The sequence below is a fragment of the Rana temporaria genome, chromosome 1, assembly GCF_905171775.1.
Source record: "Rana temporaria chromosome 1, aRanTem1.1, whole genome shotgun sequence".
NCBI lineage: Eukaryota > Metazoa > Chordata > Amphibia > Anura > Ranidae > Rana > Rana temporaria.
Genome location: NC_053489.1, coordinates 498349660 through 498421748, shown reverse-complemented (window position 1 = coordinate 498421748; position 72089 = coordinate 498349660).

Genomic DNA, 72089 nt, shown 5'->3' with positions numbered 1-72089 from the left:
ACTCCCGTCGAGGAAAAAGAGAACTTGTTCTCTTTTTTCCTCGTCTAGTTCCTCGACAGTTTCCTCGATGAAAAACGTACACACGACCGTTTTCCTCTGCAAAAAAGCTCTCCCACCAAGTTGATGGATTCTATCGAGGAAAACGGTTGTGTGTACGAGGCCTAATAGGCACCATACCCCTGACCTTCATGTTTGTTGTGTCCCAGTTACTTATTAATGAGTAAGGGAAGAAAAGAACAGTTTTAAGATTATGCTTACAGTAACAGCTTATTGTTGTATACAATAAATATATAGTCAATTCATAATTAATTAACCCTCTATTTATTTAGCCTTGACATTTCAAACAAGTTAAAATTCAGGGTTATAGATACATTTTTTTTTAGGTTTTGCTTAATAAATAAGGCCCTAAAAGATTTTCATTTATTTTTAATTTGGTATTTCCTTTTGTTCATACCATATTTTCCGGTATGTTACTTATTCTTGTTTCATAGCAATATCTTTTTTTTTTCACCACAGTTCTTTCTTTTCCTAGCAAAATGTTGAGTTGTATATATTTTGTAATGCTATTGGATTTAGTACTGATCATCATTCTGTCAGCTATGTTCAAGAACTGGCTTACATAGCTGTATGTGCAATCATTTCATTTCACCTTGGGCTTTCATTGAAGTGACGGATTGTCAATACAGTACATATAGCTTTAGTCTACTGGAAATGAAATATTTGCTTTGGAACTGGTAAACGGACACAAGTTTTTAGCTTGTAATATATTTTTGGACACATCAAATAGAATGAAGGCATCAACTAACTAGTGATAACACTTGTCACAGAGGATACAATATTATTTTTTAGTAGGTTCATTTTAACAAAGAGAGACAGAATAACAACAAAAATATCCAGAAAAACGCATTGATTTGCAATTTAATGAGTGAAATTAAAATTTGATCCCTTCGCAAAACATGACTTAGTACTTGGTGACAAAACCCTTGTTGGCAATCACAGAGGTCAGACGATTCTTGTAGTTGGCCACCAGGTTTGCACACATCACAGGAAAGATTTTGTCCTTCTCTTCTTTGCAGATTCTTTCCAAGTCATTAAGGTTTCAAGTCTGATGCCTGATGATGTTCTATGGGATTAAGGTCTGGAGACTGGCGAGGCCACTCCAGGACCTTATTGTGCTTCTTGAGCCACTCCTTTGTTGCTTTGGCCTTGTGCTTTGGGTGATTTTCATGCTGGAATACCCATCCACGGCCCATTTTCAATGCCCTGGCTGAGGGAAGGAGGTTCTCACCCAAGATTTGAGGGTACATGGCCCAATCCATCGTCCCTTTTGATGCAGTGAAGTTGTCCTCTCCCCTTAGTAGAAAAACCTGCAAAGCATAATGTTTCCACCTCCATGTTTGACGGTGCGGATGGTGTTCTTGAAATCATAAGTAGCATTCCTCCTCCTCCAAACATGGCAAGTTGAGATGCCAAAGAGCTTGATATTGGTCTCATCTGACCACAACACTTTCACCCAGTTCACCTGCGAATCATTCAGATGTTCATTAGCAGACTTCAGGTGGGCCTGTACATGTGCTTTCTTGAGCAGGGGGACCTTGTGGGTGTTGCTTTTCTTGTTTTCTTGGTGGCTATGATCCCAGCTGCCTTGATATCATTTACAAGATTCTTCCATGTAGTTCTGGGCTGATTCCTCACTGTTCTCATGATCATTGAAACTCTATAAAGTGAGATCTTGCATGGAGGCCCAGACTAAGGGAGAGTGACAGTTGTTTTGTGTTTCTTCCATTTGGGAATAATCGCACCAACTGTTGTCACCCTCTCACCAAGCTGCTTGGCGATGGTCTTGTAGCCCATTCCAGCCTTGTGTAGGTCTACAATCTTGTCCCTGACATGCTTGGACAGCTCTTTTGTCTTGGCCATTGTGGAGAGATTGGAATCCGATTGATTGATCCTATGGACAGGTTCCTTTTATACGGGTAACAAGCTGAGATTAGGAGCTCCTAATTTCAGCACGTTACCCATATAGAAAACACTTGGGAGACAGAAATCTTGCTGATTGATAAGGGAGCAAATACTTATTTCACTCATTAAAATGCAAATCAATTTTTTAACTTTTTTTAAAAGCCTTTTTCTGGATATCTTTGTTGTCCATTAAAATAATAGATTGATCAATTCTTTGTCAGTGGGCAAACATATAAAATCAGCAGGGAAGCAAACACTTTGTTTCCTCACTGTACATGAGAAAATCTATCTTTCGTATGACTGCAGTCTTCACCTGGCGCCCCTGCTTTATTCTCTTTCTATAGCAGAGTTTTGTAAGTATAATGGATGTTTGGCCCACCTTATTGAATATTAGGTCTTTGCCCAATAATAGATGTTGCATATTATTTGCCTTTTCTTTCATAGCCTGGTCCCCGTATACCCCCTGTGGTCACACAGAACCTCCCCCTCCGTTCATTGTGGATTGGTTTGTTGGCATTCCTTGGTGCTCCCTTGGTGAGTGTGGTGGGCAGGGAGGGCATGTTTGAACCATGATATTTGACGTTGTATTATTCTATGTTATTTATTTTCTACTTTTCTACTACTACTTGTTATTTGTACAATAATGTAAATTTATAAGTGACTGATTATCTTTATTGTTACTAGAGTTACCAGGAAATTGGTGGTCCATAAAAGTCCACCAAGGAAGCCAAAATTGACAAAACATAATGGAATATAACATCTAATATTGACCACATTATGTATATGGAGACTGATGACCAGTAAACAATATTTTGTACAAAACTCTGCTCACATATTTTATTGAACCATCTATGTGTTTTTCTGGTGTTTCTATGTAATAAAATGTAATACTTTAAAAAAAATATCTTTGTAAATTTTGTCCTTGGCACCGCTATAATCCCATTCACCCTATTGCTACTATTTTCAATTAATAGGGGTGAGGTGCTGGATATACTATGGTCACCCAATCTATTTTCCAAGCTTTCTAGCCAAAACATTATTCATTTATTATATCTTTGATATAATGGGTTAAAGTGAGAACCTCTGAGAACCTTACCCCACTGGAAATATTTCCTGCACATCCTGTCTTTGTGATACATATAATGAGGGGTGTGGGAATCATGTGGACAGCAAATCTATGCAAAGAAATTATCAGAAGTTCTAACGCTTCCCCAGGCTACTATTCATTTTTTTTGTCTGGGTTCTAGTTGAAGAGATTTGCTATTACTTCCTGCTGAGACAGGACAAGAGATGTCTAAGGTACTTGACAACTCACCCCTTGATATCATTGTTGGGGAGTCAATTGAAACAGCCTAAGTGGCAGACTTAAAGGGTCACTAAAGGATTTTTTTTTAGCTAAATAGCTTCCTTTACCTTACTGCAGTCCTGGTTTCATGTCCCCATTGTTCGTTTTTGCTTTGATGTTGCTGTAAATCCTCTCTGTTCTGGACACTTCCTGGTTGTCTGTTTCCTGATCACCACAGTACTGGGAGATTTCTCTCTGTGGTGACTAATCAAGGAGGTGTGATTACTGTGTGTAAAACTAAACTGGATTGGTGCTGAGGAGTTTTAGACAAAGTATCACTGCCCTCTATTGGCTCACTGCCCTCTATTGGCTCTCTGTACATCAGAGAACCAGGAAACAACAGCAAAAACGAAACTAAACTGCAGGCACATTATATGATTGTTTTTTTAATCTATTTTTAATCATTTTTAAAAGGAATCAGTTAACTAGTATGTCTCTATACCCTGTAAACAGTCATTTCAGCTAAAATAAATGTTTCCTTTAGTGACCCTTTAATGAACATATTGTTGGGCAGGGAAGATTTTGGGACTACATAGTTGTGGGATTTCAGATAGGGAAATGCATGAAAAAATATAAAGTTGATAAACTGAGCACCCCAAGAACCAGAATTAAGCCTGGTATACCCCCATTTTACAGTATCCCATGACTTACTGTATTATGTAAATACAAAATGGGAGCAAGTTGTGGACCAGTGGGTAGTATCCCAGTATCACATGAGAATGGTATTGGATGTTGCACATTCTCATGTTACAGGTGGTCAATTAAGGATAGAAAAACGATTGGATTGAGCAGCAGTTTTAAGTATTAACAAAACCATGATAAATATTGCACTGAGTGTCAAAAAATGCACCCCATACACAGTTTGAAAGTACACTAGTGCCCTTGGGTAAAACTGAGATTGCTATGGATCTGCTTGCATCACTGCCAAAGGTCTGCCATGGGGCACCATTACAAATTTGTAGTCCTTGACAATGCCACTAAATATCCAGAATCCCTTTTGAAGCCAAGTCCCTTATGCCGCGTACACACGATCTGGCTTTTGCCCGGCCAAATCCCATCGGAATTCCGAAGGAATTCCATAGGCGAAAAATAGAACATGTTCTATATCTAAATATCGGCCAGGGGATATAAAGGCAGACATTCTTTTGCCTGCCGGTCAATGGATGATGGATCCCGGGTCTCCTGTGGCCTTACCCGGCACACAGTGCCATTGGATGGCGTCACCACCCTGACGCCACTATGGGACCCTTTGTGGTCCCCCCCACCCCTCTGGGGTCCACTACCCTGGTCCCCTCTGCGGAGGTCATATATGGCCCGAGATCTCAATCTGGGCTCTCGTTCCCGGGGCCCCCTACTCACACAACACTTCCTTGCAATCAAGAAGGTCCATTCGCCCACACACGTACCCCCTGTCCGCCACTCGGGACCCTATGTGGTGGTTACTGTCCTCCCCGCTGGTCCGGCGAGGGAGGCTTTTAGATGCTCTTCTGATGAAACGGCTGTAGCCGCGAAACTAGTCAAGAGGCTCGATATGACTTTCAAACCCATTATGTTTTTCCCCCCTGTGGGGACTACTATACTGGTGCTATGTCGGTCGTAGATTGTTTGTATTTTTTAACCCTGTACCCCCCTATGTCTTTATTGATACTGTACCCAATAAAAATGTTTTTTTTATTATCTACTTGTTTCCTTGTACACTGTATACCTATGCTACTAGTACCGCGATAGTCCAACAATGGCCCACAACTCCCCCCTAATTGGCTCTTTGGTTTGGGGACCTCGGAGCCAATACCCTATTTATCTAGATTCTGGATGATGGTACGCCCCCTTTAAATGTTTATTTATTTATTTTATACACTCAGAGGTTACATATATCTAAACTCTGATGGAATTCATCGTAATTTCTGATGAAAAAACTCAGACGGGGCTACACACGATCGGAATATGCAATAGAAAAAGTCCATCTGACTTTTTCCATCGGAAATTCCAAACATGTGTACAAGGCATTCGGGTTATATAGGGAACTTTTTTTTTTGCCATACTATTATTCCTGGGGAAATATTTACATATCAATTAATTCCATTCATGTCAAAGGTAACCAAACAGCTGTATGGATGGTTGAAAATGATTTACCTACGCACCTCAGTGTGCCATCCCAAAACTGATGGATTAGTAAAACTATTATATAGAATCCTGCAAGTTATGGTAAAAATAAAGGGGGTTGATAAGGATGTAAACGACTGGGGCTTCCTGCAACCATACTTAATATTTTCAGCAAGGAAAATGCCTCATTCTTCTACAGGGTTTTCCTTGTTTGAACTTTTGTACACCAGATGTCCCTGGGGACTCCAAGTATAACCTGTAAAACATGGGAGTAAGTAGCCACGCTTCAGAATAGTGTAACTGAACACTTTTCTCCAACACAGGTTAGAATAAAGGCAGTCATGACTATAATTTGGGAACATACAGTATATACAGCAAGCCCAAGAACCACCAAGAATATCACCAACAAAAGTTACAGGATCTCAGAAAGGTTTGGTATTCAGATTCAGGAGGTGAGCGATCTCTTGTATAACAGCTGTAAGACACTTTCAGAATGACCTGACTGAACTAAGGTAATTTACCATGATAATGTGACAGAACTTCACACCATAGCGAGGTTAAAACCTTATCCAGTACCTGAGAGAGATACAAAAATGTTTAGCCATTAGGGTTATAGAGGAATCTATAACCCTTGCAGCCTGAGGTTCAACAATGACTTAGGAAAACAAAATGAAATATCCAAATGTGATGCTTATCTGATGTCCCAGGTAAATAAGTTAAAGATTGAGTTCCACTAGGTACATTACCACCCTCAATCATAGTAAGAGTTGCAATGTCTGTCAGGGAAAAGTAAAAGACAGTTTTTTGGGCACCAGATGAACTGTACCAATATGTGGTCCTCCTTTTGACTTATATTAGGCCTGGCCTAATTCCAAAGGGTAGACGCCGGTATGTGAGGCAATGGATGGCAGGATTGGGGATAGTGAATATGTGACACCTAGGTCTGGATCTTGGAGTCTTGAGGCCTTGTAGAGTATCCATCCCTAGGTCCATGTCCCAGTAGCCAGACCTTTATATATACTGTATAGTCTCAGCTGTTCAAAAACCTTTTTTATGGGTGAAATAACTGATGCTGAGAGCTTTATTTCTCTCTCTCCCTTTCTCTCTTTCTCTCTCACTGTTTCTCTGTGATGTGAGAACCTGTTTCTGGGTGAAAAAACTGACCTTTGACAGAACACGAAAAAGGTACAAGTGCTGCCTAATTGTTTTGGATAACTCATTAGGGGGCACTTTGTCAAGAACTGACATGTTTAGTTAAAAGCAAATGTTTTGTGTAATATATTTTGAACCTGCTGTCTAAATCCCACCTGCATTGAACTGTGTTTGTTTACTACCTTGCTGGAAGAAAATGCAGGACTAACCTGCTTGGACTGTTTCTGGGTGTTCCTGTCTCAAGCGTATGTATACATTGTTGTAATATAATATAATACTGACATGCTGCACTACTGCAGAGAAAAACCATGTGTAGATGCATGCCAGTGGGTGAGACAATGCTGCATTTGATCTGTCATTTCAGTTTTGCGTTTGGACAGAAGCCAAGTAGCAGCTGAAAAGGGAAAGTACTAGGAGAAGACAGATGCCTGTTGTCATCCTGTCGTAATTTCAGCAAAGATTTATGCTGATATACATTTAGCAGGTGTTAGAATCCTTGTTAACGTATGTAACACCAAAAAAATATATGTTAAATGGAGCATGGTTTACGGAAAGAAAACACACATTACATTTTTAAGGGTGCCCTGTTAAATCTCATGTTAATGTACCAGGATTAAATCAATATATTTTACTAATGACCTGTAACATATCCTACGTCTGGGTTCCTGATCAGACGCACCAGGACCTGGGTATTAATGGCAATGCAACAAACCTGGCCAGTCATAATACAGCTTGTGTTTTACTAAGAAACACATATTTTAGAGCCTATTAGCTGTTTGACTAAATAACAGAAAGAAAAATCAGAAAAAAATAGCTCACTATGATGCTGTAACTAAAACAATATAACAACATATGACAGCATCTCAGAGAATGCATATTAGTTATTTTATTAAAATAAAAGAAAATAAATCTCTGTACCAGCATACAGAATTACTTTTTAAAAACCTTTATGCTATAAATATAATCAAATAAGACTGGATTAAAATATATTAGCCAAAATAATCATGTTTTCAAGCTGAACTTAAGGAAATTAGCTAAATTAACAGTTATAATATGTAGATAATGTAAAAGGAGGACACTAATTGGGACCCACCTGCGTGAGAATGTGGCCAGCACACACCTGTAGATATTAGGTTTAGCTAGGTCTGTTTAATGGTATATATGTCCAGATTTATGTTTCAGGTGTGCACGGTCCAATGGGATCACAAGGAAGGTGCTGGAAGCCCCAGGTCGGCCTATAAAGAGTCAGCTGCGGTGGGGCTCATTCTCTTCTGCCCCTGGAACAGATCAACAGGCGAAGTGCTGCCGGAATTTTCTACACCCTTCTTACCTGACGAGATGGAATCCTTGATGAAGCAGTTCCTGGACAGAGCCAGTGAAGAGGGAGGTGAAGCCTGGTTATGATGCTGTTTGGAACCTGCCACCGGGAGTGAGGAAGATGGAGAAGCAGAGGGTGTCGCCTCACGGAGGAGAAGTGCGGGACAGTGGGTGGACGAGCCGCCTGTCATGAGTCATCCATGCCGAAGCATGTCTACCAGGTGGACCAGCCCAGCTGCAGTGTGGGTGGAAGACACGGCCGCGGAGGACAACATGGCGGCGGAAGATGGTGGCGGCCAGTCGAGCCTCGGCAGCCGTTCGGGCATGAAGAGGGGGACCGGGTCACAGTCACCAGCGTGTGCGGCGGATGGTGGGGCAGTCCGAAGAAGCCTGCGACACAGATGGGAAAAGGGGGTCCATTTTATTCCAAGACTTCCAGGCTTCCCAATGCTGCCAAGGATCAGGCGCAGCCAGCAGACGGCCGGGCGGAGAAGGAATGGATTCCTGAGGACACCGTTCACAGTATGTTGCTGGATGGAGTGACTCAACAGGGAACAACACAACCCCTGGTGGCTGGTGTGTGTAATGAAACTCACGCTTTAAAAGTTATTATGGATTCCCTGTCCTCCCTGGTAAAAACTCTCTCTCTTCCTGTTAACCCTGTCCTTGCTGCTCCTGCTCCTGCTATAGTATCTGCATCCCCTGCTGTTATTACTGGTTTTTCTATGTCACCTATGTCACAACCTGTTTCTATACAATCTGGGTTGCCTAGTACTAGTGCTGGGATGGCAATGTTGGTTCAGAGGTTACCTGAAACTTATATGAAAGATGTTATGCCTTGTGAAGTATCTCCCATAGGTTATCATTTAAGTATGCAAGTAAAAGAGAAAATCTGGAAAGGTAATTTCATAGATATCTTGTCCCTTCTTCCCATGCACAAGGAGCCCGGTTTTAAAACGGACAGACGGGGGAGGAGAAACAAGAGGATGATAGACACAGGCAGGCGCCTAGATCATTTCATAATTGGTTGCAGGCATTTTTTATTTATTCCGGTGTGATGGCTGAGAAGAACCCAAATTTATGTGGTGGGTTATTCCAACATCTGGACCACATACTGGAAGCCTATAACAATTTTGGAGGGTTGGGGTGGTTCTTTTATTCCGTCAGAAATTGGCCATTCACCCCTCACTCAGGTGGGGCATGAAAGATGTGGGCTTATGGCTCAATCTAATGGTGTCCCAGAAACAGCCTGCTCCTAGACAGGGCGCTGCTGTTCCGCATATGACAGCCATGTATAGGAAGGGCTGCTGTTTTGCATTTAATGAGCAGCAATGCCGTTGGAACGCTTCCTGTAAATATAGGCATGAGTGTTCATTCTGTGCTGGTGTGCATCCGGTGGCAAAATGTTTTAAAAAAAATGCTACCGTGTCTACACCTGGGCAGAGGGATATTTTTCCCAAAGGACTGCACTCCAGTGAGACTGGAAAAAATGCGCCCATGGTTGGACCTGTACCCAAACATCATGCCCTCATTATTTATTTATTTATTTATTTATTTATTAAAATTCTTAAAAGTACAAAATGGTACAAAACGCAGTTAGTTACCCGTAGGCCTCGATGCGCTGAGAACAACAATACAGCAACAACCAAAAAAACACACAGGCAGCGGAACAGATCAAAATTTAAAATGGTTGAGGGTATTTTGCAAGGTTTTCAGTTGCCTACCTTCACGGGGGTAGGGTGCATGATGGTGAACAACCTTAAATCAGTTTCTGAATATCCCCAGGTGGTGAGAGAAAAGGTTTGGAAGGATATTAGTGAGGGGCGGGTAGAAGGACCTTTTAGGGTACCCCCTTTTAAAAACTTCCGTTTGTCACCACTAGGGGTGGTTCCTAAAAAAGAACTTACTGTATTTATCGGCGTATACCGCGCACTTTTTTGCCCTGAAAATCAGGGCAAAATCGTGGGTGCGCGGTATACGCCGATACCCGCTTTCCCGCGCCTAGTTTTGAATACTGCGCCGACATATACCGAGCGCAGTACACTCGGGTATAGTCGGGCAGTCTCGGCTCCTTCCGCGCTCACGTCCTGGACGTACAGGACGTCAGCGCGGGTAGCCGAGCAGTGCCGAAAATACACAAGTGTACTGCGCTCTGTATATGTCGGCGCAGTATTCAAACTCGGCGCGGGAAACGAGCGGGGAGGACGCCGCGAGGACGCCGCAGAAGGACACCGGACCCGCCGCAGAAGGACACCCGAAGCAGCAGAAGGACACCCGAAGCCGCAGAAGGACGCCGGACCCGCCGAAGAGGACACCCGAAGCCGCAGACGAACGGCGGACCCGACGAGGCCGCCAATGGACACCGCGCAAGACACCAAAACTGTAAGTACAAAAAACTTTTTTTCCACAGAATTCGGGTCAACTTTGGGGGTGCGCGGTATACGCGGGAGCGCGTTATACCGCGATAAATACGGTAATTATTTTCGTTTGATTCATCACTTATCATTTCCGAAAGGACAATCTTTGAATGATGACATAAACATGTCTTTATGTTCAGTTTCATATGCCACGTTTGAAGATGCGATTGAGAAAATTAGGTTGTGTGGTCCAGGGGCTCTGCAAGCCAAGGCAGATATAAAGTCAGCGTTCCATCTTTTGCCCATTTTTGGGGTTTCAATTTGACGACTGTTTCTTTTTTGACAAATGTCTTTCTTTATCATGTGCTTATTTTGAAGATTTTTCTACATTTTTGCAGTGGGTAGTTTGTTTGCAGTCAGGGGTGCAGAGTGTGGTGCACTACCTGGATGATTTTTTATTTGTTGGTCCAGCTGATAATGCGCATTGTGCGGATTTATTGAACACCTTTCGGTCTTTATCGCAGTCTTTTGGCGTACCATTAGCAGAAGAAAAGACGTGCGCACTGGTTTCTTCCTTGGAATTCTTGGGGATACATATTGACATGGTAAAAATGGAGTTCAGCCTGCCTGAGTCAAAAATGAAGAAACTAAGATTCTTGTTGGCACGTTTCATGCAGAAAAAGAAGGTGTTTTTAAAAGAACTACAGTCCTTATTAGGTATTTTGGCTTTTGCATGTAGAATCATGCCTGTGGGTCGCATCTTTTCTCGAAGGCTTTCATTGGCTATTTCAGGTATGAAATCCCCATTTTGGCACGTTCGGTTGATATGTTGCTTGAAAGAGGATTTGCGGGTATGGTCTCGGTTTCTGGAGTCATACAATGGGAGATCTGTATTTCAAAAAGATTTTGTTTTCAGCCCAGATTTTAAATTGTTTACTGACGCAGCAGGTTCCAAGGAATTTGGAGTCATTTGGAGATTTCATTGGTGTTGTGCAGCTTGGCCAGATTCCTGGATACAACTGGGTGCTACTAAGAATATAGTACTGCTAGAGATTTTCCCTCTTTTAGTCATTTGCAAATCAGCGTATTTTGGTTGAGACTGACAACAAGGGTGTGTTATTTGCTGTGAACTGTGATCCAGCTCGTTATGGGTTGTAAAAGCATTATGTCAGATTGTATTTCTCTGTCTCAAACACAATATTTGGCTAAAGGCTAAGTACACCCCTGGTATATTGAACACACTCACTGACTTTTTATCACGTTTTCAGATGGACCGCTTTCAGAGATTGCTGCCAGAGGCAGACGAGGTGGGCGCCAGGTGCCCGAATCACTTATGGTTACTGGTGTAAATTTGGCCGCTAATAAATGGGAAAGAGATCTGGGGAGGAATTTTTCACTAACTCAGCGTAAACACATTATCTATCTAGCACTAAACTCATCAGTATCTACGCGAATACAGGAATCCAACTACAAACTATTGACCCAATGGTACTACACTCCAGTAAAGATGCATACATTTTCTATAGAAAACTCAGAGTATTGCTGGAGATGTGGACTGGAGCAGGGAACTTTGTTGCACATATTTTGGTCCTGTGTAAAAGTAAGAAAATATTGGTTGGAAGTCCAGAGAATATCTCAAAAATTCACGGAAATCCAGATACCGGATGATCAGGCTTTTTTCTTGCTCCACAGTTCACAGATCCCGGTGCGAGCGTATAAAAAATCGGTGCTATGTCATTTGATAAATGCTGCTAAAAGTGGAATAACTTTACAGTGGAGAGACACTAGGCCACCCTCCATTACGAGATGGCTTAATAGAGTCCGAGATATAGGAGCCATAGAAGATCTAGTTCTTTCCGCCCGAAATAAAAGAGAACAGTATGTTGAAACATGGACAGGATGGAATCTGTTTATGTATTCTGAAGAGGGGATGAGATTGATGGAGGAGTAGAATAAGGAGTGAAGAGTCATCCCCGGGAGGAGTGTGTATAGGATTCCGATGAATAGAAATAAGAGATAGTCCCTCCATTTCTTGTGCAGGGGATAGGGGGGGGGGGTTGGAAGGGCCTTTTTTTTTTTCTCTTTTTTTTTTTCTTTTTTCTTTGTTAGAGGGAGGGATAGGTAGGGTATATAGGGACAAGGGAACAGAGAGGTCTAAGGTGTATGAGAATAATACAGTTTCTCTAGAGATTCCAATTAAAAGGTTTAAGATGTGTTGTTAATTATACAACAATAGGGTAAGGGAGAGGATTGGATAAGCCTGGTTGGTTGCTACTTTTTTTGTGTTTTTCGCTGTCTGGAACGATAATATGTATATGATTATGAATTCCTTGCTTTTGTTATGTTAACATCTCTCTGTGACCTTGAATATAAAAATAAAAAAACAAATAAATATGAAAAAAAAAAAGTTTGGCCGCTGAGGCAATCAAGGGTTCGGTGGCGCCCAAGACATGGGCAGGCTATTCGGCTTCCTGGAGGAATTGGCTGACTTTTGCCAGTAGTTCAGGTTTCAGTGGCAATACGCCGTCGGAAGGCGGGCTGCTAGGTTTTGTAGCGTCTCTCATGGGGGATGGTTTTTCCTGCAGCCATATAGTGAGATCACTGGCAGCTAAAAGGTTTGCCATCCTGTATGTCATACTTCTCAGTAAAACAGGCAATTAAAGGCTACAGAAGGAGAACCTTTGTAGCAAATGACAGAAGGCCAATTTCTCTTGACATACTGTCCGGTTTGTGTGCCGGGACTGCCATGGTGTGTTACTCAGAATATGAAGCACTGCTTTTTAAGACGGCTTTTGTGATAGGAATTTTTTGGATATTCCGGATTTCGGAGCTGGTACCGGATTCTAAGTATGGTTGCTCGGGTATCCGCTCGGAGCATGTGGTGGTGGAGAATTCTGTGGTACACATTTGGCTGCAGCGCTCTAAGACGGATCAGTGTGGTAAAGGATCTTGGATTACTTTGCGGGCTCAGATCAATGGAGTGTTATGTCCAGTGTCCGTGGTTCGTCAATTTTTGGAGGTAAGACCGCAAGGTAATGGCCAATTTTTCATACACAATAACTTAGTACCTCTATCCAGATACCAATTTAATTTTATCTTCAATAAATGCCTGGGGTTGCTGGGTTTACAAGGTTTAAAGTTCTCTTCCCATTCCATTCAGATATGTGCAGCTTCAGAAGCAGCTAGATGGGGAATGGAGGATTCTGCCATTAAAGAAATGGGGAGGTGGAGGTCGGATTGTTTTAAATTGTATATAAGACCTAAATTGTTTGTTTGATTTCCAGATTTGCATCGCACTGTTTGGATTCTGGGACATTCGTTTATACACTGGGCGCATAAGAGAGCAGCTCAACGTTCCTATACAGTGAACTTATCATTACAGCCAGAATCCTTCAGGTTGCTTTGGAAAGGAGTGTGTGGCCTCCAGTGGTATCAATTATATTTTCATTTATCTTGTTAATTTCAGGTTTGGCCACCTCCCTCAATTTTGGTGCTCCATTTAGGAGGAAATGATTTGGGGAACCTCAGGACTTTAGACCTTTTATTTTTGATTAAACAGGATCTGCACAGATTTCATGTTACTTCCCCAAATACGGTCATAGTATTTTCGGAGATAGTTCCACGCCTTTCATGGCTCTCCTAAAATATGAGGAGAGTGATGGAACGGATGAGGAAACGGGTGAATAGGGCCATGGAGAGATACATGCCCACCATTGGTGGTTTATCATATCGGCATGTCGATTTGGAGGGTGGTGTTCCCGGGTTCTATAGGTCTGATGGGGTTCACCTTTCAATAGGCCTGGATTTGTTTAATTTAGGCTTACAGTCCGGTATTGAAATGGCCGCGGTGGTGGGGGTGGGCCGGGCTTGAGGCAAGCCGGCTGTTGGGTACTGTTTGGTTTCAAATAAAGATGGTGTGTACTGACTGCCCAAGTTCTAATAACTGGGCAGTAATCTTGGTGATTATTGATAAGTGTTAATTGGTAAGTTTACTAAATAAAGTTGTTTATGATGGTTCTAAACCAATAAAGGTATCGCGGCCAATATATTTGCCAACAAAAAAAATATTAAATGGTGTTTGTGTTTATTTATTAGTTAAAGGGTTTATTTAAGATGAGTGTGTGTGTGTGTGTGTGGCCTACAGTCTCATAAATATTATTAGTCAAAGAATTTATATTTGTGTCAATGTAGTCCTGCCAGGCACCACAGCCAGATTCTGACCCAAAATTTCACTACCTCAAATTAAGCTTTATCGCTTGGTCGTCTTCTTACCCCAGGCTGCTGATTGAAGAAAGAAGGAGCAGCAACGCACAAGCTTTTCCCTCTGATCTATTCACTCTTCACTTAACATGTTCCCTGTCAACATATGTGCATGAAACACACCTTATTAGTTGCTAGTTTTGTCTTTCCCTCTTTCTACTCTGCAATAAAATTACAAGAGGGTCATGCCAAATCCAACTCCGGTATTTATACTAGTTTTGCTTAAAGCCTAAGTTTAGGCTTTAAGCAAATCGGCATAGGGAACAGTACTTAAAGTTAATGCAAAGTATCCCTTATGCTCCTGGCTGCTCTTTTAGTTAAAAATTTGCACTGCTCCGCTTCCCTCATTTCACCTTAGCCACAATCTTCTGTTGCTCCTGACAAAGAAGCCCATTAAAGAAAAAGTATAACCAAAGCTATTTTGGCTATACTTTTTGTTAGGGATCACAGGAGTGCAGTTGATTCTTCACTGCTGTGACCCGTTTTATGCTGACAGCAGACTAAAACCCACTGTTTACTGACATCACAGAGCCAATCCTGGCTCTGAAAAGATCCCGACCTTATGGTCGGGATCTGCCCAGATGCATGGACCAACACCTAGCTCAGCCACTCAGTGAGCTGCCGCCCCTCCACAGCTCAGAACTCCAGTGAGCACTGGAGGGACAGAGTAGACTGGCGATCTTCTCACTGAAGGCTGAGAATCAACTGATCAGTGGTCTTTGAACCGCTCAGCAGTCTTTGATCAGTCTCAGAGCTGGTGTGGGACAGGTGCAGCATTAGATTGAAGCAACCATCTAGGTGAGTATAAATGTTTTTCTTTTATGAATGAATGAATGAATTATATAGCGCTACACATGCGAACTGAATCGCCTCTAGGCACTTTTTGCAGCCAGTGTCTTTCTGGCTGGTAAGGTCATTTACACCGTAGGATCTCGACACACTTGGGACATACAGTTGTACACACATATATACTGGTCTGATTTGGACAGGATCCAATTAACCTACCAGCATGTTTTTGGAGCGTGGGAGGAAACTGGAGTACCCAGAGGAAACCCATGCAGACACAGGGAGAACATGCAAACTCCAGGCAGATGGTGTCGTGGTCGGGATTCGAAGCAACGACCCTTTTGCTGCTAGGTGAAAGTGCTAACCACTACAACACGGTGCTGCCCTTTTAGAAGCCCATACTTCTCTTTTAAGAGAGCTGACCATGCCCTCCCTTTCCACCCACCTCCTCCATTCATAGAAGCAATACTATAGCTTCCATTAAGGAAAATCTATACATGCATGGAGGAGGCAAATCTTTCTGCCATATATCCATCCTGCGTGCATAGTGTGCTTTTCACCGACTAAACCTAGACTTTAAAAATACATTTAGTGAGCCAAAAATTTTGCTTAAAGGTAATAAATAAAGCAAAACTGTACCTCTGCAGGTCCCAAGGGACCATGCCATAGTATGCAATTATACATAGCAAACTTGTACTCTATGGCAGACTTTCCTCCTAAAGTGCCCACCTCCAGAGATCCATTGCCTTCACTGCCATTTTTCTAGGCCTGATGTCTTCGGACAGATTTCTCTATTGTTTGGCACATGTGTTTAGAAGTTATATCATATTAATACACAGTTTTTACCCCCAGCATTAGTTTGATACCATTAATTGAGATTGTACACTGAACTATGCTGTGCATAGCAGGAGGGGGAGATGTTTTGTGGTAAAATAGATAAAGGGGTTGCTTTACATAAGACAAATAGACTGCGCAGTTGCACTCTGCAAGGGCATTTCCTCCAGAGCTTAGTAAATGAGATACAGCTTCACTTTGCAAAGTATACCCAATTACATCCAAGGGGAAAAGAAAACAATTGTTTTTTTTCTTGCGTGTGTTTGGATGATGGAAGTCAGAAGAGCTTCCCCGCATTTACTAAGTTCTGGAGCAAATGTCCTTGCGAAGTGCACAACGTCTATTTGCCTTTAGTAAATCAATCCCACAGACAATCTGTACTCCTATGAAATTATTCCTGCTAGCATTTTTAATAATTTGACTTTAGTTATGCTTTAATTTGAACGTGGCCATGAATATTTATAATATATTTCTATTCTAAATAACAATACTACTGTGCTTAATTCAGACTTTTATTTTTACAAGTTTCCCTGCATCTCAAGTGTGTTTGTTTGGCATCAGTGCCATGTAGATTCACAGTCTAATGAAATATCGTAATTCGTTTTAGATCAGTTTGTTCTTTCAACATACATTTTCAGTTATTTATGAAAGGAGCCATCTCAGAAGCTAGGAATTCACTGGGAATTAATTCTACGGCAACATGCAAAAACATGAATAATGTGAAGAACTACAGTGGCCTATTCACACAAAACTAAATTTGATATAACTGCCTGGCAGAGGGGAAATGAGCCATGCATGTGTTTATATTCCTTGTCATATATGCTGTGAAGTGGAATAATTCACCAAAGGCTATACCCATAATTACATTGCACCATTAATACGAACGGCTGCTGTGTCTAACGTAATAGACCATCCTCTAATCAATAATAAAAATAAGCCTGCACAATTAAGGGCATTTTTATTTAAACAGATATGTAAATAGAGGATTTGTTGAGCAGACCACAGCAGTAAACATTATAATACACATTTTGTCCTACATTTCTATATATACAGGCATACCCCACTTTTAAGTACACAATGGGACCAGAGCTTGTATGTAAAATGAAAATGTACTTAAAGTAAAACAATACCTTTTTTCACTTCTAGGGTGTAGTAGGGGGTCAGGGGCTGTAGTGAGGGTGTCAGGAGCTGTAGTTGAGGTCTCAGGAGCTGTAGTGGGGGTGTCAGGGGCACACTAGAACATGGGGGGATATGCTCTTGAAGCTTCAACTCCTTCTTCTGCGGCTGCAAAATGTCTGTACAGTACTTGTAAGGCACTTTACATACACTCGGGGGTATGTCCTTACTCGCAAGTGTATGTAAAGTAAGTGTACTTAAAGCGGGGTATGCCTGTATATAATATTAGTTTTGGATAGGCACCCTAGATGCTCATTTTAAAAATATTCTATTATAACGGCTACATCTGGATACTAGTAAAGTTAAAGGATAAGTATGACAGTTGAACAGCTAGCATTTTAGGGCAGGGGTGCCCAACCTTTTGAAGGCCGAGGGCCACTTAAGCGACTTAAGGATCACTAAAGGATTTTTTTTTTTTTAGCTAAATAGCTTCATTTACCTTACAGCAGTCCTGGTTTCATGTCCTCATTGTTCGTTTTTGCTTTGAAGTTGCTGTAATTCTGCTGTGATCTCCACACTTCCTGCTTGTCTGGCAGCTTTTCACTGTGGTCCAAGCTGTGTGTCTAAAACTCCTCAGAACCAATCAGATTCATTTTAAAAACAAAACACTGCCCTGGATTTGTTTGTTTTTGTTCTGTGGGTCTCTTTACTTCACAGAAACATGAAACCAGTTTAAAAACGAAAGTGAAACTGCAGGTACATTATATGATTGAATTTAATCAATTTTTAATCATTTTTAAAGGGAATCAGTTAACTTTTATGTCTCTATAGCCTGTAAACAGTTATTTCAGCAAAACATTTTTTTTCCTTTAGTAACTAGTCGTGGGCCACAGAGAGCGGAGTGGGCAGATGACAGGTCTGTGTCCAGTCTGCATATGCAAAGAAGACACAGCCCAATCTACTCTATGGGCCCTCCGGTCCAATCAGATAGAAGGCGTCAGATCCACTTTTTTTTTTTTTTTTAGCAGATCGGATTGGAGGTAGGCAGGTGTAGATGGACAAAAGTTTACATCTGCTGCTCCATAGAGGTGAATGGAGGGTCCGATTGGGTCGAACCGATCATGTGAAAAGGGGCCTAAGGCTGCTTTCACACTGATGGTCTGCGGTGTATTGCGGCACAGTGTACCTGTGGTTTTCCTGCCGATTAGCTGCACTTTGCCATTGATGTCTATTATATCCAGCAGGTGTGGTGCACTTTCTGAAAAGCCGCTTGCTTTATGGCAGGAGTCTCCAAACTGTGGCCCTTTGCTAGCCTTTATCCAGGCCTTGGGGTACAATTCCTTCCACTCATATGAAGCACTATTCAACCCACTGCCACCAACAATGGGGCACTATATCTTCCACCGATACCAATGATCGGATACTTTTCCTCCTACTAATAGGGGGAATACTCCTCCTCCTATTGACCACCAACCCTGAGGCCATATTTATGCCCACTGATGCTGGGCCCATGACATTTTCTGTAGCTGCTGGCCACAACCTGGCCCTCATAAAGTCTGAAGTACAATTAAAGTGGCCCTTTGTTTAAAAAGTTTGGAGATTCCTGCTCTATGGCTTCATTTATAACACTGATGCTCTCAGATGGCAGGTCGCCAACCTGCAATCTGGGCTTGCCAGCCAGCCATCCCTGAGCAGGAGGTCGTGGGCCACATCAGAGGGCTCTGCGGGCCACATGTGGCCCCCGGGCCACTGGTTGGGCACCCCTGTTTTAGGGGGCGTTGGAAATTACAGCAATTATCGTTCACTGAAAACACGTTCCCTTTAGCACGAGGAAGTGGTCAGGCATGTCTTCTGAAAATATAGTATGCATTCTAGTTGGACAAAAAATAACACATTAAAAACATATAACCTGTTAAAAGATATCACAAAACCCATTTTTGCTTCAATATTCACATTCAATCCAGAGATTTCTACTAGTGCTTTTTTATGCCACTAGGTCTCTTCAGTCTGATGGACAGCTTTATACAACCACTTTCTCAGAGTTCTGTGATTGGGTAGTAATAGTAGAAACAGCTAAATAATGAGCTTGTCTCTTCGTCACTTTTCACTACCTACTGTATCTAAGCTGACAGGCTATAACCTGTATAGTATTTTAATACAGAATTATCTATCTCTGTGAGGGGTAATAAATACTGGTAAGTGTACATTTCTTCTAAGAAGGGAGTTGATTAAGCATAGAGTGTGCACAAGAAGTATTGCAATAAATAGCCGTCCCTCAAGATAAAGGTATATATATTATCCCGAAGTGGGATGGAGCATGGGACTATACGAATACTATTGGATAGTTCTAGGACCACAGAGACCTTACACCGGAAACAGTTAGCAGATAAAAAATATTTTAATTTAACACATTATATACATACAAAAAATGAATAGAATAAAATCTTATATTGAGTTTCACCAATAGTTGATTGTTGAATTATATACAGTGGGGTGTCCAACATGTTTCGCCCGAATGGCGAAATCAACTATTGGTGAAACTCAATATAAGATTTTATTCTATTCATTTTTTGTATGTATATAATGTGTTAAATTAAAATATTTTTTATCTGCTAACTGTTTCCGGTGTACGGTCTCTGTGGTCCTAGAACTATCCAATAGTATTCGTATAGTCCCATGCTCCATCCCACTTCGGGATAATATATATACCTGTACATTTCTTCTGTGATGTCAGAAACTGGAAACAACAAGAATTTTGTCACTGCTGGCTTTGGTTTGTTTATTAACAAGCCGTTACTGGCTTGTACAGCTTTGGAGGCCATAGAAGAGATCTGGCATCTAAAAGAACTCAGACCTCTCCATAAATAGGACCTGTCAAGGCTCATGCTATCACAAGGGATGTTGTTCATTCCTTATAATAGCAATAAAACTGATTTAAAAAAAAAAATCAAGGTACGGTGTTAAAGAAATACACAGCAGTTTTTAGAGCGGTATCATCTCTCACTATATTATGTTTGTGTTCAATAAAAGTTATGAAAGTGTATTTTTACAAAAAATGGCTGCACAAATACTGTGTGACATAAAAATTGCAACACCGTTTTATTCTTTAGGGCCTCTGCTTAAATCATATAATGTTTGGGGGTAATTTTCTCAAGGTTTGATCTAGGTCAGCCCTAGGGTTAGTGTTTGGGTCAAAGGTCAGGGTCAGTTTTTTTTGGGGACAGGATTTTTGTTTTCTTAAATTAGTATCAGTGTCAGTGTCAGTTATGCCGTGTACACACAATCTGATTTCTGCTGGAATAAAATCCGATGGATTTTTTCGTCGGAATTCTGATGAAGCTAACTTTCATCAGTCTTGCATACACTCTATCAGACTAAATTCCGACCATGCCAAAACGCGGTGACGTAAAACACTACGAGGAGCCGAAAAAAAATGCTTCAATGCTTCCGAGCATGCGTCGACTTGATTCTGAGCATGCGTGGATTTTTCTCCGATGGAGTTCCACACAGACGATCGGAATTTACTATAGTTTTTTTTGTCATCGGAAAAATTTAAAACATGTTCTATTTTTTTACACCGATGGAAAAAAGTCCGATGGGGCCCACACACAATCAGACTTTTTTCATCAGAAAAAACGATCGTGTGTATATGGCATTAGTGTCAGCGTGTTTTAGGTAGGATAAAAAAAATGCAAAATGCACACTATTGTTTCTGGGCTGTACTACAGGGTACAAACAGCAACTAACATACACATGTTTGGCATCACTGAGTCAGGAGAAGGAGAATTTATTTGGGGTTTTTATTTGGTGGTGGGTTATGGCAGTAGCAATAAATATACAGTTAATTTTTATAATTTTTTTTTACAATTTTGGCCCAGTTTTCCTTAGATAATAAAAAAAAATCAGGGGATATCCATTACCATTTACTATCAAATGAAAGCCCAATTTGTCCTGGAAAAAAAACAAGATATAATTCACCAGGATGCAAAATGTAGTTGTGATGATACAGTATGTACCGTTTTACTAACACATGTCATAGTTGCAAACTTGGGCTTAGGAATTAAGATTTGTTTTACCCTTAGGCACAGGGGGGTTAAATAAATAATGTATCCACCTCTTCCCAGAAGCCATACTAGCTTGCTGCAGATTCCTATTTTTTTTGTTAAAAAGAAGAAAGAGATGGGGGTGTTGGCGCTGCCTGGCCCTGAAGGACCAATAAGGGTAGGAACTGTAGTCCTACATATATGGGAAAGACTAATAAATGCAATTAAACAATAATAATGTAGTGCTATCAATAAGTGAACCTTAAATCGCTTTAGGGTATAACAGTGTAGGTAACAATCCTTTACCTGCGACTACTATAAGAAGGCTATAGGTATAAGTAATAAAGTGAAGTAGTGATCTGCAAATCCGCAAAATGCTAATAAACATTGGGCCATGAGTGACAAAAACCTTATGTCAGGAGGACATTCCACATTGCATGAAAAAATGTCCCTCAAAAATAAAACAACTCCAAATAAGTCCAATAAAGTGATATTGAATGTCCAATGATTAATCAGTGTTAAAGTTCCATTCATCTGTATTCAAGTCGGTGCGTGATCTCACAGTGAAAAGTGTTTTATAACACAACAGGTTATCTTGAGGAGACTACAGGTGCTCCCCCACAAGGGTCCCCACTCACCAGCTCCAATCACCCCTCCGGGGGTATACAGCATATGAATCAGATCTCCTGGGCTTCCACTGTTCTATTCCTCCACTCACCAGATTAGTTGTGTGCAGGCTGTAAGCTCAGAAAGTTGGCAGCAGCAAGTCTCCAATTACCTCAGAAAGAAAAAATTTGGGCTCCCATGGTGTAGTATCAAAAAATTATAGTTTTATTAACTGCCACCATTAAAAATATATACATAAAAATAGATAAAAAGTAGCTGCTCCCTGTATATGCAGGTGTTGCAGAGTAAAAAGCGTGAACGGTATGTAAGCCTTGCTGGAGATCGCAGCGTGCGGTCCAACTGCGTTCCAGCTGACGGTACCCGGAAATGATTACGCACATTACGCCATTTCCGGGTACCCCCTTTGGGGATTCTATTAGGGGGAACAGCAGCCTTTTCTATTTATCATCCTAAGCACAGGATTATTTCTATTATTATTTGTTGTTGTTGTTGTTGTATCACATCCATGCTAGTTATTGCTGTTGATGATCGTGACGTTCTGGTTAACCACTTGAGATCCGCGCTATAGATGAAAGACGTCCACAGCGCGGCTCTCAAGTGCCGGGTGGACGTCCCTGGATGTCCTGTTGTTTACATTCCCAGCGCATCGCTGGGAAGCCGATGCGTGTGCCTGGTGGCCGCGATGTCCGCCAAGTACCCGCGATCGGCGGTGACAGCAGGGACGTGGAACTCTGTGTGTCAGCACAGAGCTCCACGTCCTGTCAGGGAGAGAGGAGACCGATCTGTTTGACTTGTACATAGGGACACAGCATCGGTCACTGTCAGGGAAGGTTCCCCCTGCTGGTGTTACTGCCTGGTATTTGGCGTGCAGTACTGTGGCCCACCACCAGGTGTCTCCCGACAGTCTTGGACTGTCGGGGGAGTTCTTCCCTGGTGGTGCTATGTTATCCTTGGGCTGCAGTACTGGCGTCCACCAGCGGGGGATTCTTAGCAGTGTGGAGCACACAGCCCTTCCTGCGTTCAGGTGTAACCTGAACGTAATTAACAGGCTTATATATACCCGGCGTGTGCAATCAGTCCCCGCCCTGGTATCGGTCTACTTACCCTGATCTTGAGCTTGTATTTGACCCTGATTTCTGGACTTGATCCCTGGACCTGATCCTGATCCCGATCCTTGATCCCTGCCTGGACTTGTCCTCCCTGTGTCCTGATTCCTGTCCCCATCCTTACCCATCTACTGACCTCCCATGTGTATGACCTCGGCTTGGCTCGTTTATGAATACGGTATTCCCCTTTATTTGTACATACTGTTTGTCGTTTTATTGTGCACTGGTGGTTCACACATTTGTAAATAAACACCTTTTATTTCACTACTCACCTTGTTTTGTTCCTCTGTGCGGTCACACAGTCTGATCTACCAGCATTCCTGACAGTCACCTCCCCCAGTCAGTCCCCTCCCCCTACACAGTTAGAACACACCCAGGATACACATTTAACCCCTTCCTCACCCCCTAGTGTTAACCCCTTCACTGCCAGTCACATTTATACAGTAATTAGTGCATTTTTATAGCACTGATCGCTGTATAAATGTGAATGGTCCCAAAATTGTGTCAAAAGTGTCCGATACGTCCGCCGCAATATCGCAGGCCTGACAACAAAATCGCAGATCGCTGCCATTACTAGTAAAAAAAAAAAAAAAACGGAAATCTATCCCCTATTTGTAGGCGCTATAACTTTTGCGCAAACCAATCAATATACGCTTATTGCGATTTTTTAAACAAAAATATGTAGAAGAATATGTATCGGCGTAAACCGATGGAATTTTTTTTTTTTTTTAAATGGGATATTATTATAACAAAAAGTAAAAAATATTGTGTTTTTTTTCTTCAAAATTTTCTGTCTTTTTTTGTTCATAGCGCAAAAAATAAAAATCGCAGAGATGATCAAATACCACCAAAAGAAAGCGCTATTTGTGGGAAAAAAATTTAAAATATAATTTGAGTACAGTGTTGTATGACCGCGCAATTGTCATTCAAAATGCGTCAGCGCTGAAAGCTGAAAATTGGTCTGGGCATGTTGGGCCAAATTCTCAAAAGAGATACGCAGACTTAACTCCATTTTTCTAATTTTACACGGCGCGTATATTTGCGCGCGATCGTCAAAATGACTTAAGCAAAGATTTCCGTATTTTCAGCCGTACTTAAAGTAGTTACACCTGCGCATTCCCGGGCGCAAATTACGCTAGGCTCGCCGCTGTTTTTGATAGGCAAAGATGCAAATGAGGGAGTTAGGGCGATTCTCAGAATTAAGTGTGTGTGCCGTATTTTCCGCCCTGTGCGCACCTGTTAGTTTTTCTGACTAAATTTCCACATTATAAAACCAGCCCTAATTTTACACATGCTGTGGAAGGGTTTGCAGAAGGGAGTTACAGCTCTAGTTGTGAAGTTTGTTGCAGAAAAATGCCAGGACCAGCAATGATTTTGACGGCACTTGCTGCCTTACAGGCACAAAGGAGGAGGAGGGCACAGAGGAGGAGGATGAGGGCACAGGCGCGTGTTTATCGGCCACGCCGTGATATTTGGCAAATGCCAGTTTATGAGGTCATTGGCAACTACCGATTTGATCGGGAGGCCATCCTGGAGATTACCCAACTCCTTCATGAGGATCTAATCGCCCCAACCCTACGTTCCCATGCCCTGACACCTCTGGAAAAAGTTATGGCAACACTGCATTTTCTAGCGAGTGGCTCCTTCCAGCGAGCATCTGGAGGTGTGGCTGGGATGGTGCAGTCCACCATGAGTAAATGCCTACATCAGGTGGTCCCTGCCATACTGCGGCGCATGAGCCATCAGTTTGTCATGCCCACCCAGGAGGACCAGCGTGTGCAAGCCATGACAGACTTCTACAATATTGCTGGCTTTCCTAAGATCATCGGTGCGATTGACTGCACCCATGTGGCACTCCAGCCCCCCCATGAAACTGAACACCTGTTCAGAAACAGAAAAGGGTGGCATTCCATCAACGTCCAGATGATTGTAGATGCCCATGGCCTCATCTGGCACGTTTGTGCCAAGTTTCCAGGGTCGTGCCACGACAGTTTTATTCTACGGCAGACCAAGATCTACCAAGACTTGGAGATGAACGTTTATGGAGACAGCTGGCTGATTGGTGAGTGACATTGGTGTCAGGTATGCCCCCCCCATGATGGAGACATCACAAGGGGCACATGCATGACTAATATCCTCCTGTCTTTTCCCTTCCCTTACAGGTGACTCACCCACCTGATGACCCCCTTTAGAAACCCCCAAACACCAGGAGAACGAAAATACAATGAGGTGCACGTCCAGACCCGGGCTATAGTTGAGCGGACTTTTGGCATGCTAAAGTCACGATTCCGATGCCTGGACAAGACTGGGGGTACACTATTGTATTCCCCAGACTTTGTCTGCAAAATTATTGGTGCATGTTGCATACTGCACAATTTTGCATTAAGAAAGGGCATGCATGTGGACATATCTCCTGACCTGACCCCCCACCCAGGCAACCCCCCCCCCCCAAACCCCTCTACCCGGTCTGCTGAGGGCCAGGCAATCAGGAGACAACTGTCTGAAGGCATCTTTGCCCAGTAAATGCATCCTAATACAATTTTTGTTTTTGATTTGCCAAGACCAAATCACAGAGATTATGTGACCTTTAAATCTTTATTTTGTTAAATAAATGCACATTACTTATATGCCAAACAGAATGTTTATTTTGATTTACAAAACGCACATTAATTATCTCACAATGAGAATGCATGAATGCACGTCACTGTGGTCCCTAGCACAGACACATCACATGCACATAGAATTGGATTAGATCCAAGTACCCCCCCCCCTTTGGTACTTGGGAGCAGTAACGCCCCGCCACGGCTCCAATTATGTCACTGTGCATTCATACACCATTCAGGAACCTAGGATGACTTCTCCCTGGTCCTGGGGATCCCTACTCCACCAAAACTGAGGGTGACACCCTTATGTTTTCAGGAATGCCATCCCCCCACATTCACACATCATTCACACACATATACCAAATCATAAGTACAGTGTAAAACAAAAAATAAAAAAGTACCCCTGCAAATTAGGGATGTTGCCGAGTGCTCCTTCTGGGCTGCCCACGGGCACGGGCACGGTCACGGGGACGGGCACGGGGACGGCCACGGGGACGGGCACGGCCAACTGGGGGATCTTCACGGGGGGGTCTGTGCAGGGGAGGGAGTATTTTCAGGGGGGGGGGAATGTGCAGGGGAGGGAGTATTCTCAGGGGGGGGGGACTGTGCAGGGGAGGGAGTATTTTGAGGGAGGGGGGACTGTACAGGGGAGGAAGCAGCCTCCCCTGGTGTCTGTCCTCCTGCTGGCCTTCCCTCCAAGGCAACGGCTATCCTTGTCAGACAGGAAGTTATGGCAGCCGTATTGGCCTGCACAGCCCGGGTATTGGCCTGCACAGCCTGGGTGAGGGCAGTCACCTCCTGGGCCACACCTGTTGTGGCGTTCCTCATGTCCCACAAACAGGTGATGACCCCCACGGAGTTGGTGGCCACGTCACCCAGTGACTCCCTCATTGCACCCAGGCTGCGCTCCACCTTGCTGATAGTTTTTTGTATTGCAGACAGACTGCGGGTCTGCCGGACATTGTCCCTCAACAGACTGACCGGCAGACGCACCAACCCCCCCCTGTTTTCAGGGGTCGGCATCCTACTTGCCCCTGAGGCTTGTGGCCTTGGAGGAGGAGTTGGAGTGAGCCATGGGTGCTGCTGCATGTTGGAGGAGGGTTGGAAGGGGCGACCCATGATGGTGGCCTGACTTCTGGGCGCCTGTGGGGTTCCCTCAGGGGATGATTCAAAGGTCATATCTTGGCCCATCATTATTTCCTGCCCAATCAGAATATTGTCATCTTCCTCCCCCTCATCCTCCTCCCACTCAACATCCAAATTATCCTCCCATGGCGAATCCTGCCCTTCTTGGGACTCTGCATGAGCCTGTCTTGGGGGTGGTGCAGCAGCCTGCCCTGATGGGCCAGCAACCTCCTGACCTGATGGGCCAGCAAACTCCTGACCTGATGGGCCAGCAAACTCCTGACCTGATGGGCCAGCAACCTCGTGACCTGATGGGGCTGCCACCTCCTGGGCTGATGGGGCTGCCACCTCCTGGGCTGATGGGGCTGCCACCTCCTGGGCTGATGGGGCTGCCACCTCCTGGGCTGATGGGGCTGCCACCTCCTGGGCTGATGGGGCTGCCACCTCCTGGGCTGATGGGGCTGCCACCTCCTGGCCATCTGGGGAGGACACAAAACAATCACAGGTTGTTGTATCCACAAACTTGGCACATCTTCCCTTCCCCCACCCACACATGCTAATCACCAGATAGAAATTCCAAAAAATTACCTGTCCTCATAAGAGGATCATTGTCAAAGCCAGGCAGGCCCACCACCTGCTGTGGGTGGAAACACTGGGCCACTGCCCATTCCTCCTCACTCATCCTGACTGGGCAGGGTCCCCCTCCTCCAGTGCCCCTGGTATGGGCATGCAGCGTTGCCAGCTTGTTCCGGGACACGCTCCTCAAGTCATTTATTTTTTTTTGAACTCCAGCGATGGTCCTGGTCTCCCCCCCCCCCGCCGCATTGATCCGATCGGTGATCTTTTGAAGGATCTCCTTCCTCCTGGCCGGGGTGGTGGTGTGGCTCTCAGGGCCATGGAGAAATCGCCCAAATTTAAGGACGCCCTGAGCAAGTATATGCTTCTCTGCCGGTGAAAAATTTAGCTTCCTGCGCTTGGGAGCCATGACAGACAACACCCAGCAACAGGGAACTCAGCCAACAAACAAACAACAATACACACACACACCAAAGAAAATACAAACAAGCCAAAATAAAAAATAGACAGACAGCTACTATTAATTCGAAAACAAACAGGCAAAAAAGAAAAACAAAAAATAGAAACAAAACCCAAAAAAAACTATTAGTAAAAACAAACAGGCAAACAATCAAAACATAAAACAAATTAGCAAAAACAAACACCAACTATACCCTCCAACTCCACAAACACTTTTCTCACAAAACAATCTTACCAACAAACACTGACAAACGTTCAAAGCAGAAGCAACTTGCTTTAGGAAGGGAACACAGGGAAATACTTTTGCAATTGAAGTGTGTTTGACTGGGGCTATTTAGCCACAGGGCGATCTTCAAACTAAGTACGCTTGGCCTTTTACCTATCTCACTGATTGCGCTGACCAAAGTTCTGCACATGCGCATTGAGGTCCAGATTCGTGCGCGCATGCGCAGTACGGCCGGCACTTCATTTGCATGGGGTCACGGCTCATTACAATGAAGCACGCCCACTTCAATCCCACTTGCCATAACCACGCCTTAGGCATTGAAACTTAAGTTAAGGATGGCGCAGTTTTGAGCGCAAATGCACTGAGAATACGGTAGTTACGACACCAACTTAGGGCGCCCTAACTTAAATGACATAAGTTAGATAATCCTAAATTTACACATGGTTTTGAGAATTTGGCCCGAAGTGCCCAGTAATGAAGTGGTTAAATAAATAACTTTTCATCTGTTGTGAGTCAACTTACATGAAAAAAAAGAAGAAAAAAACCCCCATAGAAATGCCAATGTTGCTATGACCATAACAGAGAGAGTTAGCATAAATAAGCATTAACGTCCTTCATACTGGAGGAACGTATCTCTTCCTGATTGTAATAAATATTTGTACAACACAAGACAATTTTAGAGACCTGACCTGTACATCACATCTATTAAACTTGGTCATACAAGGACATCATCTTTAGCTCTACCAAAGTCAATTAATAAAAAGAAAATCCACATATACAATATTTAAGTTTAGAATATATATTATGAAAGCTGCTTCATTGTGGAGAGATACCTATAATTACAGGTTGATTGCAGCTTTTAAAGCATATTTAAAAGTCTGCCTTTCCTTCATTACTAAGTTCCTGGTTTTGTCTCCTGGGTAAAGCCTGCGGCATTTATCCAATGTTCCAATCTTTCTAGTTTTGTTTCCTGCAATTTAAATCTGTGTATGGAACCATATTTTGGTTTGCTGAAGTATAATAACTCAGCCATTTCTGGATGATATGACAGTTCAATAAAAAAGCAATGTTAAGGGCAAATAAATGCCTATACCTAATGGTGCCTGCAATTTAAATTCCAATATAACTGTCTCTTTCTGTATGGCTTATATCCTTTCATGACAGAAAGAATTTTTATTAATTACGATTGGACAAGATTATTTGGGTAGGATAGCTAAAACTGAGATGAACATTTAAAAAAATAATCAGTTCTCAAATCGCATAAATATTTTCCTTTTACTTTAATTCCGATAATTCCGAGAAAAGGTGTAGGAAAAGTAAGAAAAACAGAATTATTAGAAATTATATAATGCTTACTGGTTATAACACTCCTGTGATCTTCGGGCAGGGTGTCTGGTTCTCCACCCTATCATAATTATAATGAAGAAAAAACAAAGGTATGTTATTAGAATCAGGTATTTCCAGAGAAAAGGCAAAGTTAGCCCAGTTATATTGCCTTGTGCAATAACTGCCTGTGCAATAACTGCATGTGTTCACTAATATAGACAACTTGGCTTGTCATATCTCTTGTATAGCTTATACAGAATCTATTATGATGAATTTGCTAAAAATGAATCACAAGTACGCAGGGGCGGACTGACCGTTCCTGGCCCTCGGGCAGTGGCCCCATCAGGGTTTCCAGCCTCAGTAAAATCAGGGACAGTATGTAAAAATCTGTGCTTTTTTAAAAATCCCAAGATCATAGCTGCCCCGCCTCTCCAGTACCTTTTCAGTGTGTGTATGTGTATATTGTGTGTCTGTGTGTGTGTGTATACTGTTTATGTATACTGTATGTGTGTGTATACTGTGTGGCCCCATAATCTATTGCCTGGGGCCCCATAATCTCCTATTGCCCGTGGGTCCCATAATCTCCTATTGCGCGGGGGCCCCATGAGTTGTCAGTCCGCCCCTGCAAGTACGCACATATTTTAATGGGTAACTCCACTTTCATGGGGAAAAAAACAACATAGCATATACAATTGCTACACAAGCCATATTGTAATTTAATGTTATTAAAAATAACCTTTTCTTTTTAAACTGCAATACTGTATTTTCTGTAAAATTCAATGCAACATGGCAACTTGGAAGTGTTCTGTACACAGTTGGTCTACAGAATGCCTCCAGAAACAAAATGTCATGTTTGGTGAGATACTCCCTAAATTCGCAGAGACGTGTAGTGTGATTTTGCTGTGATTTTTGTGTGACAAAACAGGTGAAAATTGTGGCAGAAATGTGAAAAAAACCTTGCCTTGCAAAATGCCAAAATTTGGTGCATGAGCTCTCATTGGCATGACAAATGCACATAGGGCATCCCATTCAAGTGAATGGACCGATGTATGGCCGACAAATGGAAACACGTGTAAATTGCATGGGAAAAAAATGTGAGCAGGAATGCTTTTTCCCCGCTATGTAAAATCACTTCTTAAAAGATTCAGTCATGCCACTTTTCTTATCAGAACGTAGAAAGTACACCAGCTAATTAAAATGAATTAATAACTCCCATTCAGAATCAGTATCCAAAGATACAGCTTTTTCTTTACAGCAGAAATAGGTAGGAATCTGCAACAAAGTTTGTTAAAATATTAGTACTTAGTATATGTATATATATATATATATATATATATATATATATATATATATATATATATATATATATATATATATATATATATATATATATATAGTTAATTTTAAAAAAATAATAAATGCACATCCTTTTATAAAAAGTACATTTATTTATTTATTTTACATTACAGTCTTTAAAGCATTGAACTTGCAAACAGCAGATCACAGGTGCAATGCTTGGATCCTGCAGACACTCAGTAAGCTGTCTGCCCCTATCTCCAAAATGGGCAGGCAGTTGCTGAATGGCAGGAAGAATCAATGGACTACAAAAGTGCTCACAAGCACCCTTATAGTTCATTGAGAACTACAAGCCATCAGCCGCAATGGATGACGGTACTTGTAGTCTAATTAATTTACAGGAAACTGTGAATGAATGATGCGGTCATGTGTGCAGAGCCCAGCATGGTCGCACTGTTTTCAAATTTTGACAGCTGGTGCAGGGAAAAGTTCACCTTGCCGGCTGTTACAAAGCAGGGAATGCTGGCAGCAGGAGGTGGGTCCCAAGGAGCATGATACATGTTACACCCTAAATATGGGCATAACATGCTCTTGGAGGTGAACCTTTAATGTTTTAACTTTATTACTACCTCTCCAGTGCTTTTTAAATTTCTCAATAACCCTGAATGTCATACCCGATTGCTGATATCATAGGTGCTCCACACCTTCTGAGGAAGCCATGTGATCGGCACGAGTAAGAGGCGGTGATGTAGCAATGCTGTGGACCGGAAATAAAGTGGTTTGCCTAATGCATGGCCAGACAGACATATCCCTTAAAGGCCAGTATGTGCAATTTTCTGTGTAGAGCACCAGTTTTGTGCATGCCATTTTGTAAATATGTTTTTAATATTTAATAAAATTGGGATAATGTTGTAATTAAAAAAGCACTATGATGCCTTTAAAGGGGTTGCAAAGGTACACGTTTTTTTTTCTAAATAGCTTCCTTTACCTTAGTGCAGTCCTCCTTCACTTACCTCATCCTTCCATTTTGCTTTTAACCTCCCTGGCGGTATGATTCTGTCTGGAATTACGTACCAAAAGCGGTACAATTATTTTGCAAGGAAATTTGGCGTTTTATACTGTAGGCCTGCAATTCTTAGGAATAACTCATTTAAATCTGACCAAACAAGAGTCTAGAAGGCATCCCGGGTATGAATTTTTTTTAAAAACAAAATTATAAATGATAATATAATAAATAATTATAATTAATTATAACAAATAATAATATAATTATAATAAAAATGATTCAATAATGTAATCAACTCAAAATCACTGAAATTTGCTCAGTTGCAGAATTGTCGTCCTGGACTACAGGAGTGTCAGGACGCCCACTAACACCCAGCTCATTTCTCTATCTGCAACGTAGAGAGCATCCTGACTCTCCTGTAGTCCAAGGGAGGGTGCGAGCACGACACTCCACACCAGGGAGAAAGCCTTGCATTACTGTGTGGAGTTACAGACAGAAGAACAGGAAGTGAGGATTTCTCAGAAGAAATAAGGACATTTAAAAGCAAAATCGAAGGATGAGGTAAGTGAAGGTGGACTGCACTAAGGTAAAGGAAGCTATTTAGGAAAATAAATTGTACCTTAGCAACCCCTTTAATTTTATCTTTGAGCACCTATATAGGAATGCAAAAAAGTATGATATACTGTATATAGAAAAAGGCAAAAAGTCTTAGCATTCCCTGGAGAAGAAGTGCATGTTCCCACCAGTAGATTTTGGAGTGAGAAATTACCAGGAGCTAATACGCCCCATTTTAAAGGAGTAGGCACAAGCTGGCCTATCACAATTACAGGTTAAAAAAATATTTTAGCACATAGTGTAGAAGGTGAAGGGCACAAGGGTGATCACATCTTTTATGACAGGTGTGAGGCACAAGCTATCTATGTTAAAGAGGATTGTTTACAAAGTGGGACTTCTATATAACTGGTACACGTGGTGACATTACATTTGTTAAAATTATGCAATATTTATCACCATAGGAGTTGATGTATTTATTGTTTGAAATAAAGTAGAGATTTTCTAGCTGGATTTGTTTATTGATTAGTGTTTATTTTGCTACTTGTATAATACAGAATTGTCGGGGGCAGCGCTGCACTTTATAATTTTATTTTAACACAAAGGCGACCTTTCACAGGTTTGAAGATAGCTAAAAATTCAAATGATATTGCATGCTATTTATTTATTTGTATTTATTTTTAACCACTTGGCCTCCCTTCATGACCAGGCCATGTTTTGCGTTACAGCACTGCGTTACTTAATCTGAAAACTCATTCCTGTCCATTTTTCCCACCAATAGAGATTTCTTTTAGTGGTATTTGATCAGCACTGTGATTTTTCTTTTTTGTGCTATAGACCAACAATTAAAAAAAACTGAAAAACATATTTTACTTTCTGCTATAAAACATATCCAATAAAATAGTAATAGTAATCTAATTTGTTCATCAATTTAAGTCAATATGTATTCTGCTACATATTTTTGGTAAAAAAATAAATAAATCCCTACATACTAGGGGGGAGTACAACTGAGGGAATCATTGGTAGAGAAGTATCTGGGGGTTTTGGTTGATCATAACCTTAATAATAACATGCAATGCCAAGCTGCGGTTTCCAAAGCGAGCAAAGTCCTTTCTTGTATTAAGAGACGTATGGACTCCAGAGAGAGAGAGATATCATTTTGCCCCTGTACAAATCATTAGTAAGACCTCATCTGGAATATGCAGTTCAGTTTCGGGCCCCAGTTCTAAAAAAGGATATTGGGGAACTGGAGAAAGTACAGAGAAGGGCAACCAAACTGATAAGAGGCATGGAGGAGCTCAGCTATGAGGAAAGATTAGAGGAACTAAATATATTCCCTCTTGAGAAGAGGGTATTAAGGGGGTATATGATTGACATGTACAAATACATAAGGGGTCCATACAATGAACTTGGTGTTGAGTTATTCACTTTAAGGTCATCACAGAGGAAAAAAGATTTCTTCTCCAAATACGGAAAGGTTTCTTCACAGTAAGAGCTGTGAAAATGTAAAGTAGACTCCTCCATAGGAGGTTCTGGCCAGCTCCGTAGATTGCTTTCAAAAAGGCATAGACTCTTTCCTAAATGTACATAATATAACTGGGTACTGACATTTATAGGTAAATCCAGGTACTATCCAGTTGCCTCTCAGGGGTTCTGGAAGGAATTTTTTCACCTGTTGTAGCAAATTGGATCATGCTTTGCTGGGGGTTTTCACCTTACTCTGGATCAACTGTGGGTATAGAATTGGGTGTATAGGATTGCATAAAATAAATATTCTTCTCTTTTATTGGTTGAACTAGATAGACTTGTGTCTTTTTTCAACATGACTAACTATGTAACTATTTAATAAGTGTATATTGATTTGTTTGTACAAAAGTTATAGCATCTACAAACTATGGGATATTTTTATTTATTTATTTTACTAGTAAAGGTGGCAAACAGCGATAGTGGGACTGTGATATTGCAGCGCACAGTTAGACACTAACTGACACTTTTTAAACTTTTTGGGGACCAGTGATACTAATACAGTGATCAGTGCTAAAAATATGCACGGTCACTGTACTAATGACACTGTCTGGGAAGGGGTTAACATCAGGGGCAATCAAAGGGTTAACTGTTTTCCCAACCAGAGTTTCTTTACAGTGTTGGAGGTGCTTGGGTCCGAGTCCCTGCTTAGCTGGAACACAGGATCCATGCCTTCTGTACTGACAGAACAGAGATCTGCCCTGTTTACATAGGCAGACTGCTGCTTTGCTTCTGTGCTGGATGATCATGGGTACCGGCGGACATTAAGTCCATGGCACACGCATATCAGCTCCCGCTGTGTATAATCACAACTGAAGTGGGCAGGCGGTGGCCTGCCCACGTGCCCCCAGCCCATAAGTGTCGGATCGCATAATAGGTAGGTGATGCGACGCAGCAGTGCCACCTTGCCACTGCTGCGCCGCATCATAAGCTCAGGAGCTAATTTAATCTTGCGGGCTTAGTGCTGGGTCCTGGTTGTTACATACAGCTGGTGGTTTTATTGCCAAAGTACTAGAGACTAGCTGGCATCTTAAAATGGCACAACTAGGGAGGCTCTGAGATAAATAGCCACTATCCATTTGCCATTTTGCCATGGCACTGAGGACTCAACTGATTAATGGATTTGTGCATTTTTAATGTTGCCCTTTAGGCCATAATAAAAAAAATCTTTCCCTTGTCAATGATATTTTTGAAAAATGTTTTGTCTCTCACAGGCTTTAGTGGTGTTCCCAGAGGGGGGGGATTCATCAAATGCCCAATTTGCCCATCCCTAGTCAGCACCACTCTACTTTTTTTGTAACTCTGCCACCTCAGGGGGTGGGTCCATAACACCCTGCATTCACAGGATATACTTCTTCTTGGCACAATGACACTTGGCACCAATGAACCAAGAAAACTGAATACATCTATTGGTGGAGAAACGACTTTAAGGAGGAAGGCATGCATTGCAACCAGAACTCTGTTTTGTTTTAAACCATTGCCGGTTTACTATTTTTACAAAAATGTTCCCAGATTTTAAGTATGAAAAGAAATTTGCATAAGAATGAATTATAAAAGCATATCTATATGTTCCTATTATGTGTTTAATGACCTTACTAATGTACATGCATGTATTTTAGCATTTGTATTGAGGTTGACAATGGTGATTTAAAATATTATTTTGCTGAGATAAAATACACTGTTAGCCTGGAGCTAAAACAGAAAATGACATAGTCATGCAATTGAATTGTGTTTCAGGACAAGACAAACAACTACAATTTTACAGAGACTAATTGAAAAAATTAAAAGCTATTCATAGAAGACAATAAATGTTTCATGATCTTGACTCCAGCAATGATCTCACCAAGACCGTAAATATACAGTGTAGCAAATAATCTATTTGGCTTTTATAGAATATGTCACTCAATTATTTTACAAAACAAATGTGTATTTTTTGGATGTAACTGGAAAAAACACAGGAACCATAAATCCATGTCCCAAAATATCTACTAAAATATTTTTCCTAATGGATACATGCTCTACATGTAGAAAAAATGTTTAATTACTTTTTAAAGGACATATACTGGAAAGACTGAAACCTTGTTTATTAGCCTGGCTAAAGACATTCTGTGGTAGTCAGTGGAAAATGACTTATAATTCTTCCTCTGCTGGGTAAACGTGAGAGGACTTCCCACTTCAAAAGCCTGGATTTGAGAAAGGGCCACCTAGTCACTAGTCCCTGTTTCATTACTGTAACAACTGTAACACATTTCATCCTCTCACTCACAAACACTGTAATCTTGTCCCCAGAATACTCACAAAAGATCATTTAAACCCAAAATAAAATGTATGATCCATTTAATTAAATATGCCACACATTTATTTGGGGATTTATGTGCTCCCACAGATTGTTATCGTATGTTATCTTAAAAGGCACCAGCCTATGGGACTTCAGTATTGTCAAGCCTACATCATTTGTTTTCATTGTCTTATTGGTAGAAACCACCATCCTAATATGTATCTACAGGACCATTTGGTGTTACTGTAGTTTATGAAGTATGATACAACAATTTTTGATGAGTAAATCTTACCCAGATCTATCAAAGATGTAAGATTGAGCAATTCATACATATTCAGGCTTGTTGATGATGTTGCTTCAGTAGCTACATTATGTCATAGGCCAAAAGTGGTGGTAAATAGTGGTTTAATTACTTTTTTTCCTGTGTTCATTGTTGCCATCCTCTTGTCAATAAAGGAATAAAGTGAACCTTAAAAAAAAATCTTTTAGCTCCTCCCTCTCCACCTTGCTTATACTTACTGTGCTCCCCTATTGCTTTGTTCACTTGTTAAAGGAAAATGGCAAAGCCTGTTGGTAATGTTGGAGTTTACATAAGGCTAAGTCTAAGTCATCTTACTCATGTTCATGTGACAGCGTTTGGATCTCAGATACCCTGTGCTGCTTCAGGTTATGCTCTCCCTTACTTGGAATTCTGAGTATTTTTTTTTATTCTCTCAGCAAGGGATGGATTCCAACCAACCTATGCAGGATGAAACAGTGCAAGTGTTTCCATAACTTAATTACCAAACCATGAATATCAGAAATTATTTTATTTCCCCATTACTGGACTAGAGTTATAACAAGCCAATCTAAATTATTAGAGATGTGTATATTTTCATTGATATGTTCGATTTTTTTTTATTTACATGTTTCAGTAGTTACAATGCATTTATGTTGGTTTAATGGCCTTATTTAATTGACAAACAAATATTTTATTAAGAATTATTTTTAAAATACTTTAGCTGGTGACATAACCTGCCCACAAAGTCTTGCAGTCACTTTGTCACATTTTATTCAGGTAATGCTGTTCCCAAAACTGCATCTAGATTGTCCTACAGATACACACTGTTTATCTAATATTTTGAGTGGGTCTTTGAAAGCAAAGGTTGTATTATTAAATGTAGGATTAGATTGCTCACAATACTCTTATGGGAAGAGGAGGTTCAGAATTAGGTCTTGGTTTTTAAAACAGTCTGCAGTAGTAGATATTAGTCTGGAGCCATCTTCATTAATATGAAAGTAATGCAAGTTTTTGGTCGGATATTCCGACCGTGTAGGCTCCATCAGACATTTGCTGTCGGAATTTCCGACAACAAATGTTTGAGAGCTGGTTCTCAATTTTTCCGACAACAAAAGTTCTTATCTGTATGCAATTCTGACCCACAAAAGCCTACGCCTCCTCAGAATCATTGAACTTCATTTTTCTTGGCTCGTCGTAGTGTTGTCGTTACCGCGTTCTTGACGTTCGGAATTTCCGACAACATTTGAGTGACAGTGTGTATGCAAGACAAGTTTGAGCGAACAATCTGTCGAAAAAAATCCACGGTTTTGTTGTCGGAATGTCCGATCGTGTGTACGCGGCATTATTGTCTTTTCCAACATAAGCGTGCTGTCTTTGCTGTGCCATGGAACAATCACATTTAATTGCTCAGCTGTTTTGCAGCATGCCAGTAAGCAAGTAGCTATACATGTTCATTTACAGTGGTTGCAAACCCTCGCATATACCCAGTGAACTGAACAGCCTCAGATGATACACAGAGATGAAACAAATCCTCCAACATAGGTTTTACTTGTTTATTTGCAGTGTTCTCTTCCATACACCTCTTAAAAAGGGCAGAAAAGTGTTAAAATCTTTCTTTATCTGTCAGGAGAACAGAGGAGAGGGCAGAGAGGCTGCAGTAACAGTGTGTGAGAGATGATTGGAGAAAAGGCCCCCCACAGAGCAGAAGAACTGTGTTCTGAATAGACAAGCTGTCTGCTGAGCTCCCCCCAAACACAAATTTATCCCACGTGTCGGGAAAACTCATGCTGATAGCAGAGGAACGAAGCACCAGAGGGAAAAGACACTTAGGCCTTGTACACACGGTCGGACCAAACCGATGAGACTGGCCCGTCGGTCCGTTTTCAGCGGTTCACCTCTGAAGTGGCCTGACGGCCTGATATGCGTACACACCATCAGTCCAAATTCTGATTGGGTCAGAACGCGGTGACGTAAAACACATGACGTGCTGAATAAAACGAAGTTCAATGCTTCCAAGCATGCGTTGACTTGATTCTGAGCATGCGCAGGTTTTGAACCGATGCTTTTCTGTACTAACCATCGGTTTGGTCCGATGGGGCAGCGGTCCATCGGTTCGGTTTTGAAGCATGTTTAGAAATTTTGGACCGAAGGAAACCAGACCAATAGCCTATACACACAGTCGGTTTGGTCCGATGAAAATGAACTTCGGTTCATTCTCATCGGACCAAACTAACCGTGTGTACGGGGCCTTAAAGCTTTGGAGAGAGATAAGTAAACCCTACATATATATGTGCTTTGTTTAGATTCCATGACTGAGGTTTACAATCACTTAAATTACAATTTAATCACATTTAAATTAGGACTGTAGGGTATAAAACTGCAGGTCACAATAAAGAAGAACTAAGGATTTTGCACTATCCATGACAGCCCTTTCATTGTTTAATAATGTTTCACCTGGAGTTTTGCTTTAAAAGAACAGGTGGGGTTAAAAATGGGTTTTGTGTAAAGTAGAGCTATGACGGCCCTCAGAAACAGACATCTTCAAAAGTTTTGGAAGCACGTTGGGTTATCTGTGAAAACTAAGCTAGTCAGTTCTAGTGTTGCTCACGAATATTCGTATTGCGAATATTCGGCTCGAATATGGCATATTCGAGTATTCGCGATATATTTCGAATTTTGCGGTAAATATTCGCAATTGTGAATATTCGCATTTTTTCAATTTTATTTTTAAAACAGATCACATCCTATCGACGTCTAAAAGCATTGCTGGTATGATTAGAGACCCTGGGCCGAGTAGCTAAGCTGAGGCGATCCTTTTATGTTGCCGAATTGAAAAAAAAAAAATTGCGAATTTTCGCTAATGCGAATGCGAAAATGATTGCGAATTTTCGATAACTGTGGTAGGAGAACTCTGATTGTCTCTGATGCAAAAGGGGGGGGGCTTTGTGTATGTTTCTGTTATGAATATTTGTATGTTTGATATTATTTTTTTTTGTAAGAAGGAAAAAATTGCGCATACCTTAAAAAAAGGGGAGAATACAGCAGCAACTCAAAAATGTTATACAACATAAATTAATACAATACAATTTTTTTTTTTTTTATTATACAACCAGGGATGGAGGTGGTTTACTAACCACCTCATTAAAAGTCCCAAATTTGAACCCCCCCTCCCTTTATTCATAAATTAATACAAGACAGAAAATGGAGTCGCTCTAAAAGAATAAAAAATATGTCTAGTGACAAGACATGTGGGCAAATTATAAAATAAGCAAGCGCAAATAACTTGTGAAATACACAGTGAAACAAATATATAAAGAAATATAGTCCCAATAATAGAAAAATAATCTTTCATAAAAATGTCTTTGATATGTGAAGTGAAAAAAAGTCCAAAGCATGCAGCATGAACGTGTTCAATCTTCAAGGTGTTTGATTGACAAACGGCTGTGACAGATGGATAGAGTAAAGAATCACCACCAATGCAAAACACTTTTTATTTTCTATTGTAAAATATCAAGAATATTCTGAGCCAATCAGAGTGCTCCTTCCGCATTTGCCGAATATTCGCAATTATTTTGTATTGTAAAATATCAAGAATATTCTGAGCCAATCAGAGTGCTCCTTCCGCATTTGCCGAATATTCGCAATTATTTTGTATTGTAAAATATCAAGAATATTCTGAGCCAATCAGAGTGCTCCTTCCGCATTTGCCGAATATTCGCAATTATTTTGTATTGTAAAATATCAAGAATATTCTGAGCCAATCAGAGTGCTCCTTCCGCATTTGCCGAATATTCGCAATTATTTTGTATTGTAAAATATCAAGAATATTCTGAGCCAATCAGAGTGCTCCTTCCGCATTTGCCGAATATTCGCAATTATTTTGTATTGTAAAATATCACGAATATTCTGAGCCAATCAGAGTGCTCCTACAGCATTTGTCGAAATTGCGCAGTAAATATCGCATTCGCATTTTGCGAAATTTCGAAAAAATATCAAGAATATTTGGAGCCAATCAGAGTGCTCCTACCGCAGTTATCGAAATTTTGCAATCATTTTCGCAATAGCGAAAATTCGCAATCATTTCATTTCGATAAAATATCACGAATATTCGAATTTAGCGAATATATCTCGAATATTCGACTATATATTTGAGATATATCGCGAAATCGAATATGGCGTATTCTGCTCAACACTAGTCAGTTCCAGCATTGTAAAGTTTACACATTCTTATTCTCAGATCTTACAGAATACCACTTCTATCATGTAACAAATAACGTGTATTTTTCTTTAAACCAATAAAATGAAAAGAGATAATTTTTGTATGAATTATAATATTAAATGATGTAATTTATGTAATTTAAAATTTCCTTGTGACCCAAAAAGAACAAATGTAATTGCCGCTTAGGTAGACCGCTCTGAATGCAGGCATGGACAGGGAGTTTGTCCTAGCTCCAAGCTGCAGCAATGTCAAAGGAAAAGATCCATAAGCTGTACATCATGAATCAGAGCCATGTGCTCAAAGTGAGAAGAATGGCAGCCTCAGCCTGGACTCTAGCCAGGCCACACCACCAACATTGTTCACTCTGCTCCTTAATCATAGGGAATCCCCCATAATGATGAGGCTGCTATTCATCTCACTTCATGCACATGGGTCTGATTCATTTCCTTTAAACTACCCTGTCTGATCAGGGTCACTAGTGAAATAAGGTCAGCCTTATAAAAGGAGACAGTCTATACTTAACTTTCTGGCAGCCTGTGTCTTGAAATGTCACTGCTTCACTTCTCTCCAGCCTTTGACCTTCTTCTAAAAGTGGACCTGTTGAAAGTCCCTTTAACCACCACAGGACCCCTTGACAGTGCATGGCCATGCCTACAGTGTATGGCCATGATTAAGCATTGACACTCAATGCGAAAAGCGTCAGCTGTTTATCCCACTGTGTGCTGATACCTGTAGTGCATTTGTTCCTGTACCCAATAAAGGGCACGTCTTTTTTTTCAAGTTACTGGAGTGCGGCTGTCCATATCCTTATTGTTTTTGCACATGCCTACAGTGTCCATGTTTGCTTTATCATTGGGCAGTGCAGTACACAGGCAAAAGTAAAATAGTAGATGAGAGCGGCCAGTACCTTGTGATCACTGTGACCAATCATGTTTACAACTGTACACAGTGTAATAGTAAAAAAAAGAACAGCCGTCTCCTTCACAACTACTGATCACGGAAATAGACTGCCCTGCCAGGGAGAGTGGAAGGGTCAGGCTGCTATATCAGTGAAGTGAATATTTTATTACTAACTGATACATTTATTATTACTAGTTAATTAATTTCTGGACAGTAGGATACAATCGCACTACTGGTAGTGAAGTAGCTGATAACACATAACCAGATGCTACAGGTTCTTAGTCCTTTCATCCAAATAAAAACCATAATTTTATGTCTATGATTCATTGTCAGTCGGTCAGGTTAATTTAATTTACTGACAGCTGCATAATATCAAATACAAATGAGGCAATTATAAACAAATGGTTACAATGACAATAGTGAATACTTGACAGCCTAGGTTATTCCTAAAGATGCTATAGTATTTTTTTTTCCTAAACAGAAAAACAACACAATCAAATTCTGTAGCTTTTTAAAGGATGTTTTCAATATTTCAGTACACCTTTGAAAAGATGTAACATAGCCACAGGCTTATTTATAAATGAAACAAGACAAAGCCCCAAGACACTATTTGCAACTCTTTTCTGGCTCTGTATTTCCCATTACTAAGCGCTGGGTGGTACAATAACATTAACCGCTTATGTAAATGTATATTAACTTTGCCTGTCTGTACTGAAATAAGTGAGTCTGGAAAGAAAAGAAGTTGGGCGACTGCACAAACATAAAACCCAAATGTGTAATGATTATGCTTGTTATGTCTATACAAAATGTGAGGCTAGCCTCATATTACCAATGTGTTTAACTTGTCTTCACAGCGCCAGAGACAGAACAGAGCAATTTGTCTTTAACTGTTAAAAATATCTTGGCATTACTTTACAGCTTACTGAACATACAAGCAAATTCTGTATGTGGCCATGTGGTCCAATATCAATATAGTTTTAAATGGAGTCCTGACAGATTTGATCGTTTTCCATCGATTTAAAACCCCATGGTTTTGTGACTATGTTTTTTTAATTATACAGATGTTAATGAAGCTTGTGTTATGAGTTTCATGAAATCAATTGGTTACTAAATCGTGATTTACACGAGATGGCAGGAATAATATTGTTAAAGACAGTAACATTTATGGAATTTGGTGTAAATCAAACTAGATCTGAAACACAATTTTAACAATAATCTTTTTTTCCTATACAGAATATATAACTGAAATAAATAGGTAATATCTATATACAGTAGTATTACAATAAGATGGTTGTTATATAGAACAGAAATTAAGGAGGGTCTTCTGGCATTACTTATTATTTTAGGAGAAGAAGATCCCTTATATTGGAGTGCTGTACAGAAAAGCTGTTGCCCTTTCAAATTTGGCATAGGCCATCTGGTGGTTTGGACATCCTGTATGGATACATTTATACTTCCATTCCAATGCTTCTGGGCTCATGAAAGGCCAGACTCAAAAAACACAGGCGAGACTTCTATGACTATCCTAGGAAGAATACGTGTCCTTTCAGAGGTAAAGGAGCAAAGGAAAAAGGTGGACTTTTTCCACCTTCTGAACCCACAAATTGATCTAGGGTAAGAGGATAGGAAATGGTTGTATAGTAATAATAATGTATTATATAGTGTTACTAAACCTGTTGTCTGTTACTAGCTGTAGGAGAGACTGAAATACACATAGGATATTGTCGTACATACAGGGTAAATCTAATTTTCAAGCAGTTAAAAATGCTTTCAAGTGTAGGAAGTCCTTTTTATTGTGTGCAGAATTATTCCAACATGCTGAAAAATATCTTTAACTGCTGTGCAATTATATATTTTTTTCCTCAGTTGAGCAAATTTACTAAAAAGTTGAAGAATTTTCACTCAAAATCTGTCCATCATTCTTAAGAGGACTTGTTACAGCATACAATATTCATTCTATAAAAAATAATTGAAATGAAATCAGTACTTCACCTCAATTTTTTTTCTTTTTGGGGAAAGCACCCTTCTAGATGTTTGTTGCTGTCTGTGGCTGTAACAATGTTTGCCAACTTGAAGTTTAACCCCCCTGGCGGTATTCCTTGGGGTGGAATTTCAGAACCAAGAGCGGTAACCCAGAGTCAGACTCGGGCTCGCCTCGCAGCATCCACAGGCATGGTTTACTTACCTTGTCCCTTGATCCTGCGATGCCACTCCACTGTGTGATCGAGCTGTCTCCTCGCTCGATTCACACAGTGTCCCTGTGTGCCGCCGATCTACGTTCCCTGCGAAGTTACGACGCATGGGGGCGGAGAACGGCCCCAAATTCAAAAAAGTAAATAAACACAATACATACAGTATACTGTAATCTTACATATTACAGTACTGTATGTAAAAAATACACACCCCCCCTTTGTCCCTAGCGGTCTGCCCAGTGTCCTGCATGTACTTTTGTATAATAAAAACTGTTCTTTCTGCCTGAAAACTGTAGATTGTCCATAGCAACCAAAAAGTGTCCCTTTATGTCAAAAGTAGTTTTAGAGCAGCTAGAAAACAGCGATAATAAATTATAATCACTTGCAGAATTGAGCGATATCGATTTGTGGGGAAATTCATCATAAAAAAATAAAAGTAATGACAGCGACAATTCTGCAACTGAGCAAATTTCAGTGTTTTTGATTTGATTAAATTTTTTAATAATTTTTATTATAATTATATTATTATTTGTTATAATTATTTATAGTTATTTTGTTTATATTATAATTTATGATTTTGTTTTTCAAACTTTATCATACCTGAGATGTCTACTAGACTCTTGTTTGGACAGATTTAAGAGAGTTATTCCTAAGAATTACAGGCCTACAGTGTAAAACGCCAAATTTCCTTTCAAAATAATAGTACCGCTTTCGGCACCTAAAATCTGAAATAATCATACCGCCAGGGAGGTTAAATGGAACAGCTAGAGGTCTGATGAGAACTGAACTTTCTGGTTCATGTTTGCAACTGCATTTTAAATATAGATGTGTGATAAACTTTGTGAAATGTAAAATATTAATAATAATAATTTGTATTAAAGAACATACTTGATCTTCAAGTATACTTAGGCTGTCCATACATTATACAATTTTCTTGTACATTTTTCCTTTAGATTTACCAAATGCATATAATATGAGGTCAAACCTAAACACTTTCAATTTGTATGGAATTGGACAGGCCCTTGAACTACATAATTGAAGGTAAATCTAAAGGAAATTAAATAAGAAAATTGTATAATGTATGACCAGCCTTACGTAGAGCTAGAAAAAAGGGTGATTGGAGTCAGGTGTTGAAGTGCACGTCAAGCAAAAAAATCTTTTGTTTTCTCCTGGATAGAGGGAGGAAGGTTAAAGGGACACTAAAGGCAAGATTTTGTTTTATTAAAAATAACAAACATGTTATACTTACCTCTGCTGTGCAGTTTGTTTTGCACAGAGTGGCCCCGATCCGTGTCTACTGGGGTCCCTCGGCGGCTGCGGCTCTGGTCCTCCTCGCAAAAGCTTTCCACGTTCATACGAGCTCCCTCGCATGGTGGAAAGCTTTTGCGAGCGTGCGAGCGTGATACATCGGCGGCCATAGCCGCCGACTGTATCACTCGGCCCCACCCCCCCGGCGTGCCGCGTCATCCGCTGTGATTGACAGCAGCGCCAGCCAATGGCTGCGCTGCTATCAATCCGCCCAGCCTAGCCAATCAACGGCCAGGCTGGGAACCGAATAGGTCGACGAGAACGTGGAGAGTGGAGAGGTAAGTAAAACGGAGGCTCGGGGGGGGGGGGGTATGGCTATCAGATGTTTTTTTTACCTTAATGCATAGGATGCATTAAGGTAAAAAAACGTTTACCTTTACAACCCCTTTAATAACCCCTGTCTGTCTTTTACTGCAAACTAGGGCTTCCTTGAAGTGATTTTCTCTAACTTTCTGTCCTGGTGACAATGGTTTTATCATACAGGAAGTGAAGAAGAATTTCCCTTTCAGAGCCCCTAAGAGCCAGACAGAACTTTCAACCCTTCTCCCCTCTATTCAAAACGAAAAAACATGTTTTGGCTATAAATATACATTACTTTCCAGCTGATTTTGTAACCACTTGAAGACCAGGCCTTTTTCTGATATTTGTTGCTTACAAGTTAAAATCAGTATTTTCTGCTAGAAAATTACTTAGAACAAACATTATTTATATATATTTATTTTAGCAGAGACTCTAGAGAATAAAATAGCGGTTGTATTATAATATTTATAATATAATAATATAATATAATATAATATTTTATATCACACTGTATTTGCACAGCAGTCTTTCAAACACAAATTTGTTGGAAAAAATACACTTCAATGAACTAAAAAAACAGTAAAGTTATCCCAAATTTTAAATATAATGTAAAATATGATGTTACGCTGAATAAATTAATACCTAACCTGTCATGCTTTAAAATTGAACACACTCGTGAAATGACGACAAGCTACAGTACTTAAAAATCTACATAGGCGATGTTTAACCACTTAAGACCCAGACCATTACGCACTAAAGGACCTGGCCAGTTTTTGCGATTCGGCACTACGTCACTTTAACTGATAATTGTGCAGTCGTGCGAAGTGGCTCTTAAACAAAATTCCCACAAATAGAGCTTTCTTTTGGTGGTATTTGATCACCTCTGTGGTTTTTATTTTTTGCGCTATAAACAAAAATAGAGCGACAATTTAAAAAAAATAAACTATATTTTTTACTTTTTGCTATTATAAATACCCCCCAAAAATATATAAAAAATTTTTTTTTTTTTCAGTTTAGGCTGACGTATTCGTGTACATATTTTTGGTAAAAAAAATCGCAATAAGCGTTTATCGATTGGTTTGCGCAAAATTTATAGCGTTTACAAAATAGGGGATAGTTTTATTGCATTTTTTTTACTACTAATGGCGGCGATCAGCGATTTTTTTCATGACTGCGGCATTATGGCAGATACATCAGACAATTTTGACACATTTTTGGGACCATTGTCATTTTCACATAAAATGCATTGTTTACTGTGAAAATGACAATTGCAGTTTGGGAGTTAACCACTAGGGGGCGCTGAAGGAGTTAAGTGTGACCTCATATGTGTTTCAAACTGTAGGGGGGGGCGGGGCTGGAACGTGTGACGTCATTGATCGCCTTTCCCTATATCAGGGAACAGACGATCAATGACAGCGCCACAGTGAAGAACAGGGAAGCTGTGTTTACACATAGCTCTCCGCGTTCTTCAGCTCTGGGGACCGATCGCGGGACTCCGGCGTCGAACGGGTCCGCGGGTCCCGTGGCTGGGCACTTAAAGAGGATGTACAGGTATGTGCTTGTGCCCAGCTGTGCCATTCTGCCGACGTATATGTGCAGGAGGCGGTCCTTAAGTGGTTAAAAATTTGGTTACCTGCTACCTGATGCAAAGTTACAAAGGAGGTCTTGCACTAGAATTAGTGATCTTGCTCTTATGATCACAGTGATACCTCATATGTGTGATTTGAACACTGTTAACATTTGTGGGTGCAACTTACGTATGTGTTCGCTTCTGCATGGATGATGCCCTTTAAAAAAAGCGAGCACCATAAGGCGGCGCTGTCCCCTCCCACTGTTTGTGATAACAGCTGAGTGGCTGCTCAGCTGCATTGGTTGTTGTTACTAGAGCGCTGACCGTCAGCTCTAAAAAATTATACCGGGGGGCAGGCATCACTCTGGTACATCCACTTGAAGCCAATGATGTAAAGGTACGTGATTTGGCAGCAAGTGGGTAAATATCAGCAACAAAATAAATATATGCATTACTAACAGAATTGGTGTGATAGTTATATATATATATATATATATATATATATATATATATATATATACATATACTGTATTATTGAATCAAAATTAGTAGGCCGTTGTGCAGGAAACTTTTTGCAGGATTTCATGCATAGAGAAACTTCAGACTATATGTCAAATGCATAGACTCCCAGACTTTATTTTTTCTAGACTTGGATTCAATTTTTGCCTGCCATCTTCTGACAATTAATCCTCAGCTGCATAAACCTCTTGACAAGGAAACACCCAAGTGTTCCTGCAACTTCTCAGACACAAATTGCCATTTACATTATCCACGAAGAGTACAGCTTTTATATGACTCACCGCAAAATGAAACATCAGCAGGAGGTCTACAGGGTATAACAATAAAGCTACATTGTTGACGAGCTGTGTTATAATAAAGAGCTTTAGGTCAAAGATGTGTGAGATCCAGGAAATTGTATCACCAATGAGACATAATTATGATGTTTTGCAATTAATATGGTTCCACAGAGAACTAATTTTTGCTTGGTAATTTCAGTAAAATATAACTTTTAGTCAAATGATCACGCATTTTCACTGACTGTATAATGATGCAATAAATATTAATAAGGACCACACCTTGAGGTTCAATTACTAATCACCGGTTAAATTAGAGTTCCCAAGCACATACCTAGTTAACCTCCCTGGCGGTATGATTCTGTCAGAAAAAACATGCTGAAAGCGGTACCATTATTTGCAAGGAAATTTGGCGTTTTATATTGTAGGTCTGTCATTTTTAGAAATAACTCACTTAAATCTGACCAAACAAGATTCTAATAGGCATCCCGGGTATGACATTTTTTTAAAAACAAAATTATAAATTATAATATAATAAATAATTATAAATAATTATAACAAATAATAATATAATTATAATAAAAATTATTCAATAATGTAATCAAATCAAAATCACTGAAATTTGCTCAGTTGCAGAATTGTTGCTGTCATTATTTTTTTTTTTTTATGACGAATTTCCCCACAAATCGCTATCGCACAATTCTGCAAGTGATTATAATTTATTATCGCTGTTTTTTAGCTGATCTAAAACTATTTTTGACATAAAGGGACACTTTTGGTTGCTATGGACAATCTACAGTTTGCAAGGAGAAAGAAACGTTTTTATTATATAAAATGACATGCATGACACAGGACAGACCACTAGGGACAAGGGGGGTGTGTTTTTTTTACATACAGTACTGTAATCTATAAGATTACAGTATACTGTATGTATAGTGTTTGTTTACTTTTTTGAATTTGGCGCCGTTCTCCGTCCCCGTGCGTCGTAACGTCGCAGGGAACGGAGATCGGCGTCACACGGAGGCACTGTGTGAATCGAGCGAGGTCCTGCTCGCTCACACAGCGCGGTGGCATCGCTGGATCCAGGGACAAGGTAAGTAAAACTCCCTGTACATCCAGCGAGGCGAGCCCGAGTCTGACTCGGGGTTACCGATCCTAGCCCAAAAATCTCACCCCGAGTCAGACTCGGGAACACCGCCCAGGAGGTTAAATGTACTTATTGATATAAATTATATCTTCCTTTAGATTGTAAAATGTACATTTTTGTTATATTTATATTGTGCAAATGGTTAAACGAAGTATCCATTAGAGTGGCTTGTATGCTCTGTAAAGTCAATCTACTACACATAAGAATTTATATGACTTCCATTCAAAAAGAAACACTGTTCTAAATCAACTCAATATAAAATATTATTTTTATATCTTATTTAAAAACAAAAAAAAAATACACAATTCTTTAAACTATAAGGCTCCATGCACACTGAAGCTGATAAACTGCAGTTTATTGGCGTTTTGGCTTTTTTTTTTAAAGCCCATAAACTGACCTCTATGTTAGCCTATGTGCCCATGCACACCTGGGCGTTTTTTAGTGTTAATGAGCTTTGGAGTTTATTGGCTTTTTTCTGAACGCCCAAAATTTGCGTTCAAAGTGCCGTTTTTTTGGCGGGAAAAACGCTCAAAAACGCAAAACGCTCAAAAACGCTCAAAAACTTCGGTGCCAGCGTTACTTTAGCGTTTTTTAATCTATTGGGAAAAAAAGTAAAAAGAAAAAGCTACACTGAAAAACGCTGATTAAAGCTATTGCAAAAACGCTTAAAAACATTGAAAGGCTCCCTGCAAAGCTACTGGCGTTTTTTTATAGCTTTTATCAGCTTCAGTGTGCATGGAGCCTAAAGCTCACACTATATACAAAGTATAAAGAGTAAATGATATTAAGAGATCTACTGTAGCGGAAGTCTGTTGGGAAACCTTGACTGGTAGTGTAGCTGACAGTTAAAACATGAAGTGTTGCCCATAGCAACCAATTAGATTATAGCTGTGATTTTTTTAATGGTAACTACACTCTTGTAGAAAGAAAATATAGCAAAATAAATAAATAATAATAATAATAATAATAATAATAATAATAATAATAATAATAATTATTATAAAGTATCTACAATTGCTATACAAGCTATGTTGCAATTTTATGTTATTAAATATTACTTTTCCTTTTTAATCTGCAGCCACTGTGATTGACTATAACATTACTACATCTATTTATAAATGAAACATGATGCTATTGATTTGGTTAAAACATGGTAATGGTGCCTTAAAAACATTATTGCACAGGTCATACACGGAGAGTGAAGGGATTAATGTACAGGTGAGGTCACATACTGTGGCAGGATAGAGATGAAGATGTTATTTTCTAGATGCACAGAAAAAGAGAGGTGAAGGGTTAATATACGGTTCACATACATAGACAGCATGTAGATCAGATGTGTCAGAGAGGGTGGGTGGTGAAGGGGTTAAAAAAGTGAATCCGAGAAACAATTGGCGCAAGCTCTCCTGCTCTTTGATTGGTTCAAATTTGCTGTCAGGAGTGGGGGACAGGAATGAGTGGGGGATTTCACACAGTGTCTGATCTGCTCACACAGCAGGGAAGCTGAGAGTGATGCCGCGTACACACGATCGGTCAAACCGATGAGAACGGTCTGATGGACCGTTTTCATCAGACCAAACCGATCGTGTGTAGGCCCCATCGGTTATTTATCCATCGGTTAACAAAATTCAATCTTGTTTTAAATTTAACCGATGGATACCTAACCGAAAGAAAAAAAACGACGTTTGTAGGCACATCCATCATTTAAAAACCCACGCATTCTCAGAATCAAGTTGACGCATGCTTGGAAGCATTGAACTTAATTTTTTTCAGCACGTCGTTGTGTTTTACGTCACAGCGTTCTGACACGATAGTTTTTTTAACTGATGGTGTGTAGGCAGACTGACCATCAGTCAGCTTCATCGATTAACCAATGGAAAAATCCATCAGACCGTTTTCATCGGATGGACCGATCGTGTGTACGCAGCATGAGAGGTAGATTCTGCAGCACGGTGATGACAGAGAGAGGGGATTGAAGAAAGAGAGAGACATGTAGCCGGAAGCACACCCAGCTACATGGGTATTAGCAACATTTCCACAGTGCAATCATCTGAATTGGCCTACTTCAGTTCATCGTTAAAACTAAAAAATAATGCACGAAACCTGATATGTAAATTATTTAGTACATTTTATTCTATATTGTATATAAATAACATGTAATTTGAGATTTTCCTAGCTTGTGACGGAAAATATTGATTATATGAAGACAGGAGGCGAGTATCTTATGCATTATCTTTCCTTTAATAATGCTCACAGCAGAAAGTGTATCTAAAAACATTCAGTGTAAAAAACTTAAAACAACCACCACCCCCAGCAGTCCATATAGTCACTAACCACGCCCCAACGGGGGACTCCATAAAGAGGGGCTGCTTGTGGTGGATCCTCCTCTTTCTTGATGCGACGCTTACAGGATAGAACGGCATCGGAGGAGAAACAAAATGTAGCCTTGAAGTCTGGACCGGCCGGTCGACGACGGGCGTCTTCTGTGAAGAAGAGATGACTTTCACCATGACCCAACAGGGGTCCGGGAACGAACGATCCCAATGGGGAAACTAAACCTGGTTGCGTTTCATCCATCGGACGGGATTCCATCATCCTTTAAACTGGATAATCCGTCTGTCGAACGCAGTTTGTCGGTCAATAGCCTGTGAAGGAGAAAAAACAACCGTAATAGGGAGGGCAGGGAGGGAAGATACTCGCCTCCTGTCTTCATATAATCAATATTTTCCGTCACAAGCTAGGAAAATCTCAAATTATATATCAGACAGGAGGCTCATATCTTATGCAAGTTCAAAGCTATTGTAGTAATCACAAACTAAACGTAATATAAGACATAAGATATTCATTAAGAGAGAACTGATCTGGAGATGTGATCTGAAGGCCTGAAGTAAAATTGACGGAACGTGGTCTCCGAGGACCAGTCCGCTGCTCTCAATAAGTCATAAAGAGAGCCTCCTGAGACGAGCACCTTTGTGGCCATGGCACCCCTGGTGGAGTGGGCCCCAAAAAGTGTGACGTCGATCCCCGCCATGTCCATGGCGGTCCTAACCCAACGCGCCAGAGAGGCGGGGGAGACTGGAAAATGGGGTTTTACATAAGACAGAAGAAGCTGAGAAGAGCCCGCGGAACGCAGAGCAGAGGTCTGGGTTTCGTATGTCTGAAGACAGCGTACGACGCAAAGGAGCGGATGATCTGGAAAAGATGGGTAGAAGACCGAGGTAATGCCGGTTTTTGTCCTACGTACAATGGAGAATTCAACTCCCTGTGGGGAAAACTGTCGTCTGGAAATGTCCAGGGCTCTGACATCTGACACTCTCTTGACAGAGAGGAGACAGAGAAGGACCGTCAGTTTTATGGATAGAAGTTTAAGCGGAAGGTTAGTGTTGTCCCCCCAACTGGCGAACATATCCAGCACCTTGGAAACATCCCAGGTCGCTTGGTATCTAGGCCTGGGGGGACGTTGGAATTTTGCACCTCTCAGAAGACGGCATACCAAAGGGTGTCTGCCAATGGGTAACGAATCAACAGGTTGATGATATGCCGAAATGGCTGAACGGTATATATTAATGGAGCTATATGAGCTACCGGAATCGAAGGAATCGGCTAGATAATTGACCACTATGGGCACAGGGGCTTGCACGGGATCAACTTGCCGTTGATCACACCAGCGAACCCAACGTCTCCAGGCTGATCGATATGCCGATCTAGTCCCGGGGGCCCAGGCCAGGGCGAGGAGGTTTCGAGCTGACTCTGAAAGAATTCTATCAGGGGTAGGGATCCCGATACTAACCACGCGAGAAGTGGGAGATTGCCCTCTAGAACTAGGGGATGGGGTTCCCCGTTCGGGTTGGTGAGGAGATGAGAGTATTGTGGGAGCTGTCTGGGAAAGTCCGCAGACATTGCTAATAGCAGAGGGAACCAAGGTTGGGTCGGCCACCATGGTGTGATCAGCACTACCGTTGCTCCCAGGTTGGTTATCCGAAGGAGAAGTCTGGATAGTATCTGGAAGGGGGGAAAAGCATAGTGCGTCCCCTCCGGCCAGGGTTGGCGAAGAGCGTCTACTGCGTAAGCCTCCGGATCTGGCCTCCAGCTGAAGAAGCGGGGTAACTGGTGATTGAGCCGAGAGGCGAATAGATCGAAGGATAGCGGACCCCAAAGCCTCTGCAAAAGGAGAAAGATTGATCGATCTAGTCTCCAATCGCTGGAATCTCGAAGATATCGAGAGTTCCAGTCGGCCACGGAGTTGAGGATCCCCGGGATGTACTCCGCTATAGGAGTGATGTTGTGGGACAGACAAAAGTGCCAGAAATCCCTGGCGATATAAGCCAAAGTTTTGGATCTGGTGCCCCCCAGGCGGTTGACATATTGCACCGCCGCCACATTGTCCATGCGAAAGAGAATACAGCATGCTGGAGAATGAGGCATGAAGCTCCTGACAGCGAACAGGGCTGCCAGAAGTTCCAGTGCATTGATATGCAGGGAGGATTCTGTTTGGGACCAAGTCCCCCCTGTGGAGGCTACGCCGCACCGTGCGCCCCAGCCCAGTCGGCTGGCGTCCGACTCTATGACAACGTCTGGGCTGGGATTGAATATCGTTCTGCCGTTCCACTCGACGGCATGGTGTAGCCACCATTTTAGTTCCTCTGTGGTCTCTTGACAAAGGGGAATCTCGTCTGAATATCCGAGGCCTTGCCTCAGATGCATAATCTTGAGCCTCTGAAGGGCCCTGTAATGTAGAGGGGCCGGGAATATGGCTTGGATAGAGGCAGCCAGCAAGCCCACCAGTCGGGCCAGAGTGCGTAGTGAGAGATATCTCTTGCGAAGTGCAGAGCGAATCTCTTTGCGAATAAGTGTAAGTTTGGGTTTGGGGAGGCTGAGGGTAGATTGGACGGTGTCCACTGTAAAGCCTAGGAATTCCATTTGACGGGATGGGGTTAAGACCGACTTTTCGCGGTTGATTATGAATCCCAGTTGTTGTATAAGGGACATAGTCCATGACATGTGTAACAGGGCTTGGGACTTTGAATATGCCATGATGAGAATGTCGTCCAGATAAATAATCAGACGCACCCCTCTGCTCCTTAGAGCTGCCACCACGGGTTTCATAATCTTGGTGAAACACCATGGGGCGGATGATAGGCCGAAGGGGAGGCAAGTAAATTGCCACATCTTGCCTCCCCACGGGAAACGCAGCAGATGTTGAGAGTCCGGGTGTATGGGTACCGTCAGGTAAGCGTCCTTGAGATCTACTTTTACGAGCCAGTCTTTGGGTTGGAGAAGGTCTCGTAGGAAGTGAATTCCTTCCATTTTGAAGTGGCGATACTGGACGTGTTGATTCAGGCCCCTGAGGTTGATAACTGGGCGGTAGCCCCCCCCCTTCTTTCGAACTAGGAAAAGGTTGCTTATGAAACCTGGGGAAGAGTGGTCTACTTCCACGATGGCCTGTTTGGTAAGCAGGTCTCTCACCTCCCTGTCTATGAGAAGGCAACTTCGTTTTGCAAATCGAATGGGAGGGGGAATTATATTGAGTAGAGGAGGAAAAAGTATGTCTATGGTGAACCCCTCTACGGAATTTAAGATCCACGCGTCTGCCGTAATCGCAGACCAGGCGTGGGTAAAATGTCTCAGACGACCCCCCACCGGGATGAGATCGAGTGTGGTGTAAAGCATACTCACCGGTATAGGGTCTGGATCGAGGGTAGCCGCGTCCCCCGTGTCCGCGCCAGGGTCTGCCTCTTGGGGGAAAAAACGGTGCTGGCTGAGCCACCGGGGTGGAGTAGTTTGGAGCCTGGTACTGATACTGGGTAGAGTTTCTACCTTGTGGCCTGTAAAAATTAGCGCGGCCGGCAGAACGGCCTCTACTTCTGCCGGCCCTGTTGAAAACCTTATTGGTTCCGGTACGTCTCAGAGAGTTCTGAGCTTTGTCTAGGCTAGAGAACAGGCCAACAAACTTGTTGATGTCCTTAATGACCGAATCCCCAAATAGCATGCCCTCGGCCGATGGGCCGGGTTCAGTCTCAGCCAGGTGTGAGAGTTGGGGGTCCAGGCGCATGAGAATGGACCTGCGCCGTTCTACGGAACATGCCGTGTTGGCAGTACCCGCTAGGCATAGGGCTCATTGCGCCCAACCTCGCAGTTGTGGTAAGTCAACTGCTTGTCCCGAAGTTGCCGCCTGTTCGGACAAATTTAAAATTTTGGTCAGTGGACCGATAAGATCTAGAACTCGGTCTTGTATTGACCGGAAGGACCTCTCAATGCCCTTTTTCTGAAATTTACCTGTTTTAATTAGGTACTTAGTGAGGACCGGGTCTACCTCCGGAGTAGCCACCACTTTTTTGGGCAATGAGGGTCTAGGGCATTTGGCTCTCAGCTTGTTACGGGCCGTTCTGTCCAGGGACTTCCTGGCCCAAAGCCCTACATACTGTGCCACATGTGGCAGGGGTGTCCATTCTCCGGAACGCGGGTGAGTAATCGCGTCCGGGTGGAAAAGAGGTTCCCCTAGAGCGTCCAATAGGACATCGTCCTGCGTGGCAGGATTGGCGACTGTGTCGGTCGTCATGGCCCCAGCATCCTGATTGGTAGACTCAGAATCTGATAGTTCTGATCCCTCAGAAAAGTCAGCCGACTCCTCAGCCGAGGAATCTTTGTAAGAATCCGGCTTGGCTCTTCTAGGAATTCTATACCCCTTTTGGTGAGTCTCCCTGGGGTCCAGGGGTCGAGCAGATTCAGGTAAGTGCTGGGGGTGGTAGCCCGTGCTAGGGGCTACCTGCTGCACATTATTTTCTTCCCCTGCCGGGGAGTCAATTACCACCAGGGTGTGTTTTCTTTTATGTAAAACTTTGCCCTTTTTCACAGGTGGTTCACCGCTCTGGGGCGGTGGTGGAGGTACCACAGCGGGTTGCAGAGCCCAAGCGGATGGGGTAGTGGAAGCCAGGGCCGCTTGAATGGACATTTGGATAATGTCCTGCAGTTGTGAGGCACTTAGGGTATGAGAAGTGCCCATGGGAGTAGTATCTCCATTAAGGGATTGAGGGTTAACGTCAGACATGTCAGCACTATAGTGTGGTACAGTCTGTTTTAATATATTTAGTTAAGATAGTGCAGGGCTGGCACTGTTGTGCAGGGTTCTCTGGGGTAAAATCCTCTAGCTGCACCTTTACACTAAGTATATATGCCTGCAGGGTTTATATATCAGGGCCAAGGGTATAATACCTGAAACAATCTATTGAAAAAATCTAATGCTCTCAGGCTCCAACCTGTCCTCCCTTCCGTAGGCGCCGAATGGCGACGGAGGGGAGGGGAACCTGAAGTCTCCCAGCGGCCCGGGAACGAAGTCTCGCGAGACTACGGCCGCTGGGCGCTGATTGGGCGAGCGATCTGGGAGAGAAGCTCCGCCCCCCGAACGCGCGCTCTACGCAGAGGAAACTGAGGGAGACGTGATCTCCCTCAGTATGGCGGCGTGTTACGGAACCATGAACCAGACGTACAACAAGAGATAAGTGAAAATAAGAAGGCTTTATTGAAAATCAAGCTGTAAAGCAAAAGTCCAACGGATGGTGAAACCAGAGGTCAGGAACCAGAAGAGTAGTCAGACGAAGCCAGGATCAGGAACCAGCAGGGAAGTCAGACGAAGCCAGGATCAGGAACCAGCAGAGAAGTCAGACGAAGCCAGGATCGGAACCAGAAGCAGCAGCAGTCTTAGAAGCATGTGCACACAGGAGGACCAAGCAAGGAACTGAAGTCACAGACCTCCTATATATGTGAGCCAGGTATCCAGCTCCTCCCAGGGGAAGGAGGAGCCGCAGGGTGGGAGGCTACAAGAGACCTAGAAACCAAGATGGCCGCCAGCACATGTCAAACGAAGGAGACAGGAGAGAGGTAAGACCATGACAGTACCTCCCCCTCAAGGGCCCCTCCTCCGCGGTGCAAAAAACGGTTTCTGAGGGAAGCGTGCGTGGAAGGCTCGGAGCAAGGCAGGAGCATGGACATCTGCGGAGGGAACCCAGGAACGCTCCTCAGGACCATAACCACGCCAGTGGACCAAAAACTGCACCCGACCGCGAACCAGGCGTGAGTCCAGGATATTGCTCACCTCATACTCCTCGTGATTGCCCACTTGGACCGGACGAGGCCGAGGAACCGAGGAAGTGAAGCGATTGCACACCAGTGGCTTCAACAGGGAGACATGAAACACGTTGGAGATCCGCATGCCAGGTGGAAGCGCAAGGGCATAGGCTACCGGGTTTACCCTGCGAAGCACTCGGAAGGGACCAACAAAGCGAGGAGCCAGCTTGGGAGTGGGCACTCGAAGGTTGAGGTTGCGGGTGGACAACCATACACGGTCTCCGACCTGGTAGGAAGGAGCAGGCGCTCGTCTGCGATCAGCCTGGAGTTTCTGGCGCTGCGCAGAGACCTCAAGGGACCTCTGGATCTGTACCCAAGAAGCACGTAGAGCAGAAAGGTGATCCTCCACAGCCGGAATATCCTGGGGAGAGAATGCCTCCGGTAACACGGCAGGTTGGAACCCATAATTGGCCATGAAGGGAGACGTCCCAGAGGAAGAGTTCACAGCCGTGTTCCTGGCAAACTCAGCCCAAGGCAGGAGGTCAACCCAATTGTCCTGGTGATCGGAGACATAGCAACGAAGGAATTGCTCCAAGGCCTGATTGGATCGTTCTGCGGCCCCATTGGACTGAGGGTGGTAGGCCGAGTAGAAGGAGAGATGAATCCCCAACTGGGAGCAAAAGGCGCGCCAGAACCTGGACACAAACTGACTCCCCCGATCCGACACTATCTCTTTGGGCAAACCGTGCAACCGGAAGACCTCCCGGGCAAAAATCGTGGCCAACTCTTGTGCAGAGGGTAACTTCTTGAGAGGAACACAGTGGCACATTTTGGAAAACCGATCCACAATCATGAGAATGACCGTATGGCCTCGGGATGCAGGGAGGTCCACAATGAAATCCATCCCCAGGTGTGACCATGGGCGCTCCCCGGTGGCTATGGGTTGCAGCAGGCCCAACGGAAGGTGCCGAGGGGACTTACTTTGGGCACAAACAGAGCATGCCGCTACATATGCGGCGATGTCGGAACGTAGGGAAGGCCACCAGAACAGACGTGAAACAGCCCAGGACAGCTGATTCTTACCAGGATGCCCCGCGGTCTTGGAGTTATGGTAGGTTCGCAACAACCGAGTGCGCAACTCCTCAGGCACAAAACATCTGCCGTTGGGTGTCCCAGAGGGAGCACCAGACTGAGCCGCCAAAATCTGCTCACCAAGGGGAGAGGTCAGGCTGGTGCGAATGGCGGCCAGGATCTGATTCGGAGGTATGACCGAAGTCGGTATAGATTCCTCCCTGGACAGCTCGGAGTACTGCCGTGATAAGGCATCCGCCCTGATGTTCTTGGAACCAGGTAGGTAGGAGACCACGTAATTAAAACGTGACAAGAACAGAGCCCATCTGGCCTGACGTGGTGTCAATCTCTTGGCCTCAGAAAGGTAGGTCAGATTCTTGTGGTCCGTCAGGATGAGAACCGGAACCACCGAGCCCTCGAGCAAGTGCCTCCACTCTTTGAGAGCCTGCACTATGGCCAATAACTCCCTGTCACCAATCTGATAGTTGCACTCCGCGGATGACAGTTTCCGGGAGTAAAACCCACAAGGAAGCAGCGGACCCTCTGGTGTCCTACGCTGAGACAGAAGGGCGCCTACTCCCGTCTCGGACGCGTCCACCTCGAGGACAAAGGGCAACCCAGGGTTGGGATGAGACAGAATCGGAGCTGACACAAAGGCGGATTTTAGGGCCTCAAAAGCCCGGATGGCCTCGAGCGGCCAGACCTGGGAATTACTGCCCTTCCTGGTCAGATCCGTGAGAGGCTTGGCCAGCATGGAGAAGTCCCTGATGAACTTCCGATAATAATTGGCGAAGCCCAAAAAACGCTGCAAGGAACGAAGACCACTGGGCTGAGGCCACTGTAAGACAGCCGAAACCTTCTCAGGATCCATGGAGAACCCCTCAGCGGAAATGATGTAACCTAGGAAGGTTACCTGGGATCGGTGAAATTCGCATTTCTCAAGCTTACCGAACAGCTTGTTCTCTCGTAACCGTTGCAACACTCGTTTGACATCCAGAATGTGGGCCTCCCTGGATTCAGAATATACCAAGATGTCATCCAAATAGACCACCACACACTGCTGCAACAGGTCACGGAAAACATCGTTGATGAATTCCTGAAAGACTGCGGGCGCATTGCACAACCCAAAGGGCATAACCAAGGATTCATAATGACCGGTCCTGGTGTTAAAGGCGGTCTTCCACTCATCGCCCGCCTTGATCCTTACCAGGTTATATGCCGCCCTCAGGTCGAGTTTGGTAAAGACCGTGGCCCCTTTAAGGCGATCGAACAGCTCGGAAATCAAGGGTATCGGGTAAGCGTTCTTGATCGTGATGCGATTGAGACCCCTGTAATCGATGCAAGGCCTCAACTCACCGCCCTTCTTTTTCACAAAGAAAAATCCAGCCCCTGCCGGGGACGAGGATTTGCGAATGTGACCACGGGACAGCGCCTCCATCACGTACTCCTCCATGGCCTCATTCTCCGCAACCGACAGTGGATAGACCTTGCCGCGAGGAGGAACGGCACCAGGTTGTAACTCAATGGCACAATCATATGGGCGGTGCGGAGGTAGGGCAACTGCGCGTACCTTATCGAATACATCCCGGTACTGCTCGTATTCAGGAGGCAACAGAGAGTCCGAGGAAGTACACAGCAACTTGACAGGCCCATGGATGCACTTAGCCCCACACTGTGGTGACCATGAGAGGATCTCGGCCGATCTCCAGTCAAAAGTCGGATTATGCTTCTGGAGCCAGGGGTACCCCAAGACCACCGAGTAGTGTGGAGACGAAATAACTTGGAAGCAGACCGACTCTCTGTGAGCGGCACCAATGGCTACCCCCACTGGAAGGGTCTCATGAGTCACGTGTGACGGTTGGAGGGGTCTGCCGTCTATCGCCTCTAGAGCCAGCGGGGAACCTCGAGCCTGTAGAGGAATGGAATTGGCGGCAGCGAACTCACTATCAATGAAAAAACCACCAGCACCAGAGTCCACCAACGCCTGGGTCGTCACCGAGCCCCCGACCCAGGAGAGGACAACAGTGATCAGTGGTTTATCAACACGGGAAACCGGGGATGAGGAGACTCCACCCAAGATCTGCCCCCGACAGGATCTCAGGTGCGAGCGTTTCCCGGACGGTTCGGACATGCCAACCGAAAATGCCCATCGAGACCACAGTACATGCATCGGCCCTCGCGTCTCCGGAGTACCCTCTCCCCCTCGGACAAGCGAGCAAACCCCAGCTGCGAGGGTTCACCCCCAGACAAGTCAACCCCAGGAGGCGTGGGAGGAGAGGGAGGCACGGGTGGGACAGCAAACTTAGGCACCAAACTGTTAGGAGGCCTCCGCAGGCACTCCTTAAAGGAAGGTCTCTCCCTGAGTCTGGTGTCAATCAAAATCAGGAAAGAAATAAGAGCCTCGAGCTCCACTGGTAGGTCCTTAGCTGCAACCTCATCCTTCAAGGCATCCGAGAGACCATGAGAGAAAGCAGCGACCAGGGCCTCATTATTCCAACCTACCTCTGCTGCCAGGGTACGAAACTCAATGGCGTATTCGGCTACGGATCGTGAACCCTGTCTGACGGACATAAGGAGCTTCGCAGCAGAGGCGGCGCGAGCCGGCACATCGAATACCTTCCGAAGAGAAGCAACAAAACCGGAAAACTCGGCAACCACCGGATTGTTGTTCTCCCATAAAGGACTGGCCCAGGACAAGGCCTTGTCAGAGAGCAGCGAGATCAAGAACCCCACCTTTGATCTCTCAGTGGGAAAGGCATGTGGCAGCAACTCAAAATAAATGCCCACTTGGTTAAGGAAACCTCGGCACTGAGTTGGCTCTCCCCCAAATCGCTGTGGAAGGGGGGCAGAACCGGACATACCCCGAAACACCGCAGGCGCAACATCAGGTGTCGGGGTAGACTCTGGCGCAACAACCGGAGCGGCAGTAGGAGCGGGCCCAGGAGCGACAACCGACCCATCGGCAACGGGAGCGACATGAACCGTGCGTTCAAGCAGGGTTTGCAACGCCACGGCGAACTGACCCAACAGGGACTCCAGCTGATCAAGTCTGGCAACCAGCGTGGGTAGCGAGGATGGCTCTGTACCGTCAAAATTCATGGCTTGGTCCTAATGTTACGGAACCATGAACCAGACGTACAACAAGAGATAAGTGAAAATAAGAAGGCTTTATTGAAAATCAAGCTGTAAAGCAAAAGTCCAACGGATGGTGAAACCAGAGGTCAGGAACCAGAAGAGTAGTCAGACGAAGCCAGGATCAGGAACCAGCAGGGAAGTCAGACGAAGCCAGGATCAGGAACCAGCAGAGAAGTCAGACGAAGCCAGGATCGGAACCAGAAGCAGCAGCAGTCTTAGAAGCATGTGCACACAGGAGGACCAAGCAAGGAACTGAAGTCACAGACCTCCTATATATGTGAGCCAGGTATCCAGCTCCTCCCAGGGGAAGGAGGAGCCGCAGGGTGGGAGGCTACAAGAGACCTAGAAACCAAGATGGCCGCCAGCACATGTCAAACGAAGGAGACAGGAGAGAGGTAAGACCATGACACGGCGATAGGGAAAAGAACACGCTGGGTAAGTCAGCGGTGGGGACCGTACTGAGGAGATGAGGGAAAAGGTCCCGAGCGCCGGAAAACAACGCGATCAGGGCGGGGAGAAAGAAATCGTGTCAGAAAAAACTGAGTGGTAAACGATAAAGAAATTTTAAAATGATAGGAAAATCAGTAAAATAAAATAAATAAATAAAATCACTCAGTAATAAAATAATAGTAAGGGTAAGCAAAGGGAAAGAAACAGGGAGGAGGAATCCCTGTATATCCCTAGTCAAACGATACTGTTTAAATGATGACAATAATAGAATGGTGTACTTATCTGATCCTGTGAGCAGAAAGAAAGAGGAGGATCCACCACAAGCAGCCCCTCTTTATGGAGTCCCCCGTTGGGGCGTGGTTAGTGACTATATGGACTGCTGGGGGTGGTGGTTGTTTTAAGTTTTTTACACTGAATGTTTTTAGATACACTTTCTGCTGTGAGCATTATTAAAGGAAAGATAATGCATAAGATATGAGCCTCCTGTCTGATATATAATTTATAGTCACATTTTGTATGACTTTAAGAAAAATTTGCAGACTACTACAACAAAACTTTTACAAAGCATAATAAAAAAGATCCATTCTGACAGATTTTTTTTTCTTAATCTGTGGTTTTAATATGTTGCGTAACTTTTATTAGTCTTATGACAGTCCATGAGAAAAAAACATTTTTATAATAAATTAATAACTGGCAATGTGCATTTTCACATACTCAAATTTCCCAGACTGCAAAGAAAGGGATGTTCAGTTACTCTAAAAATAAGCATGAATAAAAATAAATTAAACAATATTTGTAACAATGCAACTCAGCTGTTTAAGTGAATACATTTGTGGGAAAAACTAAAATTATATATATACAGTATATATTGATATATCTATATATCTATATAGATGTATATAGATATATAGAGATATCTGTATATACCTATGTATATATATATAGATATCTATATACTGTATATTGTATATCATGTGACAGTACAAGGCTTTGTCACTGTGAGAATATAGGAAAATGCAAGACAGGATTCACATTTGGGGTAGATGCGACATTCCAGATGGGTGTTTCTGGACAGAGAAAGCTGTGTATTTGGGTTTCTCTGGATTCTGCAGTTCAGGATTGGAAAACGCAACTCTGTGTCAGGGTTTTGCTCGACAACTGCAACTTGGCTGAGTATACAGGTGTGCGGGTTTGTTATATACTCAAGCCAAGAGACAAAGGGGTCTCAGTTCCAGGAGTCAGGTCGTCTACTATTGGGGAGTCAGGAGGGCTGTGCAATAGGGTGCTGTGACTAAGCCCTGGTTCACATTGGTGCATTTTGACATGCGATTTGACATGTCAAATGAGCGGCAATTGCCGGCAATGGCACCGTCCTAATCGGAGTGACGCTGCATTTGCCAAGTATCACAGATAGCTGCACAACACAGTCTGAGAGACTGGTAAGAGGTACAACATGATACTGCAGGTGAAGCTGAGGGAGCTGATAAGTCAGGTGGATCTGCATTTTCCAGTGTCTGTATCCTGCTGAAGCTGAAGAAGTCATTAGTTTGTGAACTTTTGCTTTCTTTTTTATTTTTAAAAGTGGACTACTAAGCCCTTAAAAATAGTTCCTGTCTGCCATGGACTCGCTCTATAAACGCATCTACCATGAGAGCTAAGCACCCCATGTCACAATATATATATATATATATATATATATATATATATATATATATATATATATATATATATATATATATATATATATATATATATATATATATATATGTATATATATATATATATATATATATATATATATATGTATATATATATATATATATAGTGGTAGTGTGGTACCCGTACCCCAAAAGTGTAGTGACCCAGAATTCTCTACTGGACGGGTTGAGGGGCTCCAGGGAGCTTATAATGTACAGAGCAAACTGGCGTTTCAGTTTCCTCATTATTTAATAAAGTCCACTTTGGGCCCTGGAGCCCAGTGATTTCGTAGAGATCTGGGTGGGATGAAATCCCCAGTCCTGGGTACAGATTTTGAGATTCACCAGCACACTGGTCAGGTGTGTGCTGGCCTATTTGTAGACACCTGACCATGGTTTTGGGCTCCACCTTCCCAAGGAGTCCAGGCTTGCAAGGGAGAACCCAGAATGTGCAGGTGTGCACTGGAGTATCTAGAGAAGCTGGAGAGTGCAGGCCGCACTGTGAAACCCAGAGAACTGAGACTGAGGTTGCTGACAGTAGTCAGGAGGGCTCCATGCAGGAGCCTGAGCAATGGTGCTGCTGCTGAAGAGAGCCAGCTGGCTCGATTTTTTCATTTGCACTTTTGCATGTGTGAGCCAGGAGGCTGAGCATACTATCGTTTAATATTGATGGTGAATACCCCTGCGAGGGAAACCACTTTTGTTTTCATCTCTGGAACTTTGTTTGATTTTCTTTAACCGCTTGCCGACCAGCCGCTGCAGTTTTACGGCGGCAGGTCGGCTCTGCTGGGTGAGATCACGTAATATTACGTCATCTCGCCAAGCAGCCAATAGTGGTGCGCGCGCCCCCTGCTCGCCCCTGACGCCGACGCGCGTGCCCAGCAGGCACGATCACCGCCGGGCACCGGCGATCAGTAGTTACAGAGCGAGAACCGGGAGCTGTGTGTGTAAACACACAGCTCCCGGTCCTGTCAGGGGGAGAAATGCCTGATTGTCTGTTCATCAGTCATTTCCCCAAGTCAGTCCACCCCCCCTTCAGTTAGAACACACCCAGAGAACATACTTAACCCCTTCCTCGCCCCCTAGTGTTAACCCCTTCCCTGCCAGTGGCTTTTTTATAGTAATCAATGCATTTTTATAGCACTGATCGCTATAAAAATGCCAATGGTCCCAAAAATGTATCAAAAGTGTCTGAAGTGTCCGCCATAATGTCGCAGTATCGATAAAAAACGCTGATCGCCGCCATTACTAGTAAAAAAAAATAGTAATAAAAATGCCATAAAACTATCCCCTATTTTGTAAACGCTATAACTTTTGTGCAAACCAATCAAGAAACGCTTATTGCGATTTTTTTTAATGAAAAATATGTAGAAGAATACGTATCGGCCTAAACTGAGGAAAAAATTTTTTTTTTATATATATTTTTGGGGGATATTTATTACAGCAAAAAGTAAAAAATATATACTTTTTTTTCAAAATTGTCGCTCTATTTTTGTTTATAGCGCAAAAACTAAAAACCGCAGAGGTGATCAAATACCACCAAAAGAAAGCTCTATTTGTGGGAAAAAAGGACGCCAGTTTTGTTTGGAAAACAATGCACGACCGCGCAATTGTCAGTTAAAGCGACGCAGTGCCGAATCGCAAAAAGTGGCCTGGTCTTTGACCAGCAATATGGTCCGGGGCTGAAGTGGTTAATAAAAGTGGGCCAACAAGCCCTCAAAAGGAAACATTTGTGTGGGACTATTCTCGCTAGCGGGTGCTACACTTGAGCTAACAACCCCCAACATTACAATATATATATATATACACACACATTATATTGCCAAAAGTATTGGGACACCTGCCTTTACACGCACATGAACTTTAATGGCATCCCTGTCTTAGTCCGTAGGGGGTTAAAAATTGTGCCCTGTGTGCTCCTGGCACAGTTACTGATGGCTAATGGAAAACTCCTGATCGCCATTCAAGATTGGGAACTTTACGATCATGCGACCTCTGTGACAGCCAATCATGCCAGTGCCAAGAAGTTAACAACAGTTTGCAAGTAAACCTTAAAATACTGAGAATAATAGCAAAATTTGTCTCCCATACACTTCTGTAGGATTTGAAGCTATGTACAGGGTTTGCAGGATTTATGCTTTTACCAAACCAAACCTCCTGCGAACCAAACTTTGCTAGGTTTGCTCATTCCTCATGACAGCTAGGTTCCTACAGTACAGTGAGTAATGTTATCACTCTATCACATGAGATGTGTTACTGGCAAGATCAGCAGGTGAAAATAAATAAAAAAAGGATTGAATTGGGAAGATGTATTGCAAATTTGATCTTGGGTTTAGATACACTTTTACAAGCAGATATCTTCTGGAATGTTGACGTCAGCAATGTTAAGTGATCCGAAAGCTTTTAATGGAAAGCTAAACTAAAAATCCAAAGTTTAGCTCTTTAATGGAGATTATCTAGCAAAACTAAATGTGGTAGGCATTTTTTTTTAAATATACTTTCAGCATATATTTTTCAGTTAGAAGTAGCAGGGAATCCCCCATTCCTCCATGTTTACAGAAGTTTATTATAAGTTTGATATCAGAAGCAGATTACACCTGCTCCATTTTCTGATCACTCTGACATATCACTAGGAGGCCAGGTTCAGGCTCAGGAAGAGTTGTGCAGTGATTTGCCACCTCTAATTTAGCAGTGGCCTCACAACCACATATTCTAGCAAAAATGGATGGCAAAATTAGTCCACAAAAAAGAGTAACTACTGTGCACTGTATATTTTTTACAACTGTTTAAAAAAATTGTGTCTATGTCTGGTATAGGTTGACAATATCTTGATCATATCCGCTGCATTTGTCAGTACATTGATGTCAAACTGATAATATCAACACAAGCCCAAAGTCCATGAAGGCACCCAAGGGTGACTACATTTAATTTTTTATTCAATTGTGTATCATATTCACAAAAGAGACATGAGACTTTTGGGAAAAAATTGGACAATAGAAGATTGGAAAAATGTTGCCTGGTCTAATGAGTCTCGATTTCAGCTGCAACATTCAGATGGTCAGAATTTGTCATAAACAACATGAAACTGTGGAACCATCCTGCTTTGTATCAACAGTTCAGGCTGGTGGTGGTGGTGTAACGATGTGATGGATATTTCTTGGCAAACTTTGAACCCTTAGTACCAATTAAGCATTGTTTAAACGCCACAGCCTACCTGATCATTTTTGCTGACCACATCTATCCCTTTATGACTACAGTGTACCCATCTTCTGATGTGTACTTTCAGCAGGATAATGCACCGTGTCAGGAAGCTCAAATAATTTCAAACTGTTTTCTTAAACATAACAATGAGTTATCTGTACTCCAATGGCCTCCACAGTCACCAGATCTCAATCCATGAGGCACCTTTGGGATGTGGTGGAATGGAAGATTTGCATCATGGATGTGCAGCTGACAAATCTGCAGCAACTGAATGTTTCAAACTCCTTGAAATTCGAGTTATTTAAATTATATCTGGTATAAACCCTAAGTGCCGGCCACACTGGGGCAGCCTGACTCTGCAAGGCGTTCTGCACACGACTTCAGAGGCGACTGGCAAAATGACTTCTGTATTGAAGTCAATGCAAGTCGCCCTGAAGTCGTCCCCAAGTAGTACAGGAACCTTTTTCTAAGTCGGAGCAACTTGAGTCGCTCCTATTACAGTGGTTCCATAGTACAGCATGGAGCAGGACTTGTCAGGCAACTAAGTCACCTGACAAGTCACCCCTGTGTGAACCGGCACTAACTGGATGACAGTAAGCCAATGTTTACACTTGAGGTGGGGAGGGTAAAAATATGAGGTTGAGCTGTGTTATACTGACCCCCTAGCCTCTCCCCCTTAAGCTGCAAGGGACTGAAATACACATCCCACAGCCATGATCCTTTGCAAGGTTGTGCATGCTTTAGGGGTTAAATAACATGGTGAGGAGGCAGCATAACAAAGCCTGTCAAACTCTCTATGAAAAGCGATCCCCCGAGGATCCCAGGGGGGAGGTAATGCAAGTGGGAAAATGATACTAAGAGGGTCTCCTCATAGATCGGTAATAGAGACCTTAGAGGCCAACTCTTTCTCGGTAAAAAGTCCAACAGTAAAGATGATGGTAAGAATATGGCAAGTGGGAAAACTTGCCTTGGGCTATAAAGGATTAACAGAATACTCCCCACTGTGGGAAAATAATAACTTAAAATAAATTTTGGCCATGGGAAAATTAAAAGAATGGGATAAACGTGGGATAACCAGAGTGGCACAACTCTATACAAACTGCACATTAAAACCCTTCTCAGAGCTAAGTCGGGAATATGGCATCCCAAATTCTATGTTTTTTGCCTATTTGCAGGTTAGACACGCATTACAAGCCCAATTTAAATTACAGCCGGTAAGATGGCAAAAGCTCACGCATCTCCAAAGACTAATCAAGACGGGGGTCTTGAAAGGTCTTATATCAGAATTGTACGAACGGATCAGCGATCAGTTAATAGGAAAAGAGAAGCTGAGCAAGAATAAACAGAGGTGGGAGGAGGATATTGGACTCATAACAAATGACCAATGGGACAGGATACTGGAACTAGGGACAGTGGTTTCATTAGCCCCCTCACAATGGGTTTCTCACTTGTTTCTCCTCCACAGGGTCTACTATACCCCCAAGAAATTATATGGATTTGGATGGAAGTCAGATGACAAATGTCCCAGATGTCAAAATACAGGGGACCTCATCCACATGATGTGGAAATGCCCAAAACTGCATAGATATTGGGCTAAGATTCTGGACATTATAAATGCAACCTTTGGAACCACTCTGGAACTTGAAGCCAGGGTTTGTCTATTAGGATGCATTGAAGAGAGAATGGGGCAGAGGGATATATTAGTAGCAGCTATAAGATGCCTGTTTCAGGCGAGGAAATTGATCGCACTAAAATGGCAAGCACAAAATCCACCCACAGTAGAGGAATGGTTTAACGTAATGAATAGCACAATTGGGAAGGAAAGGGGAACATGGATTAGAAGGGGTAACCTCAAAAAATTTAATGCAATATGGGAGCACTGGTTATGTAAAATAGGCCGCTCACTTTAATCAGGGAACGTTAGGTAAAGAATAATCTAAGGAAAGGAACAGAACCAAAAAACGTGTATGCACTTTAAAAGTAAGATAGGAGGGAGGGAGGGAGGGTTGGGAATGGGATGGAAGGAAATTTTTAACCTATGCAATTAATTTTTTGTATGCACATATAATGCACTGAGTATAGAATATGGATTTGTATTTTTTCTTTCTCTGCTATATATGTATGGAAACAATAAAAAAAAGTATTGAATTTAAAAAAAAACGCCACAGCCTACCTGATCATTTTTGCTGACCACATCTATCCCTTTATGACTACAGTGTACCCATCTTCTGATGTGTACTTTCAGCAGGATAATGCACCGTGTCAGGAAGCTCAAATCATTTCAAACTGGTTTCTTAAACATAACAATGAGTTATCTGTACTCCAATGGCCTCCACAGTCACCAGATCTCAATCCATGAGGCACCTTTGGGATGTGGTGGAATGGAAGATTTGCATCATGGATGTGCAGCTGACAAATCTGCAGCAACTGAATGTTTCAAACTCCTTGAAATTCGAGTTATTTAAATTATATCTGGTATAAACCCTAAGTGCCGGCCACACTGGGGCAGCCTGACTCTGCAAGGCGTTCTGCACACGACTTCAGAGGCGACTGGCAAAATGACTTCTGTATTGAAGTCAATGCAAGTCGCCCTGAAGTCGTCCCCAAGTAGTACAGGAACCTTTTTCTAAGTCGGAGCGACTTGAGTCGCTCCTATTACAGTGGTTCCATAGTACAGCATGGAGCAGGACTTGTCAGGCAACTAAGTCACCTGACAAGTCACCCCTGTGTGAACCGGCACTAACTGGATGACAGTAAGCCTGTGTTTACACTTGAGGTGGGGAGGATAAAAATATGAGGTTGAGCTGTGTTATACTGACCCCCTAGCCTCTCCCCCTTAAGCTGCAAGGGACTGAAATACACATCCCACAGCCATGATCCTTTGCAAGGTTGTGCATGCTTTAGGGGTTAAATAACATGGTGAGGAGGCAGCATAACAAAGCCTGTCAAACTCTCTATGAAAAGCGATCCCCCGAGGATCCCTCTCCAGAGGGCTAACGCAATTGTAAACTGCTAATCGCCTCCAAGCTCTTTCAGCCACTTATATCTACATACATTTCTTCCACAGCTGGATTTACACTGTTGCTCTGGACTGCCTTCCTAATAGTGACAATGATAGACCATGTATGTGCAATGTGCGTCATTACAGCTGCTTGTGATTTCAACTTGTGCATGTGACAGGGCAATAACTTAGCAGAATAAATAAAAGACAATTGTCACCTCATAACTGAAAGTACTTAAAAAAAAGCTTTTCATCATAGTATCACTATGTATTCTTTTACTGAATGTCACTTTAATGTGTTAAAACTTTTATGAGATTTTAGCGAATGGGTTAGATCTACTTTAGGCTACACAGACATTTTGTGACTATGTTACACACAACAGATATCTCCTGAATGCATGAACTCATATAGAAAATAAAAAAAGAGTACATTTGCAGCAAAAGTTATCCTAATAGCTATGTAACAGGCCAACGAGTATGGAATTTTATGTAGCCAACAAATAAAAAAAGGCAACGTAGATTTAAATGATCAAACTCTTTTAAGATGTACAAAGAAAACATTTTACAAACATCTGAATTTTTATAGAAGACATTGGGGGAGATTTAATAAAACTGGTGCATAGAGAATCTGGTGCTAGAGCCTCTAACTTCAGCTTGTTCAATTAAGCTTTGACAATAAAACCTGGAAGCTCATTGGTGCACCAGGTTGTGTGTGCACCAGTTTTAGTAAATCTCCCCCATTGTTTGCCATTTTCCTATAAGAATTAATACAATTTGAACTCATTACTAGTTCACTTCCAAATCCTATATTTCAGAAAAGGTCTTAATAAAATCAAATAAGAGTTTCTATATTGTGTTGACATACGTAAGGTCATGCACAGCGTTGTCATTATGGTACACGATTGCCTACTAACCCATTTACTGAATGACTGAAGCAAAGGTGGGAAGGGGTACCTGTTTGTGCTCTTCACAAATCTGTAGGTAAGGTAAGAAGATTGTCTATTTCAGCTCTCTAAGCAGATAAGATCATCTAAGTGGATTGGCAGTTGCAGAAATTGTTTGATGCTTTGCAAATCTAGATTGGGACAAACTAGTACTCACATCACTACTGCTACTAAAGAAAACATAAAGCAAACGTAAATCATTTGCCTACATAAGAACTATTATCAGCCCAGTTATCTTGGGTTTATTTCCTACAAGTGCCTATATAGTAATGCAGGTCCTTCACAAAAAAAAATATATAAATGTATGCATTTGAATTTATATTATTTTCTTGAAGATTGTCCCTGTTAAATTGTACTTCGAACAATGGCTTATTTTCTTGAGCCAAATCCCAATTTGAAGTACTGTGGCTTGGCAATCAGCATTTCTCCAATTTCAACCACATGTATTAAAAAAAATCAAAAGATTCTTATTTGGCACTTAAGCCACATATCTCTAAATGCAGTGTTTGTGCCTCAAATTTAAAAATAATTGAAACCAGGGGCACAAGTTAATTTTTTTCCAGGATGTTTTAACTTTGTGTAAAGCTTCTTCCAAGATCTTCAGAGGCAACAGAATTAAAAATATACATGTGTTGACTTGATTGTTTGTCATGTATATGCTTGCAAGGGCTTTTCAAATTACCATACCTTGTATGAGTTGAATAGAAGATTCACTCATCACAGTAAATATACTGCTTTTCATAATCTGAGTCAAGGTTATTGTGTTGCTGGGTGTATTCAAATTAAATATAAATTCAATTCAATTTGTTAAAATTTAAATTTTTTTAAAGTGTAAATAGATTCAAAATGTCTTACTATTTTTCAGAAAGAGTATGGAAAGGGTTAAAACTCCTGTAATTTTTTGCTGTCTGTGTACCATTAGTAAGATGACTTTCTGTCACAGAGACACAACAGGAAGTTGAACAAAATCTTTAAAAAGGAATTTCTCACTAGAACAGGAGTTTGGTGACAACTATAAATTTTTGGATTTCATATCTTTTGGTGTCTTGGTGAGGGAGATGGTTTTCCTACAGTATCTAGTTGGAATGCAGACAGCAATACAATCATATCAAAGGTCTAACTCTTTCCTATTGTATTAAAAAAAATATTTCCATTAGTAGTAGTAGTAGTAGTAGTTTTCCTATTACTACTCTACTACTATTATTACTACTACTAATAATAATAATGATTACAAAAGTAATATATCATATAACATTATAGACACAGCTTTATTCTTGTTGGAAATGCTACCATCAGTTGGATTATGTAAAGTTTAAAAAGGGAATCAATAAACAATAAGGGATACGTTTAGATTTTCAATTCAGTTCATGGACTGATAGGAAACAGACCTACAGGCATCAGTCAAAAAAGAAAAACATTACAATTTATTAAAATAAATTGTCTGCCATAAACGCCAAAAGGGAACTTGAGTGCCTTTGCTGACTTGGTATTTACAGCTACAGGCTACAGAGCTGCCCTCCTGATCTGCCTATTAAGCCATTGACCAAGAGAAAGGGTAAAGGATGGGAGGTCAGACTGTTTAGACTTTTCTGGATAATGATGGGTACAGGTAAATTACATTAAATAATAAAGCCAGAAAAATGATGATGAGCTTACAACTTGCACCTTTAAAAAATAAACCAGAAATGATAGCTTTCCTGTTTCTATTTTTACAGCTTACCTTTACCCTGACAGTGAGGCCATGTCTGATGTAACATGATATTATTTCACACAGGTGTCAACAGGCCAATATAATACTAAAATATTTTATTTACAGGAAGCATCATTTTACTTATTTAAG